Genomic DNA, 67,500 nt, shown 5'->3' with positions numbered 1-67,500 from the left:
CACTTGGCCACTTCCTATTTCATGACCTAAATATTGAACTGTAGTTTTCCAAATTCACATTTGGCAAGGTTTATCGTAACATTAAATTCTAATAACCTCTTAAAAACATCATATACTTTTTTTAATGTGATCTTCCCAGGTTTCTCCAACAATAATAATGTCATCTAAATAAACAAATTACACCTTCGAAATCCTTCAAGATATAATTCATCTGACGTTGGAATGTCAGAGGTGCATTACATAAACCAAATGGCATTACCTTATAATTATAAAGTCCATGGGGTGTAACAAATGCAGCAATATCCCTGCTGTTTTTGTCTAACTCAATTTGATAGTATCCTTTCAATAAATCAATTTTACTTAAAAAAGGAAACTTTGCTACATTATCAATTATATCTTCTACTCTGGGCATAGGATTGATCGAATCTTTTAGTTACATTTAGGTTTACCTTTCGATAGTCTGTACACATTCTTGCACTTCCGTCAGGTTTGTCGACTAGAATAAGGGCATGGGCTAGCCCATTCACTATGGCTTTTCCTCTGCTAGTCCATGTTTCAGTAAATAAGCAACTTCGGTCTTTAACTGTTGTTGTTGCCTCGCGACATTCTGTATGGACGCTGACTTATTGGAGTCTCTTCTCTCAACCTGATTTTATGTTGTACTCCTTTTATCCTTTTAGGATGGTTCTGAAAATAGATCTGAAAAGTTTTGAATTAGCACTTTAAAATCATGCTGCTGTTCATCAGATAAATGAATACATAACTTCCTAAATTTTTTCATCATCACTCAAATAATCTGTATTTTTTAATCTAAGTTCAATTTCTTCACGTCTTTTCATCATCCTCTTTTGCAATTGACAACACTCCACTGGATTCGTTATACTTCTTTAATTTGTTAATATGGAAAGTTTTAACTTTCTCCGTCCTGTAGGAAATTGAATTCGATAATTAACATCACTTACTTTTTCCTTCACTGTGCAAGGTCCTATATACTTCTGGTTAAAATCCTTACCAGCTGTAGGGAGATACACTAGAACCTTATCTCCTATGTCGAGTTCACGTTTTGCAGCCTTTTTGTCGTAGTTTCTTTTCATCTCTTCTTGTACTACTTTAAGATTCTCATGTGCTACTTTCCATATTTTTTTTTATTTTTTCCTTCATTTCTTGTAACGTGATAGAATCCTTCTCATCTGAAATCAACTGATTCTTTATCACCTCCATGGGTGACCTTACCTGATGGACATATACTAACTGAAAAGGAGAATAACCCAAACGATGAATGTACGCTATCACGAACAGCAATAGCAACATTGGTATGTAGACATCCCATTCCTTTTCATTTTCACAACAGTACGTGCGAAGCATGGTTTTGAAGGTTCGATGAAATCGTTCGACCACTCCTTGGCTCTGGGTGATAAGGAGACGATAAACAATGCTTAATATTCTGACAGGCTAAAAATGAGGTAAACTTTCTTTTAGACGTAAAGTTGGTTCCTTGGTCGGTTTGAACTTCTTTTGGCAAACCTACCAGCGAGAAGAACTTGTAAGTGCTTCAATTATCTTATCAGCACTCACTGTTTCTTAAAGGAATAGCCTCTGGAAATCTGGTAGCACTACACATAAATTGTCAGCAAATACTCGTTACCTTTGCTAGACCTAGGCAGAGGTCCTACACAATCCAAAACCAGTTTCTCAAAGGGTCTCCTGGAACTTCAATGGGTTTGCAATGGCATCACCTTAGGGTCATGTTGAGCTTTACCTACTTTTTGACATAAATCACAATTTTTACAATATTCACTACAATCTTTCCGCATCTTAGGCCAAAAAAAATACCTTAATAATTTCTCATAAGTTTGTTTATACCTAAATGACCAGAATAACTACAGTCATGAGCAATACCTAGAACAAAATTCCTATACTACTTGGAATGACCACTTGTTCTACAACATCATTAAACATTTCTACTCGTGAACTTCCTCATTAGGATTCCATCCTTTAAAAAGTAACACTTGCCTTCCTTCTCGATATCATTTATATCAACAAGGCATTATCTCTTATTACCTTCAAATTATCATCTTCAATTTGAGATTTAACAAATTCTTCCTTATTAAACTTTCAGCATTCGCAAACAGTACTGACTTTACTTACTTGTAGTGTTCCGGACTATCTTTAAACAAGTTTTGTAAATCCAAACCGTCGTCATCATTTACCTTTCCTTCGGCACTCTTACTTTTGTAGTAACTGCACAAGCAGGAAATAAGTTTGGAAATGTACATTCAACTTCTGTAATAATGAAGAATTAAAGGGTTTTTCTGTCAAATTGGATTACTGCTACCAAAAACTTTGTCTCCACATACATCATTTCCAAGAATTAACTCTACTCCTGACACTGGGATTTCTCTCACCAAAGCAATTTTAAACATATCCCGAAATTAACGGAGTTTCTAACCTTACTTCTACTAATGGAGCTGAAAACTCAGGTCCAAACCCACGCAGAAGTACATACTCTCCAGTATCCTTCCACTGGTCATACATATTTTTTATCATTACAGACTGTACCGCTCCGGTATCTCTTAACCACCTTACTTTCCTTTTTTCAACACAAGGGAGGTGTAACCAACCATCTCCCATAAAAGGGTCATACAATTCAGTACCTTTGGATGTGGACTTCTCTTCAGGTAGTCTCACATCCATTTCCTTTTACAATATCCTCAATACAAACCAACATTACTAACATTTTGAACATCATTGTTACCTATTTTGTAACCTATATTCTCATCAACATCACATATATTATTACTGTCGATGGTATCGTTACAATACCTCTTACCTGGCCTAAGGGGAGAAGCAAACAAACAAGGACCTCTGTCACCACATGCTTTGCGGTTGATTCAACAATGCAATGGTATTTTCAGGTTTATGATCATCCTTAAAATGTACAGGTTTATCTTTAACTTTATTTACCACTTGAATTGGACGGTTTATTGTGCGATGTGGACAACTCCTACTGATGTGTCCTGGTTTGCCACAACTGAAACATACAAAATCTCTAAAATTTTCGCCTATATTTTGGTAACTAGGTGTAAACTGATCATTTACACTGTATCCTGCTTTTCCAGCACTAACACTAGGACCAGAATTATATTGACTTGCCCCTCTACCACCTCTATTAAAGGATTTATTATAGACTCCACGAGATGATACCTGTGAACTCGTAGTCTTACCTTGTGCCTTGTAATGCTGCTCTCCCAAACTCTGCCTCCTTCCAATTTTAGGAGTGACGTCAGTATTATATAGCTTATGGGTCAATGCATAATTATCAGACAATCTAGTGGCTTCATCCACATTATCTACATCACGTTCATCCAAATATGTTTTAATAAGTGGATTAATACCATCCTTGAACTGCTCAAGCAAGATAAGTTCCTGAAGTTTACCGAAATCACCATTAACTTCTCGGGCATTCATCCACCTATCATACCACAGGCGTTGTTCCCGTGCATACTCCATATGAGTACGACTGTGTCTTTTATCCAGCTTCTGAACTTCTCTCTATACCTCTCTGGCACCCATTCATAAGCTTTCAAAACTTCGGATTTAACTCTCTCATAATCCTTAGAAATCATCTAAAGATAAGGCAGCAAATACTTCCCTAGCCTTTCTCGAAAGGAGGTTTGAACCAACGTGCTCCATGACGTTCTCGGCCATTCACGCTGTTCTGCTACTTTCTCAAATTGTAAAAAAAATGCATCCACTTCATTTTCAACAAAATTGGTACACTTTTTACTGCATTGTCTATTCTAAAAGATTTTGGTATTTCTCTGGACTTTCTTCTACTTCAAGTTTCTTCATATCTAGCTCGATCCTCTTTTGCTCAACCTCTTTCTCAGCTTCTATCTTCTTTTGCTCAACCTCAATCTTCTTTTGCTCACCTCTTTCTCAGCTTCTATTTCCCTAAACTTTTCAGCTCTCTCATTTTCTAACTTCTTTAGTTCAAACAGCTTTCTCATTCTCTAATCTAACTATTTGCAAATGAATCTGCATCTGCTCAACACTCATCCCTTCATAAAAAAGTTTGGACTTTTTTGGTTTAACCTTGCGTGACTTGTTTTTTCACGTACGGCTTTGCACCTTCCTCTTCACTTGCACTACCCTCTGTATTATTTTCACTAGCGCTTTGCTGGCTATCAGTTTTCTTCCTCTTCCCAACTCATTAGTAACAACCCTTCCTCTTCAGACAAAATGCCTAAAGTCATTAGCGCCTCACTTACTTTATTTGAGATTTCTTGCTTCCTTTCAGATTCTGATACTTCTACATTATAGTACCTAGCTAGAACAATCCAGTCTATTTTAGTTATACCTTCTAACTTTCACCACTAGGACTACGTATGAAATCTTTCAAATCAAAATCTTTAATAACCTGCTCAAAATAACACAGCAAGACAAATATAGCACTAACACTATCACAACTCTCCCCCTCTCTAAAGTACATGGAAGTACTGAAAAGCAATTAACAGTAGGGATACGTCAAGTTATGGTCGAATACGTTCGACATGAAGAAAGCAACAATTAATAAGGATACGTTCGGGTTTCGTTCGATAGAATGAGCAAAAACTGAGTAGGGATACGTTCGGGTTTCGTTCGACAGGCCCCCATGTAACATAAAAAAAAAAACTAACTATGGTAGGATTTACAGGAGAATATATCAGAAAACAGTGATCACTATAACTTAAAATGTACTTTAATAACAACTAGTAAGGAATAAAGTCACAAACAGAACATAAACAAATTACGGACGCTTTACACAAAAGCAAAGACTCGCTATACAGCACTTCATCAAGGACTACTAATCACTAATCACTGCATTTTACAGTATAATACCCAAGTCACAAAGCTTTTACATCACACAATCTATTCAATTCACTGTAACATCAAAAAGTTAGTGGCAACCAACGTTACATCACACAAGAAAACGTCCAAATGGATAAACAATACATTACCATATATTCCTCAAAACTTGATCACTATTATAATCACTTGTTTGTTTCAGCTCCAACGAAAATCGTCGTTTTGGGCCTTTAATATACCCGACTCACGCTAGACATCCATGACCAAATTTCATTGTTTCGGTGGTACATTATCCTTGGCGACTACCGCCTACGCCAAGCGCTACTGCCATCTGTTGTCTAGTGTACACACTTTTTTTCTATGCAAATATCAATTTTCAACCTTTTCTGCAATTTTACATTCAATAAATCAATATTCCTTTACAATATATATATATTTTTATATATTTATGGTCAAGATAAATCTCTCTCTCTCTCTCTCTCTCTCTCTCTCTCTCTCTCTCTCTCTCTCTGTATATATATCTGCATGCATATACACACACACATATATATATATATATATATATATATATATATATATATATATATATTGAGAGAGAGAGAGAGAGAGAGAGAGACTTTATCTTGACAAGCCCTCCATGAAAACACCAGCAATGATATCTGATATCAGTTACCGGGACGCGAGTGATAACAGCAGCAATAATAATAATCTAGACAAGCTGTAACCGTCGCTTGACAGTTGTAAATTAGCAACCCTCTTGAGGTTGTGGGAGCTGTTCTTTCAACATCCCCGTCCTGGTCGAACGAATTGAAAAAGAGGTTTTTGAGGAGCGTAGATATTCTCCACGGGAAGATTAATGGCATCTGAGAGAGAGAGAGAGAGAGAGAGAGAGAGAAAAGAAAAAATTTAATACCGAAGATGACCGGACACAGATGAATTGCATAAAAAGAAAAAAAATAATAATAAACTAAAATAAATAAAATCTCATCTGAATTTTTTTGGTGGGAAATGGTTGAACTTTTTTCCTCAATACAAAGAATGCGAAGCATTTCTTTTTTTTTTATTATATTCTACACTGCAATTGTACATAACTTCATATGTAACCGTGTATTGATATCGATCCTTAGAAATAAGTTATTTCTCTCTCTCTCTCTCATCTCACTCTCTCTCTCTTCTCTCTCTCTCTCTCTCTCTTCTGAAAGACCCCCCGCACAGAGAGACGAGCTGCGAATGAGTCGAAGTGCCTGAAAGGAGATTTACGAGAGTAATTTTTCCCGACGTTCGTAAGGCTGACTTTCCCACCGAGAACCGAAAGATTTCCACCCTTGCGGACTAATAGGTTTCAGCGAAAAAGGAGGGTTGTCTCTGTCTTCTCCAATAATCTTTGCGCGAAAAAGTTGGAATGGTGATCTCCGAGTGCCTTTTTTTTTTTTTTTTTTTTTTTTTTTTTTTTTTGTTGATGTGGCCTTTGTGGCTGGAACGCCAAAAAAATGGGGTGGGGCGGGGGAAAATGGAAGGGCAGGGAAAATTTGCGGGGAGGAATAAGAAAAGAACTAATATCTTAACAGATTTGGCTCGCGAACGTCCGTCCATCTCTTTCAGATGATAAATGGGAGGGGGGGGGGGAAATTTTATCAAGACTTTGCTGTACCCAGTGGGATGAAAGGAAGCAGCAACGTTGCTTTCAAGAATAGCTGATGTGACGTTTCCTTCTTCTATTGTCGCTTTTCCCATCTTGTAGGACAGATTGCTTTTTTTATTATTATAAAGAACGAAGCCTGAAGTCAAGAAGAAAAGGAAATCCAGTCGAACGCATGCTCGACTTCTCCTTGGGTTCTTTCATTGAAAGTTTTATTTACTAACTACTTTATTTAGAGGCATTGGTCACAAATCACAAACTTAAACATTGCTGAAATACATTTGGATCTGTCTTTGACTTCAAGTCAACTGTAGATCACTGCTGACCGCGAGGACACACACAAACCACAGTTTTCACCTTTGAATATAATAACAATAATAATCATTCTGCTATTTTTCTACAGCTTCAGTCTCTCTCTCTCTCTCTCTCTCTCTCTCTCTCTCTCTCTCTCTCTCTCTCTCTCTCTCTCAAGGTATGCAAGTTTCCTTATATATTATTCAGTGGTTTTTCCCACTCAAATGAGTGATGTTTCATGGACGAATTATACCACAGTTTACACTCAAGGAAACGAAATGTATTCTAATTGTACCTCTATTAAATAAGTGCTATTTTGTTTCTCCTTCCAAGTACCATCTGTATTATTATTGCAGTTTTATTTTCACTACCGTAAATTAAATTTTATTTTTTTTTATACCTGTACGTACGTCTCCATTGCTTTACTTAAGTTCTCCAGAACTTCTCTCTCGCTGGAGTCTTTAAAATCGTAATTCAGGTACACCATCATCCATCTTCATTATCATAATAACAATAATAAGAAGGAGAAGGAGAAAATGAGTAAACATTCATCTAAATATAGCGCAAATATACCTCCGTAATATGGACTTCGAAAGTACCAAGATCCCCGTCACATTTCAGAAGTTTTGAATAACTTACTCCGAGATTATAATTTTGCTCGGCCGTCTAATAATGAATATTTACGACGACCTCAGAGCACATTGTGGTGGGGGGGGGGGGGGGGGACGGTGGGGACGGTTTGTTGGTCTGGGGGTAGGGATTAGGATGGTTGGTGAGGGAAGGTTGAATAGCCAAGGAGTCTCTATATAAACTGCAAGGGAAGAAGTCGATAGATAGAGTTCCTTTCCCTCTTTCCGTAATCCTTTCGCGTGACGCAGCCGAGTTTTTCTTTCTTTCTTTCTTTTTAATCCTCGTGAAATCTCAGACGGTCACGAAATGTTTTGGGGGGAGATTACGGAAACGTCAGCATTATACTACGCCCAGGGAAAACCTCATGGCTGCCGTTGCGTGTGGCCGACATTTGCCCAGAATAAAAAAAAAAAAAGGGACTAAATCACTAAATAAATTGGAGAAATGAGAAAGTAAGTGACTGCACAGTTGGTTCGTATCTCGAAGAAGTGTCGTTGATGGTTGTAAAGCTTCTTTAGATGCATAGGACAAAATATAACCCTAGACTTACTTAATCACCAAAAAAGGGACTGAATCACTAAATAAATAGGAGCAATGAGAAAGTAAGTGACTGCGCAGTTAGTTCACGTCTCGAAGAAGTGTTGTTGATGGTTCTAGAACTTCTTCAGATGCAAATTGTAACCCAGACTTACTTACGCTCCAAAAATGTCGATTTCATATCTTCTCCTCAGTTCAGGATGATTGCCATGGGTGTTTACAATCGATATCTAATGTTTTTTCGGACGTGAACCGCGCTCGGGTAACCCTCGTTCGACTCTCTAATAAACTGACGTCAAGCGCATGCGTTGTTATGTAATAACATCAAGAGTAGAATCTAAAATTATTTTTCTTCATTGAAGTAGATCTGGGTCTTCCAACCGGAGCTCATTTGACACAATCACGTACTATTCTGGCTCGGGTGTGGTGTCAACAGTCATATATATCAGTCTTTCCTTCAACATTAGCTTATCTAGATTTCTGTAGCCCGTAATAATGACAAACTAGTCGAAAAGAATTCTTAAAGATAGATAGAGTTTTATGATTACACTCCAAAGAGAATTCTTAAAGATAGAGTTATATAATTACACGTAAGAATTCATTGAGAGTTATATAATTACACGTAAGAATTCATTGAGACAGAGTTAATTATTTAAACGTAAGAATTCTTTGAGAAAGTTACTTATTTACAAGTAAAAATTCGTTGAGACAGAGTTACTTATTTACACGTAAGAATTCATAGAAACAGAGTTTCTTATTTACCGTAAAAATTCATTGAGACAGAATTACTTCTTTACACGTAAGAATTCATTGAGACAGAGTCACTTACTTACACGTTAGAATTTATAGAGACAGAGTTACTCATTTACACGTAAGAATTCATAGAGACAGATTTACTTATTTACATATAAGAATTCAGAGACAGTTACTTATTTACACGTAAGAATTCATAGAGACAGAGTTACTCCTTTACACGTAAGAATTCATAGAGATGGATTTACTTATTTATATATAAGAATTCAGAGACAGTTACTATTTACACGTAAGAATTCTTTGAGACAGAGTTACTCATTTACACCTAAGAATTCATAGAGACAGATTTACTTATTTTTACATATAAGAATTCGAGACAGTTATTTATTTACACGTAAGAATTCATAGAGACAGAGTTACTCATTTACACTTAAGAATGTATAGAGACAGATTTACTTATTTATACGTAAGAATTCTTTAAAACAGACATAATTACATGATTACACGTAGGAATTCTTCATGGTTGACAGAGTTAATTATTTACACGTAAGAATTCTTAAATATAGAAAGAGTTACACAGTCATACGTAAGAATTCTGAAAAGACAGACGGAGTTACATAATTGCACATAAGAATGCTTGAACACAGATACAGTCATACAGATACAGTCATATAATTACGGTAAAGAATCCTTCAAGACAGAGTTACATGATTACACCGGGAAATTCTTACACAGACTATGGCCTCACAACCTACAGAAGCCTGCTACAGTAAGAATTGACAGAGAATATACAGAATATACAACCGTCTAAAACAGCTAACCCCCGTCCTGTAAAACGACGCCCTGTCAATCACGGGCCTCCTCAGTGGCGTGGTCGGTATGACGTTGGCGTGCCACCTCGGTGGCCGCGAGTTCGATTCTCGGGCATTCCACTGAGGAGTGAGAGACGTGTATTTCTGGTGATAGAAGTTCAGTCTCGACGTGGTTCGGAAGTCTTAGTGTAAAGCCGTTGGTCCCGTTGCTGAATAACCACTGGTTCCATGCGACGTAAAAACACCATACAAACAAACAAACAAACAATCACGCGCCTGCATTGCGAGCGAGAAAGAAAGGACTATATGCGCCCCCTCGAGGAAGCGTGAAGGCGCGAATTGATACTTGACGCGTTAATCTGGAAGTTTTACTGCCGTAGGAAGCCATTTGAGAGCGCGGGGACACGAATTTACGAGCCGATTGTCTCTGTCGGAATTGAAACGCAATGTTTGCATTCATGTTTATGGCTGTCACCCCTTCTGGCACCTGAGTGGCGTTGAGTAAAATGGAGCGACACTTGCCTTAAGATTGCTCCTTGTTGGACGAGTGGCTTACGTGCTCACCTACCGATTCAGTAGTCCGAGTTCGATTCCCCGCTCTGCCAACGCGGAATCAGAGGAATTTATTTCTGCAGATCAGAAAGTCATTTCTCGATATAATGTGTGTTTGGATCCCGCAATAAAACTGTAGGTTCCGTTGCTATGTAACCAATTTGTTCCTAGCCACGTAAAAATATGTAAACTTTCGAACCAGCCTGGTTAAACTAAGATATACTTTACTTAACTTCGATGAGAAAACACACAATATATATATATATATATATATATATATATATATATATATATATATATATATTATATATATATATATATATATATATATATATATATATATATATATGTATATATATTATATATGATATATATATATATATATATATATATATATATAGGTATATAAACAGCAAGAAATCAACAGCGGCTCCCATGCTCATTGTACGTTTATATTTATTTCCTCTTAAAAACTAATATCAAAGATAACGAAAAGTGAATGGTTCTATCTTTTTCTCACTAACCCTTAATTAACCAGCTCCATCTCCCTCCCTCGCCCCTCCTCCCATAACTCCTCCTATTTTTCTTCCTCTGAAATTCTGTTTCTTCTTTCTCTTATTCCTTCTGAAATTCTGTTCTGAAGTATACGGCTCCTCTTGTGATTATCACCGAAGTCCGCGTATAATCATCATGCATGAAATCAGCGCTTGCGAAGCGAGCCCGAATCACAGAGATTAGCATAATGCAACGTTATCTGATTCCTTGATATCACGGATTCCACGACTTTACGTACGTTACGGATTTGCTTAGCCATCCAGGCCCTTCTCTCGTCCTTTTTAAAGATGAAATCTGGATACTCTATCTCTCCTCTTCTTCTCGCGGATCCAAGAGGCTCTCTCTACTGGTCATTTAATTCCCAGCGTCTGGTATCATTGTCTGGATCGCTACCACTTTTCCCGCGCCTTATCCGAGTCGATCTTCATCACCCGAGTACTCGGCATATTTGACGTCTAATGCCATATTTATCCCCTCTATTTTAAGTTCCATTATCGCACGTCCTGTCTGTGCTATTGAGTGCATTCCCCCCTCTCGCCCCATCCCCCTTTTACAGCTAAATGGGACACGGAACCAAAGTTCGCTGGGGCAGATATCAATACGCCTCCATCACAATGGGAACGAGGCTTCCTTTGTACATTGGTAACAATGCTTCTCCCCCAGTCTGTCTTCGTCGCGTCCCTTTCTCAGTCTTTCCCGCCTTTTCTCTTCTTCTTCTTCTTCTAGCTTTCGGGCCACTGATTCCAAGCGCTGCACAGACGTCAAGACTTATTTTTCCCTGACCAAGAGGGCCCTCGTAGCCTCTACGTCCCCGATTTGAAAAGAGAGAGAGTGAGCGAAGAACGTGAATAAACAATTGTCCTCTCTCTCATCGGGATAGGATGTGCATCTCTGCAACGGGGGGAGCTTTTTGTTCGACCTTGCTTTTTAGCGTCTGTCTTTTGTCTCCCGGTGTATTTGTCACGGCGTAGCTTATACTGTGTAGGAATTAGGCCCTGTTCCACTGCTCAGCTTACACACTAATCCCGCTGCTGTCAGTGAGGGTGTACTTCTTGGATTCTGACATTTTCTGAGTTTTTAAAATGATACTTGGACGTCCATAAACCAGAGAAACTGAAACGTAAATAGGCTGCAATTTGAAATTTCGGTAGGAGCAGTAACAGAAAAATTCGATGTGCATAGGCCTATGAATCTACGGGCTGCTCTGTGAGCAAGAGCCCCGCGCTGGCAAGGCCAGCTTAATCTCAAAACTAAAACATAGGCCTATGAGCATGTTAAGTCTGCCTTAAAAATTTTCACGTCCATGAAATCTAGGATATTTTTATTTGATTTAATCCATTTTTTTAATTTTTGCCTAAACATATTTACCCGTTTATTGCTGTGAGAGGAATGCCATCATCCCACCCAAAATAAATGTAGTTTCGAACCCGTGTAATGGTATGAAATATCTTTGGTAATCGTACGCAAATCTAAATGTGTAAATTTCGAAATAGTTTGAGAGAGAGAGAGAGCCCCGGGACTAGGAGGTAGGGGCAAGGACTACCTCGTCGAGGCCTTCTCTTCATTATATCCTGATATCCTGAAGAAGAACTGATTGGCCTCTTCTATTCAGCTCTCTCTCTCTCTCTCTCTCTCTCTCTCTCTCTCTCTCCTCTCTCTCTCTCTCGTCCTGTGTCTTGACCCATTTCCGGCTATGAACAGCAACAATCAACCAACCACTGGGAGCAGTATCAGACTTCTGAACCGACGCAGGAATTAGCGCCTCAGTGGCGTGGTTGGTATGTGTTTGCTTACCACCGCGGTGGTCGCGGGTTCGATTCTCAGCCATTCCATTGAGGAGTGAGAGATGTGTAACTTCTGGTGATAGAAGTTCACTCTCGACGTGGTCGGAAGTCGCGTAAAGCCGTTAGTCCGGTTGTTGAATAACCACTGGTTCCATGCAACGTAAAAACACTATACAAACAAACCGACGCAGGAATTTCCCGTGGTGATTAATAGAGAGAGAGATTCTAAAAGCACACGCAAAACTGCCAAAACACCTTTTTTTTTTTTCCAAACGATCACATCGTCACCAGCAAGTGGCGTGTTGAGTTGCTTCCCAAACCGCCGCCGAGTGTGACGCAGTAAACAGGTCATAAAAACTACTACCTTAGCCGAAACGTCTCCCTCAGGAACGACCTGGAGTGGTACGAGATGACCCTCTGGAGATCGCTTGACCAGCGCCAGAAAACGATTCTTTTATTATTATTTTTTTCTCTCTCTTTTATTTTTGGATTGCTTTCCTTTTTTCTCGAAATGTTTTCTCATATTATAGGTCAGGTGATCCCATATCACGCAGTTAACGAGAACATCTTACTTAATTCCAGTAAAAACATGGGAAAATATCGAAGCGCCTCAGTGGCGTGATGGGTATGGTGTTGGCCGCCCCACCTTGGGGCCCGCGAGTTCAATTCTCGGGCATTCCACTGAGGTGTTAGAGAATTGTATTCTGGTGATATTAGATTTCAGTCTCGACGTGTTCGGAAGTCACGTAAAGCCGTTGGTACCGTTGCTGAATAACCACTGGTTCCATGCAACATGGAAACACCATACAAACAAACAAACAAACTGGGAAAATATCTTCGTTAATGTATTGCTTACGGAAGTAGAGACAACAAAGATGCCTCTGACGTGTATTAATAATAATAATAAGGGAGGGTGCCTTCTCTGAGGGCAGTACATTGAATATTAAAGATGTTTCAACAACATCCAATTTATATAGAATCTTCTTAATTCTACTTATTATCTTTATCTCACCACCATGTAGCTGATCTACCAGCTACATGCTGATGAGAAAGAGATAATAAGAAGAATTGTGAAGACTATATAAATTAAATGCCGTTGAAACAGCTATACTAATAATAATAATAATAGCCTTAAGGTCACGTACGGGTATAATCTTACTGAAAAATACACAGAACTCCTCTTTAATAATAATCTTGTATAAGTGCTTTGAAAAGCTCCATTGTGCTTTGTTACCAGAACAGTAATGAAAAAGGATGTGGCACTGAAAAATGCGATAAATTTCGACGGTCCTGTGTGCAATGAAAAGCGGCGCCGAATTTATCGTGAGTTTTATTAATCTAAATTCATAAAAAAAGATAATAATTTTAATAAGAGTTTATTTATAGACGAACACAAATATTGCATGGAAAATATGATGCTTTTCTGGTAATTTTATGTCATGCTGTTTTGAAAATATCGCCTCTCTCTCTCTCAAGGAGAAATAGGAGAAGGAGAGAAGGAGAATGGAGGAGATAAAGAGGAGAAGGAGAAGTAGGAGGAGTTGGAGAAACAGGAGGAGAAGGAGAAGTAGGAGGAGATGAAGGAGAAATACGAGAAAAAGGAGGAGAGGGAGAAACAGGAGAAGGAGAAGTAGGAGGAAATGAAGGAGAAATAGGAGGAGAAAGAGAAGTGGGAGGAGATGGAGGAGAAGGAGAAGTAGGAGGAGGAGATAAAGTAGAAATAGGCGGAGGAGATGAAGTAGGAGGAGGAGGAGATGAAGGAGAAATAGGAAGAGGAGATGAAGGAGAAATAGGAGGAGAAGGAGATAAAAGAGAAATAGGAGGATGCGGCGGAGGAGATGAAGGAGAAATAGGAGGAGGAGGAAGAAGAACTCATTCACGAGAAATTCTGAGTGAAACGTCATCGCCATTTATATGAAAATGTGCCGCGTCTGGAGCCGAACCCCTTCATTGACGACCAATTTCGTGAGACGACAAAATTAAACCGTGGGAAGATATACGTCAGTTTTAAATCCGTAGCTTGAAACCCCATTAGCCTTTCAACCCTTAACCCCGTTGACTCCCTGAATAGTGCCACTCATACATGCGCGCGCGCGCTCGTACACACACACATACACACTCATACTCACATGCATACACGCTAAACCATTCATATTCATGACTCAAAATAATGACATTACGTTTTCAAGCACAGGTACGACACTACCGCTTTAATTAGATTAGATTATTATTATTATTATTATTATTATTATTATTATTATTATTGAGACACAAATCCAGTTATGTATGGTACATATAGCTACTTTGAGAAAAATTTTTTTTTATTATTATTATTATTATTATTATTATTATTATTATTATATTATTATTATTATTATTATTATTGGAGGCAAATCCATATTTATGTATGGGTATATACTATATGCTACTTTGAGAATTTATATTATTATTATTATTATTATTATTATTATTATTATTATTATTATTATTATTATTATTATTATTATTGGAGACACAAAATCCACAGTTATGTATGGGTACATATATGCTACTTTGAGAATTTTATTATTATTATTATTATTATTATTATTTATATTGGAAGGAGACCCTCTTTCAAACAAGTTTTATTGAAAGATATTGCTGCATCAGCTGCATTCAACTTGTAAATAGTCTTCTCTATTTTTTTCTAACAATAGCTTTCTCTCTGCTACTACAACTGGCGAGTATTGCGCCGATATTACTCATCAGGAGGAGTCAATTTCGGGGATATTGCTTATTTTAATTTATTTATTTGTCACAGTATCATGAACAAATAAAAATACAAGTCGATCTAATGGCAACGTTCTCTCGGTATCATCCGAGCATGATCACGGCAGTGGATCGAGTAGACTGTAGGTGTTGTCAAGATCTACTCAATATAGCGCAGGTCAGCAGGGGGTCAACCGCGAGCTGCGTTTTCATTGGCTGGTGGCGCAATTAGCTGGAGCGCATTGCGCCACCAGCCATGAAAACGCAGCTCGCGGTTGACCCCCTGCTGACCTGCCGCTATATATTAGTAGATCTTGACAACACCTACAGTCTACTCCGATCCACTGCCGTGATCATGCTCGGATGATACCGAGAGAACGTTTGGCCATTAGATCGACTTGTATTTTTTATTTGTTCATGTACTGTGACAATAAATAAATTCTAAGCAATATCCCCGAAATTGACTCCTCCTGATGAGTACTATCGGCGCAATACTCGCCAGTTGTAGTAGCAGAGAGAAAGCTATTGTTAGAAAAATAGAGAAGACTATTTACAAGTTGAATGCAGCTGATCAGCAATATCTTTCAATAAAACTTATTATTATTATTATTATTATTATTATTATTGGAGACAAATCCCCAGTTATGTATGGGTCATATATGCTACTGTGAGAATAATAATAAGGATAATATAATGATAATAAAAGCAGAATAAAAAAAAAACAAAAAAAAACTTTGAGGCACAATTACCTCTTATTCTTTCATAAAAACTCGGGATTTTTTTTTTCCTTCCTTTGTTTCGCTTGGCCCCGTGAGTGATATAAAAACCTCTCTCTGGAGACGACACTTCAGTCCGAGCCCTTGAGTTTTCGTAGCAATCTCACGATCATCGTCCGAAAATGAATGGAATTACATGGTTCAAGAACCCAATTATCGTACATCCGACCTCCTCCGCTTACGTTTCGCCCCCACCCACAAAAGAAGTATACAAAGTCGTGAATTCTTTTTACCTTTTCGATTCCTCCAATAAAGAGAGATCGTATGATCGGAGATACGATCACGCTGGAGGAAATTATCTCCTATTATTATCATAAGGCACCAGGAAGGGGAATTCAACGGTTTCCAGAATTAAAAGAAAAAAAAAAAGTTAAAAATGTGCCAAGTTTCTCCAGCGCAATTGAGTTTTCTGTATAGCGTACAATGCTGTATAAAACTCAGCCGAATCCCATGAAACTTTCAGCCACGGCCCCCTGTTGGCATGTTGTTGGCTCTCATAGCGGTGCCAGACACACGATGATAGTTAACTTTAACCTGAATGAAATAAAAACTACTGATGCTAGAGGCTGCAATTTTGTATGTTTGAGGCTGAGGGTGGTACGACCAACGTACCAATTTGCAGCCCTTCTAGTATGTATGTAGGTACGTATATGAGTTTTACAACCCTAGTGGTTATCGAACATACCTGGCTATAGTAGATTCACATCAACCGTGCATCTGATGTCTAGGCCATTCCCTTACGATGCTCCTGATTGACTGTTGATATGCCAATCACAGGGCTGGAAACCCTCCTCAGTCGCTCGAGAGAGTTCACATAGGCAGGATGTATGTTCCACCTCTCTGAATCATCTCTCAGGAGAGGTGGAACATACATCCTGCCTATGTGACTCTCGAGAGAGACAGAGCTTCCAGCCTTTCATTGGCTTATCAACGGCGCCAATCAGGAGCGTCGTAAAGGGACTAGCCTAGACATCAGATGCACGGTTGATGTGAATCTACTATAGCATGTCTCGATACAGAATGAGGCAGTGACTGGGTGCGCTTTTATCTTATCAGTGAATTATGTACCTGATATTCGTCTGATTATAGGGACGAGAACAGCGATGTTGATTTATGGACCTTGGAAGCTGGACTTGTAATCTCTCCTAGAAAGTGAACCCTGAGGGTTTTCGAGTATCTTGATGATATTGACAGTCTTTTGTTTATGTTTTCACGGTCATCCCCAGCGGGCTTTGGACTAAACACGGTCAAGGTGGATACATACCGGGTTAAATTGTACCCTTGGGGGGGTCACCAGCTACGAAAGATCTTGACTTTTAAGCTTATCTCAGAATTTTAGCAGAGATCAGAAGGGTAAAGTACTCTGGCTACAATAGATTCTTATAGAACTTTATTATGATTATTGTTGAGAAGAGTATGATGCATGGAGAGCCCGCGTAACTTCATCTAAATGAAACTTAGAATTAAGAAAATAATGGGTTGTAGTTATGAACAGATGTTGTGAATTTTTTTATAATTATTATTCTACAGCAAATTTATTAAAGGTTCTGGTTTCCATTATAGCAAATTGATTAATGGTAAATTGCCCGATTTTTGTAAATTCCAAACATTCGCGTGGAATCGTAAAAAAAGAAAAAAAGTAACAGAAAAAAAAAAAAACTAATAAAAAAGTATAAGAAACCAAAACAAAGGTAGTAGAGATATATGACTAACACAACAAATGGAAAAAAAAGATTTAGTTATCTTCCTACCAGCCCGAGTACGCCGAGACAATTACACGGCCGCCGGAATGAAACTGGAAAGGCGATAAATTTTGGCGGGAGGAACGTCCACCCAGTCGGCCATTTATATCCATCCGCCGCGGAGCGTTCTGTTGACTCCCCTTAATTAAATTCAATTTGACTCTCGTCCAATTTGCCAAGGGACCATGATGACGATGATGATGATGATAATGATCATAGCTCGGCCTTGCCCGCAAAGCATTAATAAAGCAAATAATGGCTTTCGAAGAGAGGGTCCTTAGCGGTAATTACGGTCGAAATGAGTGGGGGATTACAGAGCGAATGCGCGGAACGTAGTCCGAGTTCGTTTCTCTCGGGCGTCGTTCAGTTGATCAGCTTCGTCATCTGCGCGCTGCAATTTATTGGGAAACCTCTCACAGCTGCGGTAGAAGCAGCTTTTCCGTTTGGGTTCAGTCCGTTTTTTATGTATGCAGGGAGAAATACACACACACACACACACACACACACACACACACACACACACACACACACACACACACACACGGGAATAAAAGATAACTTTGCAAAAAAAATGTCTCTTAACTGCATGACAGTAGACTCATTCACACACACAGATGGGAATAAAATAAGTCTGGAAAAATGTCTGGTAACTACATGACAGTAGACTCATTTTCTTGAGCCACGGGGGAAAAAAGTATAGGAAATAAGGAAAGATAAAAATGTAATAGCGTTTAATCAACATTTCAACAGATACGTAACATTCATATAATTACTGTACATATGGCTGTCGTATCATAAAAATAAATCTGACGTTTCAGTATTGGGAAGCAACAAAGGCATCTTTAGTATGATAAAGTATTGATGATTAATGAACTCTCTCTCTCTCTCTACGACGACTCATTTCATAATTGGTTTTGGCAGATGTTTTACAGACGGAAGCCCTTCCTGACAAACACTATTTATCCGGGGTTGGAAACGTCACTGATCTATCTCCCCCCCCCCCCACTCCCCCAACCCTCATCCTCTCCACCCATACTCTGGCCAGGGCCAGAAAAGGGACGGTAAATTCACCACCCATTGGCTTTTGCTTTTTAAGGGATATATATGACCAGATGTAGATCGTCTTTAGCAATACGATTCATAATAAAATATCCATTTGACCATTAAGTATACTCCTATAGAATTCTATGATTAATATGCTTGTTTGTTTTTTATCGGTAATTTTCTCTTAAAGGCGCTGTCACTCTAGCGAAATTTCCGTCGACTTTTTGAATTTAACGTCGACTTTTTCATGTTTTGACGACGACTTTCTGGTGTCGTCGTCATGAATTTTGAAAACGGTACCGATCGAATGCATCCCATCGCTACCGTCGACTCTATTGTTTGTTTATATCTGGAAAGCGCACATTTCAAGTCATCAGATGCAAGATGGAGTTGTAAGGACAACGCTTATTATATTTTCTCTCTACATAATTCATCATTCGCGTTGTTCTTACTTCCCCCTGAGAGAGCATTCAGCGGGCTTTCCGTCAGTGTATAAAGCTTGTATAACCACATATTGTGTACTTTTATATTTTGTATTTTATGTCTCTCAAGAAACACAAATCGGGTCTCGCCGACCCACTTTTACTCTCTCGCGGGTCGGTGACCACATTTCCGTCCGCATGCTGTATATTTATATTTCCTTGAACTGTAATATTTACGGCTGCTCTGTGAGCAAGACCCGTGCTGACACAAGGTCAGCTAATCAAAAACAACAACAACAATAATAAAAATCAGTACACTTCTACCTGCCTCTTGTCCACCTCACACAACTGGTGACCTCCGTTTGGACGGTGACCCAAGCGGTTTTTGGTCAGCCATTAAGGGACTCACTACCGCCGCTCACCTTCAGAGATCTTTAACGGACTCATACGGCGCCTCAGTATAGATCTCTGAAAGCTCCTACCGTGGAAATAACCAACGCCTCTAACGGACTAAATACGGCATACCTGCCCAAGGTGTGTTCAGGCGTTTCCTCAAACGGTTTTTGGCCCGCCATTCACGACTCTGTCGACGTTTTTGTGAGAGAGGACAATGGGCGCAAACAGTACCTCGCGGGAAACCTCGCGGGAAACCCGGGCCTCCCCCGCCCCAGCGACGGACTCTGACACAGCGGACCGCTCAAGCTGTCAAATTGCCCCCCTTCACAACGGCTGACCCGTCTTCCTGGTTCTTCCGAGCCGAAGGGCAATTCCGGATCGCGGGGCTCACAAACAAAAGTGCTGCAGGCTGACCTCCGTCGCGCGGCTCTCCCGACAGAGGTGCTCGGCCGAATATCTAACTGGCTGACCGGTTCGAGCACGAATCGGACTTGTCACGCTCGACGAGATAAAAGAAAGGCTCTTTGACAGCCTATTCCGTGCCTATCGCTGAAAGGGCGCCCGCGCCCTCGACCTAGTCGCGAACCCCATGCGCGGCGCCGACACCCAAGATGCCTGGGACACTGTGATGGGCCTCGTCCGTCTGCCCGAAATAGGCCCCGACGGAAAAAAAGGTAGAGATCAGCCTGAGCCGCGAAATATTCCTGCGGCAACTCGAGCCGGACGTCCGAAAGCAGCTGACCGACGCGTACACCCCTAGAGGACAACGAACTACTAGAGAAGGCAAAGAAGCTGACGTTGTCAAACAATGCCGCGAAGCTCGCCGCCCCCCCCCCGATCCTCCGGAAGGAAGAAGACGACGACGACCCAACGCAAGAGATCGGCGCCGTATCCCAAGGGAAGTCCTCCCACACGCAGCGAGGTGAAAACTCCTGGTGCCGCTTCCACCGGAGGTTCGGGAGATTCGCCAGGAGGTGCGAAAGCCCTTGCACCTTCCAACAGTCAAAAAACGACGACAGCAAACAAAACCAAGGCCGCCCGTGGCAACGGCCGCGTCGGAACCACACACCGTAGGGTTCTACGTCCGCGACGCGATCTCCGGCCAGAGGTATGGTTGGATAACGGGGGCAATGCACTCGATATTCCCGCCGTCAGGAAAAGACCGTAGCCGCGAGCCCGACAAAACAACCTCCCTCGTCGCCGCAAACGGGACCCCCATCCGTTCCTATGGCACGAAGCCCCTCGAGATATCCATCTTGGGGCGAAACTACGTCTGGGAATTCACAATCGCGGACGTCAGGATCCCGCTATCTGGGCAGACTTCCTGGCGCAGAACGGCCTCCTGGTGGACGTGGGCCGCAAACGCATCCTCGACACGGGGACATGCCTTTCCCTTCCACTAGCAGCAGGCCCGGCGCCCCTACAATTTGTACCATCGCCCCCCACAAATACGGCAACCTCCTGCAGGAGTTCCCGAAGTCTTCAAGCCGGAACTTCGTCAGGCGGCAGGGACGCCGCCCAAGCACGGGATATTCCACCACATAGCCACCACAGGCCCCCCGACACACGCGAAGTTCCGACGACTCCCTCCAGGCCGCCTCCAGGAGGCGAAGCAGGCGTTCTCGGAGATGGAACGAAATGGGCATCTGCAAGAAAGCATCGAGCCCTTGGGCGTCGCCCCTGCACATGGTACAGAAACCTGACGGCACCTGGAGGCCCTGCGGAGACTACAGAAGACTCAACCTCGCTACAATCCCCGACCAATACCCCTTGCCAAACATGCAGGATTTGACACGGGGCCCTTCATGGGGCGAAGGTCTTCACAAAAATGGACCTCTTAAAATCCTATTTCCAGGTTCCAGTGCACCCCGAGGATGTCCCCCAAGACTGCCATCATCACGCCTTTTGGCTCCTTCGTTTTCCATTACTCACTTCGGCCTGAGGAATGCAGGGGCCACCTTCCAGCGCCTGATGGACAGCATCCTGGGGGACCTGCCCTTCTGCGTCTGCTACGTCGACGATATCTTGATTTTTTCCAGGTCCTTGAAGGAGCACCTACATCATGTCCGAGCGGTCCTGAAGCGCCTGCAGGAAAACGGGCTGGTCGTCCGTTTCGACAAATGCACCTTCGGCGCCGAGAAGGTGGACTTCCTCGGACACGAGATCTCCGCGACGGGCGTGCGCCCATGGCCTCGAAGGTAGGCGTGGTGCAGAAGTTCCCAACACCAACCACGGTCAAGTCCCTGCAGGAGTTCATCGGAATGGTCAATTACTACCGCCGATTCATCCCCGCCGCCGCCCGCACCATGTCTCCTCTAACACAGCCCTGAAGGGGAAACCAAAGGCCCTAACGTGGGAGGCCGAACAAGAGAAGGCTTTCAACGAGACGAAGAGGGCCCTCGCCAGAGCGGCGACATTATGCCACCACGACCCTGCTGCACCTTTACGCCTCACCACCGACGCCAGCAACGTCGCCTGCGGGGCTGTCCTCGAGCAGGTGGTCCAGGGCGAGCCCCAGCCACTCGCCTTCTACAGCAAAAAACATCAGCCGCCGAGACGAGGTACAGCACGTCGACGCGAACTCCTGGCAGTGTACCAAGCAGTGCGACATTTCCACTACCTCCTCGAGGGCTCCCCCTTTACGATCAGGACGGACCACCTCCCTTTGTTACACGCCTTCACCAAGGCGGGCGACGCTGGTCAGCGAGACAACAGAGGCACCTAGCAGCCATCGCAGAGTTCGGTTGCACCATCCAGTACGTGCCTGGCGAGAAGAACCCCGTGGCAGACGCCCTATCGAGGATAGAAATCAACGCCGTGCGTCTCGGGTCGACTACGAAGACCTCGCCGGGAACAGGCTGCCGACCCGGAGACTGCCGCATACCGCACTGCTATCACCGCCCTCAAGTGGGAAGACGTGCCTTTCGGACCGCAGGCATGACGCTCCTCTGCGACATCAGCACGGGCCGCCCGCGCCGCTGATCCCAGCCTCCCGAAGGAAAGCCGTGTTCGACGTCATACACGGACTCTCGCACCCCTCGGGCCGGACGACGGTGCGATCCTGACGGAGAAGTTCGTCTGGCATGGAATTCGGAAGGACTCCCTCGAGTGGGCCAGGACCTGCGTGCCTTGCCAAACTAGCAAAATCAGTCGGCACACGGAATCAGCGTGGGGAAATTTCCGCAGCCGAAACGAAGATTCGGCCACATCCACATAGACGTCGTTGGCCCCGCCCCCTGCCCCCGTCGGAAGGCGCCAGGTACCTCCTGACGGTAATCGATCGCTCCACCAGATGGCCCGAGGCAACGCCGATGTCGGAGGCGACCATGAAAGCATGTGCCGAAGACTCCTCGCCAGCTGGATCAGTCGATTCGGAGTGCCAGACGAAATCACGACAGACCGCGGACCAGTTTTCCTGTCGGAGTTGTGGACTGCCCTGGCCCGCCTAATGGGAACGTTTGCTACATGCCACCACCGCCTACAACCCAGCAGCTAACGGCATGGTGGAGAGAGTCACCGTTCTATCAAGGCTTCCTGATGGCGCGCTGCACCGACGAAAATTGGAAGAGCCAACTACCGTGGGTCCTCCTCGGTCTCAGGACTGCCCCGCGGGCAAACGGCGAGGCATCACCCGCGGAGAAGGTATACGGGGAGCCATTAACAGTCCCTGGCGAGTTCTTCCCGACCAATGCCGACGACGCTGACGTCTCCATCGCCAGGCTTCGGGAATCCGCCGGGAAGTTCACGCCCTGCGTCAAAACCTTCTCCGACAGAACCAAACGTTTCCTCCCGAAGGCCCTATCATCGTGCAAGCACGTCTTCGTCAGGGACGACGCCCGCCGCCCGCCTCTAACGAGACCCTACCGCGGTCCCTTCCGCGTCCTACGACGCACTGACAAGGCATATCTCTTATCCATCAACGGTCGCGAGGACTGGGTCACAATCGATCGCCTGAAACCAGCCTTCATCATGGCGAGGACCTCGCAGACGCGGATTCCACAGGGCGCCTCAATCTTCCTCGGAAAAAGCGACTCCTTCGATCGCCAAACCTCCTAGCCGTAGCCGCGGCGCCCTCGAAAGACGGTCGAACCCCCAACCCCCCGAGGATCACCTCAGGGGAGGCATCCCGTCCCCGGAAAACCCCGAGGATCTACCACAACAACTAATATCACGCACCCGAGGGCGCCTCCGCCGTCCAGCTCGCTTCGCGAGTGACTACCCGAAGTACAAAGAAGTCAGCCAACAATCATACCTAATTATTGTCTTAGGGGGGGAGTATTTGTAAGGACAACGCTTATTCATAATTTTCTCTGTACATAATTCATCATTCGCGTTGTTCTTACTTCCCCCTGAGAGAGCATTCAGCGGGCTTTCCGTCAGTGTATAAAGCTTGTATAACCACATATTGTGTACGTTTTATATTTTGTATTTTATGTCTCTCAAGAAACACAAATCGGGTCTCGCCGACCCACTTTTACTCTCTCGCGGGTCGGTGACCACATTTCCGTCCGCATGCTGTATATTTATATTTCCCTTGACTGTAATAAAAATCAGTACACTTCTACCTGCCTCTTTGTCCACCTCTCACAGAGTTCTTGGTACAGTGGACAAGATTGCCAGAACAGTTTTTGGTCGAAGATATGGGGGAGAGACGATGCTTATGGGACCAAAAGCATGATAGTTTTATGAAAAAGGGTCTTAAATGAAAACATTACCAAGTGATCACCATGCGACTCAGGGAAAACTTTCCTGAACTTGCTGATCTTTATACAGATAAGCATGCTATATCGTGAATATCAGATTGTTATATAGCGTAGGTCTGCTCTCATTGATTTTTTTTTTTTTTTTTTTTTTTTTTTGCATTAGTAAATAATACAAACAAACAAAAATCTTTAAAATTTTTGCAGTGTTTATCTAGCTTAATTTATAATACAGTCTGACTGTGGTTGTGTAAACAAGGTTATAAATAGCCCTAGCTTATTTTTTTAAATAAAGCTTTTCACGTCTTTTTAACCAGGACCGAACCCAAAGACTTTTTTTTAAAATTATATGCATCATCATTAAACACATGCAAGCACGACCCAATAGTTGCTTTGTGTTATAAAGCATAGTTGTTTTATTATTCCGGAAGTCACAGCTCAGATGGTTTGTTTACGTTTTGACGACGACAACCACGGTATGAGAAGAACGTGTGTGACAACCAGAGTACTGATGACGTCGACTTCTTTGGAAAGTCGACGACAAACTCAGAAAAAGCTGACGGAAATTTCGCTAGTGTGACAGCGCCTTAATAGTGTACACAGTAGAAAGCGGCTTCAACATAAATAATTGGGAATATCGTAGTCTACCATTCATTTAAATCTCGTTTTCTATATTTCTCTCGAGGGCTGTGATGTTTTCTATGAGTTGATATGGGAAGTTTTTATATTTCGATACACAAAATCAGATTTTATAACTATATAAACCGCTTTTGGTGCACGTATATGTGCATGTGCGTTGGTTTGGGGTAAGGGGAAGGGGAAGGTAGCTAACAATATCTGAATGTGCGATATGTGCATTTCTAAAGAAGAAAATGGCTTTGGATTGGCTTGAATCAACGACAGTAAGAATGCACTGCAATGGTGACAAAGATTAACATAAACTAACACGATCCTTGATCTCTTTATGTAAGTAACGTGTCCGTAATATTACGTTCTACTTAATGGGTTATCTAAAGTATAAAGTTAATGTTTCGCGTGTTTTGAACACACACACACACACAGGCCTATATACTCAGTATTTTTTACTACGCAGGAAACAAAAGTCAAGTATTTCTGGGTTTTTATTCTCCCTCGTCATATGCAAACTTTTTACATATGTATATTCATGCTGGTCGTAGCAATATCAGGAGAGTACAATACGGGAAAATTACTGGGGCACCTATCGTGGCTATCGTCAAGAATACGGTGTTCATCATTAGGTGATGATTTATTCAGTTATGATCATCACTGAACGCTCGGAACTCATACATATTTATCTTGTCATACGTTTCTCTGGTTGTTGGTTCCTAAGCGCTCACTCCACTAATACATCTGCGGGCACTACGCTATTCGCTGTTTTTTTTTTTTTTTTTTTTTTTTTTTTTTTTTTTTTTTTTTTTTTCACCTTGATACAGTCTTTCTTTAAACCCTTTCTCTTTCACACAGTTGATTACATTTTTTTTTTTTATATACAGCGTATAACATATCCCTGTCTCTTCATTGGAAAGATCCTTGTCCGTGGATAAAATTTGATGTTTATTCCGTTCTTATGGATTAATTATGGTATTTTATTATTTTTGTGTGGCTTCTTTTCATGTTTGTGGCCTATTCTTAAAATTATTTCGCATCGTTCTGCTTTGAAAATTATTTTATTTAGTTTTAGTTATCACAATTATTATCTCTCGCTATTACTTGAAATTTTGTGTGGCAATATGAAATATTTGAACCAAGCTTAATATATGAATATTATTTTTTAAAAACACATTATTGATTTAGACTTCATGCCCACTGCAGTAAGATAAAAAAAAAAAAAAAAAAAGTTGTTGTACAAGGAGAACTGACATTTGTTTGCCGATCACAAACGATACAGTGTTTGTCAGAATGCCAGGCAGTACATGCCCCTGTCGTGGCATAGATGCCTCAGTGATCGGTCGCCAAATGATAATCATTATCAGGAGGCTATTGTCTATAAGGTACAAATCGTTTGGTTTTCAAGGCGATTACATACCTCAATAATCCTTGGTCTTAGACTATCCTAGATGAAACAGGACTTACGTGTATATATATATATATATATATATATATATATATATATATATATATATATATATATATATATATATATATATATATATGTGTGTGTGTGTGTGTGTGTATGTATGTATGTATATATATATATATATATATATATATATATATATATATATATATATATATATATATATATATATATATATATTAGTAACATGGCATTCTCATACCACGCCATATCCAAAAAAGTTACGTAACGGATGGTATACATACACAAGCAATAGTCTCATGACTCAGAAGTATGGCAAGTTCAGTACTATCATTCTTTTTTTCACTGACTTAATTCAAGTCAAGTTTATCTTAAAATGATTCTGGTACAATGCTTAGGATTTCTTCACCGCTACCTGAGAGGTCAATGATCTATCACGTTTTGTATTACTGACCGTAAAAGCTTCGGTGAATATTGTTGTATGTTGTTGAGAGCTCAAGTCGTCATGATCAAGATCGTGTAAGTTTTTTTTTTATAAATTTATTTCTTTGGGAAAATAAAAGGTTAAATTATTTATCTAATCATATTTATTAGGCAAACATTAGTCAGTATAGGCTAATAGTAACAACAAATCCACTTGAAAAGTAACAGAAAATCTATAGTACCACTTTCTACTGCATGATTGTAATCTTGTGATTTGGAGAAAATCAGTGAATGCCATCAGTCAGTTAAACTGTTCTTTACAAACAGTTCTTCAAGGACTCCCAAAGCCACTCCTTCAGTACTGTGAAGGAAGTCCCTCAGGACGGTACACATTAGGATCTCCGCCACTTCGTCCCCAGTTGTTGGCCGCTTGGTCAGCAGCGCTGTCTGCTGGGTTTCCTCCGCGCCATTGGTCTACTGTCTCCCTTGCATTGCTGCAATAGAATATATTTCCTTTTTAATACATTGCCTAGATCGTTCATTTGCATTCTAGGATTAGATTTTAAACATTTTGCCCCTTGATTCAAACCTAACATCTTTGATTTTTTCTAGATATCTTGAACTACTTAGATTCAGCCAGCCTTGCGCTGGCATGGGTCTAAGTAGTTCAAGATATCTATACTCGGTTTTTTTCCATCTGTCCACCAGCCTGTGGTGTTTGCATATGGTAACACTGCGTCCCGGGCTTTAGATAGTTGCATCCAGCTTACATTCAGCAATAATAACAATATCCTATTTCAAATATTAACGGTGTAAATTATTAAAACACTATTCAGTGGCAAATGTACACCTTTTATTTACCTAAAACCTGCACATAGCGTAACTATCTAATACCATACACAAACACCACAGGCGGGTGGACAGATAGAAAAAAAAACAGAGTATAGAAACAAAAGTAGGTAGTTAGAGAGAGAGAGAGAGAGAGAGAGAGAGAGAGAGAGCTGAGCACTTTTCAAGATTTTATGAAGAATTTGAGCCGAAATTCACCAACCTGATAACTTCAGCTGCCCAGGCACCTCCGGGTCCCCTCTGGGCAGCATCGTAGTTCCCTCTTGCATGGAAGTACTTGTCCGAGTTCTTCCAGTTGGCTTCTCTCATGTCGCTGTTCGGAGTTGGGATAATATTAAGATTAACTTCAGTGCAAGTTTATAATGGTTTTTCATTCGTAATCTTTATGAGGGACATATACAGGGTGTCCATAAAGTCCCAGTACCATTACAAGTATTTATAGCCGAGAATGGTACTGGGACTTTATGGACGCCTTGAATAGAGATATGAAATTATGGCGGTTGGCACAGGAAAGGAAAGAGAAGGCCAAATCGCTTGTTTTTTCTATAAATTGGTTTCCTTCGACTGGAACCATCTTCGTTGCTACAGAAAAACAGACTAAATTTACATGTAGAACCAAATAAAGTGAGACAAATGAAATACAGTGTACCGAAGCTACAAAAAACAACAGCAAAGCCAGAACACTTACGTGTAGGCGCCGACCATGTCTCCTGCCCCTTGGAACGCTTCCTTGACGAAGGTAAAAGGGCTGGTGATGGTGTCCCAGAAGTCTGGGAGTCCTTCAGCGTTGGCAGCAACGGCTGCTAGAACGACCACAGCACACAGCAGCTTCACTCCCATGGGGGGGGGGGGGGGGGGGGGGGGTGGGGGGGGGGGGGGGGGGGGGGGGGGGGGGGGGGGGGGGGTGGGGGGGGGGGGGGTGGGGGGGGGGGGGGGGGGGGGGGGGGGGGGGGGGGGTGCGATATATAGTTTTTAAATGTAGTTTTTCTAACTAGTCTCCCTACACATTTACAGTTGTCAAGAGATGTTTAAAAAAATGAGACTAGTAGATTCACATCAGCCGTGCATTTGATGTCTAGGCCAGTCCCTTACAACGCTCCTGATTGGCTGTTCATAAGCCAATCACAGGGCTGGAAACTCTTAGTCTCTCGAGAGAGTTCACATAGGTAGGATGTATGTTCATCTCTCCTGAGGTACACGTCTGTCAGGTGAAGTGAACATAAATCCTTCCTATGTGAACACTCGAGAGAGGCTGAGAGCTTCCAGTCCTGTGATTGGCTTCTTGACAGCCAATCAGGAGCATCGTAAGGGACTGGCCTAGACATCAAATGCAGGGTTTGATGTGAATCTACTATAGTGTAAGCGATGAATGAAACCTAGGATCATAGACTCACAGGGTAGGCTTATGTAGATTTGGAATAAACTCTTGTCCAACAAGTTATGCACTTCCATAAGATTATTGAGTTTTTTGCTGTTTACGTCTGATAAAAACATATTTTTGACATACTGATGCGTTTCTTATTATTAAAGTCTACGAACAGTTTCTCGGCCTTAGCGGGGTCTAAAGAGATTGTTTGCTCAACGTACAAAACAATGATAACTGAAAAAACGCCACTCCTGACAATGTTTGCTCATAAGGCAGAGAAATATGAATGATGTATAATTTACGATGTTTAGCGAAGTTCAAGTCTAAATGCGAAAAAGAATGAAGAGCAAAAACCAGGAAAGAGGGGATTTTTCAAAACATTTTACAAGTTTGTCGCGTATTCTCCGGCAATTGAACAAGAAAAAGTTAAAGTAAATCAGGTAAGACTAATGTAAACTAAAACCATAAACAAAATTTAAGTTGGATTTCAGACTCAACTTTACGTTATAACTGACTCTGAGAACTTTTTGTGGATATTACGTACTTGCCCCGAGGACTGCAAACAAACTGGTTTCTGATAATTTGCAGCTTTTTGCAGCGGCCTTAAATAATGCAGTTCTGTAGTATCTGGTCTTAGGCCTAGTCTATATTGCCTCCTTTCCTCTCCCCACCTCACCTAACCCATCCTCCGCCCACCCTCCGCCCACCCCCACCCCCAGTCCCGCGACACTTCACGGTGGATTTAGTTTTTACCTTATCGGAACAATTACGTCAACATCTCAGGCATTGTAAAATGCATTGGAGATTCCCTTTCTACGGAATATACTGGTTAAAAGTGGTTTTTGAGCATCGTACATTCGTACTACACCGCAGAAAGACGAGAGAGAGATCTGGTTTCCTCCCCGTGCGTCTAGACCTGACTTGGCAACAGGAGCCACGCTTGTTGTCAGTCTTTTTCCTATCTTCTCCGCATCCTTCTCAGCGTTCATCTTCGAGAGCTATTGGAATTTTAGATAACGTAACGAGTCATAAAAAAGGAAAAGATCAATTTATACTGTTGTCGACACTTGGGGAATCTTCGAGAGGCAAAGATCCCAAATCCACCACAGTAGGAAAATGAGGCGCAACTAGGGAAATTCACCAGGCAAATGGACTGCATCTCGTTATGCACAAAAAGAAAAAGATGCATGACGCTCATTCTTCCGGTCTCTGTGGGATATCCTACTTCATTGTCAAGAATTCCAAAGCATGCAGCTTTCCTCACTCATGCATAAGCAAGGAGGATTCGTCGAGCAAAGCAGTATGCAATTCAGGTTGTTAAAAAATGAGTTGGAATTGGATTACTTGCTTGAATTCCTTTGAAATCCATTTCATTTCACTGAAGTGTCCGTGAACTCGGTCTTAGGGAAAACGAGGTTAATGTGCATTAAAGAGTCAATAGAAATAATTCAACAAAACTTACTGTAGTCACTGTGGAGCTTCCTTGATCTTGCTAGGCAGTAGGCTGATAAAAGGGGCAACGTTATGCTTAATCATAATCATGTAGAAAACAATAGACCCATTTCTCGAGAAAGAGAAAGTTTACTTAATTAAAAGCCAATGTTCGAAAATCTCTCTCCAGGCTTGGAATCATAGCAGTCTCTGTTGTTTGACTTGATGTTTGAATAGATAATTATGAGAAATAAAAAAAATACTCTGTCTTGTCTATAATGATTTTCTGTATTCCCAAAGCAATGTCATATCCATCAAAGACAGACAAGTACAGAGTATTCTCTCCCAAGAGACTGGTAAGCATTCACAGACTACGATTCCAAGAGGCATTACAGATTCTGTATCGCTTGCTGTATTCTGTATTTCTAAAGAGGTCACACAGCCTTTCACAGGATTATTATTATTTTTTTTTTTACATTTAGCCACATTCCTTTGATATATCGACGTAGTTCGGAAGTCACGTAAAGCCGTTGGTCCCGTTGCTGAATAACCACTGGTAAAAACACCATACATACCTGCCCTATGTTATAGAGCACAATTGTTCGACTCTGGTCATTGAAAAGATTCCATAAGTTATATTTGAAAATATTTATTAGTTTAGCTATTCACATTTTATTAAATAAACTATGGGCACAACGTAACAACATAAATAACAATATCTAAAGTAGCATTTGTTTCAGCCAGTCAGTAGCACCACTCGATGAAACATGAACACAAAATGTGGTGACTCAACAGCATCAGTAATTTGAGCAGCTCACAGCCAAACCTTCATCTCCTAAGATCCAGAAGACTCCCTCAGTATTCCCTGGGGAGGCCCCTAGGACGAAACCTGTCAGGGTCGCCACCACCACGTCCCCACTTGTTGGCTTCTTGGTCAGCAGCACTGGCTGCTGCGCTGCCTCCCTTCAACTGGTCAACTCCTTCCCTGGCATTGCTGAAATGGCATGCCAGCTTATGAATACAGTGTTCTATTACTCTTTGCATTCCTAAGGTAGATTCCTGATAAGGCAACACTATGGTGTTTGCGTATGGTAACACTGCGTCCCGGGCTTTAGATAGTTACGCTATGTGTAAGTTTTAGGTAAATAAAAAGATATCTGGGTGTACATTTGCAACTGAAAAGTGTTTTAATAATTTACTGTATGCGAATTACACCGTTAATATTCGAAATAGGATATTGTTATTATTGTTGAATGTAGGCTGAATGTAACTATCTAAAGCCCGGGACGCAGTGTTACCATACGCAACCACCACAGGCGAGTGGACAGATGGAAAAAACACGAGTATAGTTTCAAAACACTTCCTTTACTTTTAGACAACTTGAAAACCAGAGGGTTAGTAAACTATGGAATTCCACAGTAATATTTCATTTCTGTGCAGATACTACCACATTCTTTATAAGTTTATATGCATAACTTTCTTGCATCACTAACCTGATAACCTCAGCTGCCCATGCTCCTCCAGGACCTCTCTTGGCAGCGTCGTAGTTCCCTCTTGCATGGAAGTACTTGTCCGAGTTCTTCCAGTTGGCTTCTCTCATGTCGCTGTTCAGGGTAGAAATGTGGAAGGTCAGAAACAATTTTCTTTTACAGTCACTTCATGGAACACCATATTTGTTAATAACTGATGAATCTATATGGCTCAAATGGATTATTGACGTTCTTTTCCTTCTGGCAAATGCAGTGAAACCATAAAAAGTATGGACATTAAAGCCAGGCTTCTTACCCATACGCTCGAACCATATCTCTTGCGCCCTGGAAGGCTTCCCTGGCGAATGAGAAGAGCCCTGGGGCTCCTTCTGTGCTAGCAGTCACGGCTGCAAGAACCACCACCACAACAACGAGAACCTTCATTCTGAGGGACAAATAATAAGGCTTTATTCACAACTAATCCTTATAGAGAAACCTAATTTATAAAGTGAAGCAGATGAAAGAGCACAATGTTCAAAGGGAACACTTTACTGAATACTGAAGGGCCATATAGCAAGAAAAGGTTTGCAGAGACTAATGCAGAATATCCACAAGTTTTCTGCTCCCCAAGACCAAGAATAAGATGTCACTGAGATGTTTTATGCTTTTCACCTGCCAATGTCAGTGGGACGAAGGACCATATCTAGCCCAGGCCTGAAAAAGCAAGAGTATGTAGGGGAAAAGTTAAAAAGTTGGAACGTGACCCCGATGAAAGATTATAAGCCAAGGAAAACAGAGGAAAGGAGAGATTTTTTAATATGCAAAGCTCGTATATAAATCTTGATATCAAACACATCATGGACTATGAGTGCTGTACGCACGGTGTTGGAGAAATGTTGCAAACATAACTTTTGAAAAGTGTCTAACTTTTCATTGATTTATTCTAGTAAACGAAATGGGGAAAAAGAAAAATATAGAACCGAGATAGACATTAAAGCATACCAGTGTTAACTTAGAAGGCAAAATGAAAGGGAAACTATGAGTGACTTTTCGATTAAAAAGTTAAATCCTAAGTAAGTGGAAAGATGATAGGGTTTAAAAGTGAGGGAAACCAATTTTCTAGGCAAGAAGATAGGTTGCAAATGATTTCATCATAAATCAACCTTTACCATTAAGACATGAAAAATTGAAGCGAAACATGTGAGACTGCATTAAGCTTCGCGGAATCAAACTATGCCTAACAAAACAAAAGACTGGAGAACGAAAGTCAGTTACACTTACTTGCTCTGAAGAACGCCAACTGGTTTCTGTGCATGAACTCTGGTTTGCTGTGTTCTTAAATAGGACTGTGAGCTGACCTCTAGTGACATCTGGTGGTAAATTTACCAACTAAATTCCCCTCTCAACTCATCCCACTAACCTAAAAACCTGTTCTTGATCAATATAATTGTAACGTTGATCGACACATCTCAGAAACTGGAGGAGCTCTGGGATTTCCATTCTTGCAATGAACTCGTATTTTTAGGATATATAGCGACTTGCTTTTTCTATTGATTCACTTAATGAGGTTTAGCAACGTTATTTTCTCATTGATTCACTTAAATGAGGTTTCTATTGTAACTGAAGTGAAGAAACGGGTGGGTGGAGTATCCTTGTCTCGGGTGGAAACGTCCCTTGGACCTGGTTAACAAAATGAAACGTATGAAAACAAACTCGAGGAGAGTCGTGTGCACCGTGATTTCAGTAAGCATAAACTTCTGGTAATAATTCAGAATTTCTCTTTGCCGGTTGAAGGGTTGAAGGTCTGTTGACGTGCAATAGGCCTAGAATAAATACGACGTTGGGTTCTCGATGGTTGGCAGTTTATTAGCCTTGGTTCCTTCCAGTAAACACCCCGTAAAAAGATAGCGCCGTCAGTGGACCTCATTTGGTGCACTATAGGTATTACTTAATGTTCTTTGCAGCGTCCCTTTGGCCCCTAGCCGCAACCCGTTTCATTTCTTTACTGTATATTCATATTCTCTCTCGTCCATCTTGCTACCCACCCTCTCCTAACAATTGTCCCATAGCGCAACTGCACCTTTCACGCCTTTCTAAAGGCCCCATACACATACACTGAACGATTGTCTGAACGACTATCTGTATCGTTCGCAAAAACACTGTGTATGGTCTTGCCTGAATGCAAAAGTGGGCGGAGCTTCGTGTCTGAACGACCTCAGCGGGAATCTGTCACGACCAGGTTGCTGGCTTGCGACTTAAGTGTGTCAATGTCATACACAGATCGTTCAGTGTATATGGCCCTTAACTCAGCGGCGCTTGAAAGAAAATTTGGTCAACGAAAAATAGCGGCAATAAACAAATCTGCAATGTCTGTTAATCATGAGCTGATAGTCAGTGTAGGTCTAGACCGTGGTGTACGTATACCATCCGGTATGTATCTTTTGATGGCAAGACAAATGGTTTTTTTCTCTCAAACTTCTGGAAACTTTCGAGATGGAGATTCGCGGAATAGATTTCCCCCGTATGTTTCCTGGAGGCTGATAAACCGCCAATCATCTGGAAACGCTACGTAGTATTTTATTCTAGGCCTATTGAACGTCAACAGACCTTCAACAGACAGGAGCAAACTCGAATAACCAAGAGTTTAAGTCTGTTTAAATTATGACGGCCATAATGCTTTTTGGGCTTATTTTCTTACGTCTTATTTCGTTAACCGAATTTCCACACGAACTCAGGAAAAGGTGGGAAACTTTTTTTCCTGCTACTCCACCCACCCCCTTTCTCCACTGTTCGATTACGATGCTCGAAACGTCATTCAAGCGTCATTCGACCGGGGAATGATGACAAATTCTGTAAAAATGCGATTAAAGTGCAGTTAAGGAAATCCCAGAGACCTCTCGCAGTTTCGGAGACGCGTAGATCAATGTAAAAAAAAAAAAATATTATTAAGAAGAACAGGTTTTAGGAGAGATGTGGGATGAGGGACTCTAGGAGAGGGGAGTATAGTTACTGCCTTTGCCACCAGATGGCAGGAGTCAGCTCTTAGTACCATTCTCACAGGATTTACTGAAAGTTTTAATAGTTGAAAAGGTCAATTTACACAAATCATTTGAAAAGTCGATCTTCTTGACTCTTAAGTTCTTTCTTCCGATTTTTAAGCCTTATCTTTTGTTTTTCATTTAAAATTTGAACCTTTTAATCTATATGTCACTCATACTTTCGCTCTCATTTTGTCTTCTAAGTTGACTTTGATATGCCATAATGTCTATTTCACTCGTAAATTTTTATTTCTCCGTACTTGGGCATCAAAATAATAAACAAAATGTTTGAAACTTTGCAGTTCTTTTAAACAATTCTCAAACACCGAGCACTCAGTACTTATTTTTGCTGTGCTTGATTTCGAGATGTATATACGTGATTTACATATTACAATTATTGATGTTATTTACATTACAAAATAGCATCAATTGAATAGGATCTCATCTTCACCATTCAAGATTTGGAAGTCTCTTCTTACTTCTGTTTTCTTTGACTTATAGTCTTCTTCCTTCCTTTTGTAGAGGTGGAGACCTTGTTCTTGTTTCCCTCGGGTTTGGCCTAGACCAAAGTAAATAGAATAAGGGAGACTCCCCATTCTATATACTTTGGGCTAGACATGGGTCCTTCGTCCCACCGACTTTTAGCAGACGAGAAACATTGAAGACATCGGAATGATATCGTGTTCTTGTTCTTGGTCCCGAGAAGCAGAAAACTGAGAGAAGTGGAAAACTTCGTGTTATTCGACATTAGTCTAACCATGCCTTCTATTCAGGAAAGTGTTCCCTTCGAACATTGTGCTCTTTCTTGTGGTTCACTCGCTGAATTGGGTTTCTCTTGATGGTTTGGTTACGAATTAAACATTATTTACGCCTCAGAATGAAGGTTCTCGTAGCAGTGGTGGTCCTTACAGCCGTGGCTGCCAGCACAGAGGGGGCACCAGGGCTCTTCTCATTCGCCAAGGAAGTCGTTCAGGGCACAATAGATATAGTCCGCGCTTACAGGTAAGACATCTGGCTTTATTGATCTTCACTGCATTACTCAGGGTTGAAAGGCTGCAAAAAATGCACTCGTTTTTTCAAATTTGATCTGAGTTCCTTTAGGTAACTGTAAAAGAGAAATGTTTGTGAATTTTCACTAACGTCCATTCTGTGTCCCAACTCTGGACAGCGGCATGAGAGAAGCCAACTGGAAGAACTCGGACAAGTACTTCCATGCAAGAGGGAACCACGACACCGCCCAGAGGGGTCCTGGCGGTGCATGGGCAGCTGAAGTTATAATAATATCCTTTATTTCAGCTCAGGGCCATATACATGGAATATACAAAATACAGACAGTAACATACACAATACGGTGTTCATCATTAGAGTATTTATTCAGTTATCGACGTCGCTGAACACTCGGAACTCACAAATATTTATCTCGCTGTTATACGTTTTCTCTTTTTGGTTCATTGTGCCCTAAGCGCTCACTTCACTAAAACAGTTGCGGGCACACTACACTACACTTTTAATACCTAAAACTTACACATAGCGTAATTATTTAAAGCCCGGGACGCAGTGTTACCATGCGAAAACACCACAGGCGGATGGACAGATGGAAAAAACCAGAGTATAGTCTCGTGAGATGCAGAGCTTTTTTTTTTTTTTTTTTTTACCTTGATACAGTTTTCCTTTAAATTAAACAAACCCTTTCTCTTTTCACACAGTTTATTACATTTTTTTAATACAGGTATGACATATCCCTGTCTCTTCTATCGGAAAGGTCTGTCGTGGATAAAACATTTGATGTTTATTCCGTTCTTATGGATTAATTATGGTGTTTCATTCATTTTTGTGCGACTTTTCAGTTTGTGCATATCTTTAAATTATTTCGTATCGTTCTGCTTTGAAAATTATTTTATTTTGTTTTAGTATCTTAATTATAATCTCTCGCTATTGCATGAAATTTTTTGTGGCAATGTGAAACATTTGAACCCACCCTAATATGTAATTATTATTTTTAAAAATCTTATTATTGATTAGACCCATGCCTACTTCAGTAAGATTTTAAAAAAATGTGGTGTACTAGGAGACCTGACATTTGTTTGCCGATCACGAACGATACAGTGTTTGTCAGAATGCCAGGCAGTACATGCCCCTGTCGTGGCATAGATGCATCCGTGATCGGTCGCCAGATGAATAATCATTATCAGATACAAATCGTTTGGTTTTCAAGGCGATTACATACCTAATAGTCCTTGGTCTTAGACTATCCTAGATGAAACAGGACTTGTATATATTATATATATATATATATATATATATATATATTATATATATATATATATATACTTTATATATATATATATATATATAGTATATATTTAATATATTATATAATATCTAGAATATCTATATATATTATTATATAATATTATATATATATATATTAGTAACATGGCGTTCCCATACCACGCCATATCCAACAAAGTTACCTAACGGATGGTAGGTAATGCATACACAGGCAATAGTCTCATGACTCAGAAGTATGGCAAGTTCAGTACTATCATTCTTTTTTTCACTGACTTAATTCAAGTCAAGTTTATCTTAAAATGATTCTGGTACAATGCTTAGGATTTCTTCACCGCTACCTGAGAGGTCAATGATCTATCACGTTTTGTATTACTGACCGTAAAAGCTTTGGTGAATAATGTTTATATACTGTTTAGAGCTCAAGCCGTCAAGATGAAGATCTTGTTGAAAGTTTTTTTTTTTTTATAAATTTATTTCTTTGGAGAAATAAAAGGTTTAATGATTTATCTAATCATATTTATTAGGCAAACATTAGTCAGTATAGGCTAATAGTAACAACAAATCCACTTGAAAAGTAACAGAAAATCTATAGTACTACTTTCTACTGCATGATTGTAATCTTGTGATTTGGAGAAAATCAGTGAATGCCATCAGTCAGTTAAACTGTTCTTTACAAACAGTTCTTCAAGGATTCTCGATGTCTCGAAGTCCTTCCTTCATGAAGTTCAGTACTGTGAAGGAAGTCCCTCAGGACGGTACACATTAGGATCTCCGCCACTTCGTCCCCAGTTGTTGGCCGCTTGGTCAGCAGCGCGTCTGCTGGGTTTTTCCTCCGCGCCCATTGGTCTACTGTCTCCCTCCATTGCTGCAATAGAATATATTTCCTCTTTAATACATTGCCTAGATCCTTCATTTGCATTCTGGGATTAGATTTTAAACATTTTGCCCCTTGATTCAAACCTAACATCTTTGATTTTTTTTTCTAGATATCTTGAACTACTTAGATTCAGCCAGCCTTGCGCTGGCATGGGTCTAAGTAGTTCAAGATATCTATACTCGGTTTTTTTCCATCTGTCCACCAGCCTGTGGTGTTTGCGTATGGTAACACTGCGTCCCGGGCTTTAGATAGTTGCATTCAGCTTACATTCAACAATAATAACAATATCCTTTTTCGAATATTAACGGTGTAAATTATTTAAACACTTTTTCAGTTGCAAATTTACACCTAGATATCCTTTTATTTACCTAAAACCTACACATAGCGTAACTATCTAAAGCCCGGACGCAGTGTTACCATACAAAAACACCACAGGCGGGTGGACAGATGGAAAAAAACAGAGTATAGAAACAAAAGTAGAGAGAGAGAGAGAGAGCTCTGCTGAGCACTTTTCAAGATTTTATGAAGAATTTGAGCCGAAATTCACCAACCTGATAACTTCAGCTGCCCAGGCACCTCCGGGTCCCCTCTGGGCAGCATCGTAGTTCCCTCTTGCATGGAAGTACTTGTCCGAGTTCTTCCAGTTGGCTTCTCTCATGTCGCTGTTCGGAGTTGGGATAATATAATAAGATTAACTTAAGTGTAAGTTTATAATTGTTTTTCATTCGTAATCTTTATGAGGGAACATATACAGGGTGTCCATAAAGTCCCAGTACCATGACAAGTATTTATAGCTGAGACGCCTTGTTTAGAGATAGGAAATTATGGCGGTTGGCACAGGAAAGAAGTGAAGGCCAAAATCGCTTGTTTTTTCTATAAATTCGTTTCCTTCCGACTGGAACCATCTTCGTGCTACAGAAAAAAAGACTAAATTTACATGTAGAACCAATTAAAGTGAGACAATGAAATGCAGTGTAACGAAGCTACTAAAAACAACATCAGAGCCAGAACACTTACGTGTAGGCGCCGACCATATCTCCTGCCCCTGGAACGCTTCCTTGACGAAGGTAAAAGGGCTGGTGATGGTGTCCCAGAAGTCTGGGCTGCTAGAACGACCACAGCACACAGCAGCTTCATCCTGCGCGGGGTGTGTGTGTGTGTGTGTGTGTGTGACATATAGCTTTTTTAAATGTGGTTTTTCTTAACTAGTCTCCCTACACATTTACAGTTGTCAAGAGATGTTTAAAAAAAGGAGACTAGTAGATTCACATCAGCCGGGCATTTGAAGTCTAGGCCAGTCCCTTACAACGCTCCTGATTGGCTGTTCATAAGCCAATCACAGGGCTGGAAACTCTTAGTCTCTCTCGAGAGTTCACATAGGTAGGATGTATGTTCCATCTCTCCTGAGGTACACGTCTGTCAGGTGAGGTGGAACATAAATCCTTCCTATGTGAACTCTCGAGAGAGACTGAGAGTTTCCAGTCCTGTGATTGGCTTCTCGACAGCCAATCAGGAGCGTCGTAAGGGACTGGCCTAGACATCAAATGCAGGGTTGATGTGAATCTACTATAGTGTAAGCGATGAATGAAACCTAGATTAGACTCACAGGGTAGGCTTATGTAGATTTGGAATAAACTCTTGTCCAACAAGTTATGCACATCCATAAGATTATTGAGTTTTTTGCTGTTACGTCTGATAAAACATATTTTTGACATACTGATGCGTTTCTTATTATTAAGTCTACGAACAGTTTCTCGCCTTAGCGGGATCTAAAGAGATTGTTTGCTCAACGTACAAAACAATGATAACTGAAAAAACGCCACTCCTGACAATGTTTGCTCAGAAGGCAGAGAAAATATGAATGATGTATAATTTACGATGTTTAGCGAAGTTCAGGTCTAAATGCGAAAAAGAATGAAGAGCAAAAACCAGGAGAGAGGGATTTTTCAAAACATTTTACAAGTTTGTCGCGTATTCTCCGGCAATTGAAACAAGAAAAAGTTAAAGCAAATCAGGTAAGACTATGTAAACTAAACCATAACATTTAAGTTGATTCAGACTCAACTTTACGTTATAACTGACTCTGAGAACTTTTTGTGGATATTACGTACTTGCCCCGAGGACTGCAAACTGGTTTCTGATAATTTGCAGCTTTTGCAGCGGCCTTAAATAATGCAGTTCTCTGGTATCTGGTCTTAGGCCTAGTGCTATATTCTCCTTTCTCCCCACCTCACCTAAACCCATCCTCCCACCACCCTCCGCCCACCCCAAGTCCCGCGACACTTCACGGTGGATTCGTGTTTACCTTATCGGAACAATTACGTCAACATCTCAGGCATTGTAAAATGCATTGGGAGATTCCCTTTCTACGGAATATACTGGTTAAAAGTGGTTTTTGAGCATCGCATTACACCGCAGAAAGACGAGAGAGAGAGAGAGATCTGGTTTCCTCCCTGTGCGTCTAGAAGTGACTTGGTAACAAGAGCCGCTCTTATTGTCCGCCTTTTTCCTATCTTCTCTGCATCCTTCTCAGCGTTCATCTTCTAGAGCTACTGGAATTTTAGATAACGTAACGAGTCATAAAAAAGGAAAAGATCAATTTATACTGTTGTCGACGCTTGGGGAATCTTCGAGAGGCAAAGATCCCAAATCCCACCACAGTAGGAAAATGAGGCGAACGAGGGAAATTCACCAGGCAAATCGACCGCATCTCGTAATGCACAAAAAAAAGAAGATGCATGACGCTCATTCTTCCGGTCTCTGTGGGATATCCTACTTCATTGTCAAGAATTGCAAAGCATGCAGCTTTCCTCACTCATGCATAAGCAAGGAGGATTCGTCGAGCAAAGCAGTATGCAATTCAGGTTGTTAAAAAATGAGTTGGAATTGGATTACTTCCTTGAATTCCGTGGAAATCCATTTCATTTCACTGACGTGTCCGTGAACTCGGCCTAAGGGAAAACGAGGTTAATTTGCTTGAGTGGTTTGCTCCAATTCTGAATGCCGGCGAAGTGCCTTCTGGAATACCATAGCCGTCTGGTGCAAGACACTGAATTAAGTTAATGTCTGAGAGTCGGTAGAAAAAAAGTCAACTAAACTGACTTCAGTCACTGTGGAGCTTGCTGATCTTGCTAGTCAGTAGGCCGATGAAAGGGGCAACGTAATGTTTAATCATAATCATGTAGAAAACAATAGACCCATTTCTCGAGACAGAGAAAGGTTACTTAATTAAAAGCCAATGTTCGAAAATCTCTCTCTAGGCTTGGAATCATAGCATAGTCTCTGTTGTTTGACTTGATGTTTGATTAGATAATTATGAGAAATAAAAAAATACTCTGTCTTGTCTATAATGATTTTCTGTATTCCCAAAGCAATGTCATATCCATCAAAGACAGACAAGTACAGAGTATTCTCTCCCAAGAGACTGGTAAGCATTCACAGACTACGATTCCAAGAGGCATTACAGATTCTGTATCGCTTGCTGTATTCTGTATTTCTAAAGAGGTCACACAGCCTTTCACAGCATTTTTTTTTTTTTACCTTTAGCCACATTCCTTTGATATATCGACGTAGTTCGGAAGTCACGTAAAGCCGTTGGTCCCGTTGCTGAATAACCAATGGTAAAAACACCATACATACCTACCTTTGGTATATCATGCCCTATGTTATAGAGCACAATTGTCCGACTCTGGTCATTGAGAAGATTCCATAAGTTATATTTGAAAATATTTATTAGTTTAGCTATTCACATTTTATTAAATAAACTATGGGCACAATGTAACAACAGAAATAACAATATCTAAAGTAGCATTTGTTTCAGCCAGTCAATAGCACCACACGATGAAACACGAACACAAAATCTGGTGACTCAACAGCATCAGCAATTTGAGCAGTTCACAGCTAAACCTTCATCTTCTAAGATCCAGGAGACTCCTTCAGTATTCCCTGGGGAGGCCCCTAGGACGAAACCTGTCGGGGTCGCCACCACCACGTCCCCACTTGTTGGCTTCTTGGTCAGCAGCACTGGCTGCTGCGCTGCCTCCCTTCAACTGGTCAACTCTTTCCCTGGCATTGCTGAAATGGCATGCCAACTTATGAATACAGTGTTCTATTATATTTTGCATTCCTAAAGTAGATTCCTGATAAGGCAACACTAGTTTCAAAACACTTTCTTTACTTTTAGACAACTTGGAAACCAGAGGGTTACTAAACTATGGAATTGCACAGTAATATTTCATTTCTGTGCAGATACTACCACATGTCAGTTTATATACATAACTTCCTTGCATCTCTAACCTGATAACTTCAGCTGCCCATGCACCTCCAGGACCTCTCTTGGCGGCGTCGTAGTTCCCTCTTGCATGGAAGTACTTGTCCGAGTTCTTCCAGTTGGCTTCTCTCATGTCGCTGTTCAGGGTAGAAATGTAGAAGGTCAGAAACAATTTTCTTTTACATTCACTTCATGGAACACCATATTTGTTAACAACTGGTGAATCTATATGGCTCAAATGGATTATTGACGTTCTTTTCCTTCTGGCAAATGCAGTGAAACCATAAAAAGTATGGACATTAAAGCCAGGCTTCTTACCCATACGCTCGAACCATATCTCTTGCCCCCTGGAAGGCTTCTCTGGCGAATGAGAAGAGCCCTGGGGCTCCTTCTGTGTTAGCAGTCACGGCTGCAAGAACCACCACCACAACAACGAGAACCTTCATTCTGAGGGACAAATAATATGCTTTATTCATAACTAATCCGTATAGAGAAACATAATTTATAAAGTGAAGCAGATGAAAGAGCACAATGTTCAAAGGGAACACTTTACTGAATACTGAAGGGCCATATAGCAAGAAAATGTTTGCAGAGACTAATGCAGAATATCCACAAGTTTTCTGCTCCACAAGACCAAGAATAAGATGTCACTGAGGTGTTTTATGTTTTTCATCTACCATTATCAGTGGGACGAAGGATCATATCTAGCCCAGGCCTGAAGAAGCAAGAATATGAAGGGGAAAAGTAAAAGAGTTGGAATGTTACCCCGATGAATGATTATAAGCCAAGGAAAACAGAGGAAAGGAGGTACTTTTTTTCATATTGAAATCTCGTATATAAATCTTGATATCAAACACATCATGGTCTATGAGTACTGTCCGCACAGTGTTTGAGAACCAGTGCAAACAACGTTTGCAAATTTTCAAACTTGTTATTAATTTATTCTGGTGTGCGAAATGGGGAAAAAGAAAAACTGATAACTGAGATAGACAGCAAATCATATTAATCTTAATTTAGTGGACAAAATAAGGGCGAAACTATGAGTATCATTTATATTAAAAAGTTAAATCCTAAATAAGTGAAAAAAATGAGAGGGTTTAAAAGTGTGGAAAACCATTTCCAGGCAAGATAGATTCCAAATGATTTCTTTGTAAATCAGTCTTTACCATCAAGACATGAAAAATGAAGCGAAACATGTGAGACTGCATTAAGCTTCGTGCAATCAAACTATGCCTAACAAAACAGAAGACTGGAGAACGAAAGTCAGTTACACCTACTTGCTCTGAAGAACGCCAACTGGTTTCTGTGCATGAACTCTGGTTTGCTGTGTTCTTAAATAGGACTGTGAGCTGACCTCTAGTGACATCTGGTGGTAAATTTACCAACTAAATTCCCCTCTCAACTCATCCCACTAACCTAAAAACCTGTTCTTGATCAATATAATTGTAACGTTGATCGACACATCTCAGAAACTGGAGGACTCCTGTGGGATTTCCTTTCTTGCAATGAAATCCTATTTTTAGGATATTTAGCAACTTGCTTTTTCCATTGGTTCACTTAAATGAGGTTTAGCAACGTTATTTTTCCATTGATTCACTTAAATGAGGTTTCTATTGTAGCTGAAGTGAAGAAACGGGTGGGTGGGGTGGCGGAAGAAAAAAAGGTCTCTCGCTGTATCCTTCTCTCGGGTGAAAACGTCCTTTGGATCCGGTTAACAAAATGAGACGTATGAAAACAAACTCGAGGAGAGTCGTGTCCCCCGTGATTTCATTAAGCATAAACTTCTGGTTATAATTCAGAATTTTCTCTTTTCCTGTTGAAGGTGTTAACGTGCAATAGGCCAAGAATAAATACGACGTAGGGTTCCCGATGGTTGGCAGTTTATTAGCCTTGGTTCCTTCCAGTAAACATCCTTTGGCCCTTAGCTGCAACCCCTTTCGTTTCTTTACTGTATATTCATATTCTCTCTCGTCCATCTTGCTATCCACCCTCTCCTAACAATTGTTCCATAGTGCAACTGCAAGGTTTTCCTCCTGTTGCACCTTTCACGCCTTTCTAAAGTCCCCCATACACTGAACGATTGTCTGAACGACTATCTGTATCGTTCGCAAAAACACTGTGTATGGTCTTGCCTGAATGCAAAAGTGGGCGGAGCTTCGTGTCTGAACGACCTCAGCGGGAATCTGTCACGACCAGGTTGCTGGCTTGCGACTTAAGTGTCTTACACAGATCGTTCAGTGTATGGGGCCCTTAACTCAGCGGCACTTGAAGGAAAACGAGACTTAAATTTAGTCAACGAAAAATAGAGGCAATAATTAAATCTGCAATGTCTGTTAATCATGAGCTGATAGTCAGTGTAGGTCTAGACCGTGGTGTACGTATACCATCCGGAATGTATCTTTTGATGGCAAGACAAATTATTTTTTCTCTCAAACTTCTGGCAACTTTCGAGATGGAGATTCGCGGAATAGATTTCCCCCGTATGTTTCCTGGAGGCTGATAAACCGCCAATCATCTGGAAACGCTACGTAGTATTTTATTCTAGGCCTATTGAACGTCAACAGACCTTCAACAGACAGGCGCAAACCCGAATAACCAAGACTTTAAGTCTGTTTAAATTATGACGGCCATAATGTTTTTTGGGCTTATTGTCTTACGTCTTATTTCGTTAACCGAATTTCCACACGAACTCAGGAAAAGGTGGGAAACTTTTTTTTTCTTCCCGCTACTCCACCCACCCCCTTTCTCCACTGTTCGATTACGATGCTCGAAACGTCATTCAAGCGTCATTCGTCCGGGGAATGATGACAAATACAAATGTCCAAAAGAAAATTGCGATTAAAGTGCAGTTAAGGAAATCCCAGAGACCTCTCGCAGTTTCGGAAACGCGTAGATCAATGTAAAAAAATATATATATTATTGAGAAGAACAGGTTTTAGGAGAGATGTGGGATGAGGGACTCTAGGAGAGAGGAGTATAGTTACTGCCTTTGTCACCAGATGGCAGGAGTCAGCTCTTAGTACCATTCTCACAGGATTTACTTAAAGTTTTAAAATAGTTGAAAAGGTCAATTTACACATATCATTTGAAAAGTCAATCTTCTTGACTCTTAAGTTCTTTCTTCCGATTTTTAAGCCTTATCTTTTGTTTTTTATTTAAAATTTTAACCTTTTAATCTATATGTCACTCATACTTTCGCTCTCATTATGTCTTCTAAGTTGACTTTGATATGCCATATTGTCTATTTCACTCGTAAATTTTTATTTCTCCGTACTTGGGCATCAAAATAATAAACAAAATGTTTGAAACTTTGCAGTTCTTTTAAACAATTCACAAACACCGAGCACTCAGTACTTATTGCCTTTGCTGTGCTTGATTTCGAGATGTATATACGTGATTTACATATTACAATTATTGATGTTATTTACATTACAAAATAGCATCAATTGAATAGGATCTCATCTTCACCATTCAAGATTTGGAAGTCTCTCCTTACTTCTGTTTTCTTTGACTTATAGTCTTCTTCTTTCCTTTTGTAGAGGTGGAGACATTGTTCTTGTTTCCCTCGGGTTTGGCCTAAACAAAGTAAATAGAATAAGGGAGACTCCCCATTCTATATACTTTGGGCTAGACATGGGTCCTTCGTCCCACCGACTTTTAGCAGACGAGAAACATTGAAGACATCGGAATGATATCGTGTTCTTGTTCTTGGTCCCGAGAAGCAGAAAACTGAGAGAAGTGGAAAACTTCGTGTTATTCGACATTAGTCTAACCATGCCTTCTATTCAGGAAAGTGTTCCCTTTGAACATTGTGCTCTTTCGTGTGGTTCACTTGCTGAATTGGGTTTCTCTTGATGGTTTGGTTACGAATGAAACATTATTTGCCCCTCAGAATGAAGGTTCTCGTAGCAGTGGTGGTCCTTACAGCCGTGGCTGCCAGCACAGAGGGGCCCAGGGCTCTTCTCATTCGCCAAAGAAGTCGTTCAGGGCACAAGAGATAGTATAGTCCGCGCTTACAGGTAAGACAGCTGGCTTTACTGATCTTCACTGTATTACTCAGGGTTGAAAGGCTGCAAAAAATGCACTCGTTTTTTTCAAATTTGATTTGAGTTCCTTTAGGTAACTGTAAAAGAGAAATGTTTGTGAATTTTCAGTAACGTCCATTCTGTGTCCCAACTCTGGACAGCGGCATGAGAGAAGCCAACTGGAAGAACTCGGACAAGTACTTCCATGCAAGAGGGAACCACGACACCGCCCAGAGGGGTCCTGGCGGTGCATGGGCAGCTGAAGTTATAATAATATCCTTTATTTCAGCTCAGGAATGGAATATACAAAATACAGGCAGTAACATACACAATACGGTGTTCATCATTAGATTGTATATTCAGTTATCGACGTCACTGAACACTCGGAACTCACATAAATATTTATCTTGCTGTTATATGTTTCTCTGGTTCATGTTGCCTAAGCGCTCACTTCACTAACACAGTTGCGGGCACACTACACTAGTCTCGTGAGATGCAGAACTTTTTTACCTTGATACAGTTTTTCTTTAAATTAAACCCTTTCTCTTTCAAACAGTTTATTACATTTTTTATACAGCGTATGGCATATCCCTGTCTCTTCTGTGGGAAAGATCCTGTCCGTGGATAAACATTTGATGTTTATTCCGTTCCTATGGATTAATTATGGTGTTTCATTTATTTTTGTGCGTCTTTTCATGTTTGTGGCATATTCTTAAAATTATTTCGTATCGTTCTGCTTTGAAAATTATTGTATCTTGTTCTAGTATCTTAATTATAATCTCTCGCTATTGCATGACATTTTTTGTGGCAATGTGAAACATTTGAACCCACCCTAATATGTAATTATTATTTTAAAAAATCTTATTATTGATTTAGACCCCATGCCTACTTCAGTAAGATTTAAAAAAATGTGGTTGTACTAGGAGACCTGTCATTTGTTTGCCGATCACGAACGATACAGTGTTTGTCAGAATGCCAGGCAGTACATGCCCCTGTCGTGGCATAGATGCATCCGTGATCGGTCGCCAGATGATAATCATTATCAGGAGGCTACTGTCTATAAGGTACAAATCGTATGGTTTTCAAGGCGATTACATCTTGGTCTTAGACTATCCTAGATTAAAGAGGACTTGTATATATATATATATATATATATATATATATATATATAATATATATATATATATATCAATTCAAGCTACAAATGTCCTTTAATATCTAAATTCACTTTACCTCCCAAATGATATATTTTCATATATGTACCGAAGGGGAATTTTTAAGTTGATAACAATTTCGTCCCCCCATGGGATCGAACCACCGTCCAGGTGGACGGGGACGAAATCAGGACAGTCAGTGACGCTATCCAATCAGCCACAGAGACGCTATAAGTTCATATCGATTATGACCTTACAAATCACCCTCGATCTGGATGCTTTCGTAATTAGAATCGATATGAAACCCCGTCTACCATGTTGGCCAATTTGAGCGTTTGACAGAACGTAGCCTTTTGTTATGAATAATTATCACATCGAACCGTGATCCATTTATATATCAATTCAAGCTACAAATGTCCTTTAATATCTAAATTCACTTTACCTCCCAAATGATATATTTCATATATGTACCGAAGGGGAATTTTTAAGTTGATAACAATTTCGTCCCCCCATGGGATCGAACCACCGTCCAGGTGGACAGGGACGAAATCAGGACAGTCAGTGACGCTATCCAATCAGCCAACAGAGACGCTATAAGTTCATATCGATTCTGACCTTACAAATCACCCTCGATCTGGATGCTTTCGTAATTAGAATCGATATGAAACCCCGTCTACCATGTTGGCCAATTTGAGCGTTTGACAGAACGTAGCCTTTTGTTATGAATAATTATCACATCGAACCGTGATCCATTTATATATCAATTCAAGCTACAAATGTCCTTTAATATCTAAATTCACTTTACCTCCCAAATGATATATTTTCATATATGTACCGAAGGGGAATTTTTAAGTTGATAACAATTTCGTCCCCCCATGGGATCGAACCACCGTCCAGGTGGACAGGGACGAAATCAGGACAGTCAGTGACGCTATCCAATCAGCCAACAGAGACGCTATAAGTTCATATCGATTCTGACCTTACAAATCACCCTCGATCTGGATGCTTTCGTAATTAGAATCGATATGAAACCCCGTCTACCATGTTGGCCAATTTGAGCGTTTGACAGAACGTAGCCTTTTGTTATGAATAATTATCAACATCGCAACCGTGATCCATTTATATATCAATTCAAGCTACAAATGCTCCTTTAATATCTAAATTCACTTTACCTCCCAAATGATATATTTTTCATATATGTACCGAAGGGGAATTTTTAAGTTGATAACAATTTCGTCCCCCCATGGGATCGAACCACCGTCCAGGTGGACGGGGACGAAATCAGGACAGTCAGTGACGCTATCCAATCAGCCAATTATTATCAACTTAAAAATTCCCCTTCGGTACATATATGAAAATATATCATTTGGGAGGTAAAGTGAATTTAGATATTAAAGGACATTTGTAGCTTGAATTGATATATAAATGGATCACGGTTCGATGTGATAATTATTCATAACAAAAGGCTACGTTCTGTCAAACGCTCAAATTGGCCAACATGGTAGACGGGGGTTTCATATCGATTCTAATTACGAAAGCATCCAGATCGAGGGTGATTTGTAAGGTCAGAATCGATATGAACTTATAGCGTCTCTGTTGGCTGATTTGGATAGCGTCACTGACTGTCCTGATTTCGTCCCCGTCCACCTGGACGGTGGTTCGATCCCATGGGGGGACGAAATTGTTATCAACTTAAAATTCCCCTTCGGTACATATATGAAAATATATCATTTGGGAGGTAAAGTGAATTTAGATATTAAAGGACATTTGTAGCTTGAATTGATATAAATAAAATGGATTCACGGTTGCGATGTGGATAATTATTCATATATATATATATATATATATATTATATATATATAGATATATATATAATATATATATATGTAAGGCCTAGGGTTTTTGATTAATAATATATTGTCCATGTGTTCCCGTGACCTATGGAATGTGGAGAACAGTGCACAGGTGGCGACCTGAGAGTAGCTGATCAATGAGTTTCTAGGGGATGGCGTGAGATAAAAATCCTTAGTTCTACAAGTCAATGTACGACAGTTTATGAACTCTTCTCAAAGTGCCATTGTGAAACTGGATGCAAGCTAGAAACGTGAGGCGCTAGCGAACTGTGTGTTCGTATGTGCGTGTGCGCCTCTTTCTGTTAAAAGTGTCATACCCAAGCCTATGGGGGGATTTTGACAAGAGGTCTTCAAGTCACAGGCAAGATGCCGTGGCATTCGCCAGGAGTTTTTTTGTTAACCAGTGTTTAAGTGTCCGGTTGTTTGGGTAAGTGTTGAAGTGCTTTAGCCAAAGGGATGGCTTGTTTGATATCTTGTAAGATGTTCCATTTTATTAACTTTGTCTTTAAACTTGTGTGTGTACTTACCGGGATGTGTTCTGTATCTTTGAAACAGATGGATCTGGAATGCCGGGGGGACAAAGAATTCCCAGAGGGGTGTAGACTTTTTTGGGTGACTAGACATTGTAGTGTTTTTTGTGTTAGTCTGTAAGACTGGATTACTTGATTGATTGGTTTATTTATTAGTTGTTAATAAACGTTAATGTTATGATGCAAAACTCTCTCATTTTCTTTATTACCTGTTAGAATGGAGAGAAAGAGGTGTGGAGAGCAGAGACGAGAGAGAGAGGGATTTGGGCCATTGACCGAGAGAGAGAGAGAGAGAGAAAGGTTTTGAGTAATGGGGTGTGTGGGTCTGCCTTCCGTTCGTGTCCACGCTTACCTTATGAATAATGGGGGGAGAATCCCCCAGTTACATATATATATATAATAATATATATAATAATATATATATAATATATATATATATATATATATATATATATATATATATATATATATTATATATATATATATACCCTCCTCCACAGGGCTTTTACTCTGTCATCTAATTGGCTGACCTTTCATGAAGAAATAACACTCTTTCAAACTATTTCAGGAACAACTGTTTTCCATCAAAAACTATTCTTCAGACAGTTAAATAATATGTTGAATAAGAAGATGACGCCACCCTCCTCTATATCACACTGTCCCTAAAATGAAATTTGTCCAGCGGAATTCCCCTACATACAAGATGACACTTTCAGGAAGAAATTTCTAACGATCATTCAAAAGTAATTACGGCCCTCAACCTGAAACTCATTACCGAAGAATCCCCGAACAGTTGGCTCACTCTTCAAGTTCAAAGACAAGCTCAGTCCTTTGTTTACATCCAACGTTATATATAAGTACAAGTGCCCCAGATGTAGTCAGGGGATATATGTCGGATGTACAAAGAGGCTGTTGCGAGTGCGCATTGATGCTCACAGAGGGGTCAGCTTCAGAACTGGGAGCAGATTGTCTAGCCCTGAACAATCTAATATCAAAAACCATTCATAAATATGTAAAACCTATATAGACAATAAAGATTTTTCAATAGTAGGACAGGTACAAAAAGGGAAAACGACTTAACAATACTGGAATCCATTATCATCAAATTCACCGTACCAACGTAAAAAAACTCCAAACGTCATCTACACAATTGTTTATTGCCTGATGGTCTTGTTGGGCTGTCTCTGCTGTATGTTTGTTATTGTTTTTTTTTTCTCTCTCTCTCTCTCTCTCGTCGTAACTCTATACGACTAGTATGTTTTTAACTTCCTTTTGGGTAGGTTGTCACCAGCCATTTGCTTGTTCTTTAAGTAAAAGTTTTTATTAATTATATTCTGAATGTTTTAATGTAATTATAATATGTAATTCGGATTTTATTAGTGTATTGATCGCCATGTTCGATTGTTTGCAGCCTGGAAAATGCAACTATGTGGGGGTTGTGAAACGTCGGCACATATTTTGATAAAATTCATAATGGAAGGATAGTGCCTTTCCCCCTGACCCGCTTGGATTATATATATATATATATATATATATATATATATATATATATATATATATATATATATATATATATTTATATATATATAATATATATATATATAATATATATAGTATATATATATATATATATATATATATATATTTATTGACATGGCGTTTCCTATACCACGCCATATCCAAAAAAGTTACGTAACGGATGGTATACATACACAAGCAATAGTCTCATGACTCAGAAGTATGGCAAGTTCAGTACTATCATTCTTTTTTTCACTGACTAAATTCAAGTCACGTTTATCTTAAGATGATTCTGGTACAATGCTTAGGATTTCTTCACCACTACCTGAGAGGTCAATGATCGATCACGTTCTACATTACTGACCGTAAAAGCTTCGGTGAATATGTTATATATATACTGTTTAGAGCTCAAACCGTCAAGATGAAGATCTTGTTGTAAGTTTTTTTATTTTTATAAATTTATTTCTTTGGAGAAATAAAAGGTTTAATGATTTATCTAATCATCTTTATTAGGCAAACATTAGTCAGTATAGGCTAATAGTAACAACAAATCCACTTGAAAAGTAACAGAAAATCTATAGTACCACTTTCTACTGCATGATTGTAATCTTGTGATTTGGAGAAAATCAGTGAATGACATCAGCAGTTAAACTGTTCTTTACAAACAGTTCTTCAAGGACTCCCAGAGCCACTCCTTCAGTACTGTGAAGGAAGTCCCTCAGGACGGTACACATTAGGATCTCCGCCACTTCGTCCCCAGTTGTTGGCCGCTTGGTCAGCAGCGCTGTCTGCTGGGTTTCCTCCGCGCCATTGGTCTACTGTCTCCCTTCCATTGCTGCAATAGAATATATTTCCTTTTTAATACATTGCCTAGATCCTTCATTTGCATTCTGGGATTAGATTTTAAATATTTTGCCCCTTGATTCAAACTTAACATCTTTGATTTTTTTCTAGATATCGTGAACTACTTAGATTCAGCCAGCCTTGCGCTGGCATGGGTCTAAGTAGTTCAAGATATCTATACTCGGTTTTTTTCCACCTGTCCACCAGCCTGTGGTGTTTGCGTATAGTAACACTGCATCCTGGGCTTTAGATAGTTGCATTCAGCTTACATTCAACAATAATAACAATATCCTTTTTCGAATATTAACGGTGTAAATTATTTAAACACTTTTCAGTTGCAAATGTACACCTAGATCGCAGTGTTACCATACACAAACACCACAGGCGGGTAGACAGATGGAAAAAAACAGAGTATAGAAACAAAAGTAGGTAGTTAGAGAGAGAGAGAGAGCTGCTGAGCACTTTTCAAGATATTATGAAGAATTTGAGCCTAAATTCACCAACCTGATAACTTCAGCTGCCCATGCACCTCCGGGTCCCCTCTGGGCAGCATCGTAGTTCCCTCTTGCATGGAAGTACTTGTCCGAGTTCTTCCAGTTGGCTTCTCTCATGTCGCTGTTCGGAGTTGGGATAATATTAAGATTAACTTCAGTGCAAGTTTATAATGGTTTTTCATTCGTAATCTTTATGAGTGACATATACAGGGTGTCCATAAAGTCCCAGTACCATTACAAGTATTTATAGCCGAGAATGGTACTGGAACTTTATGGTCGCCTTGTATAGAGATATGAAATTATGGCGGTTGGCACAGGAAAGGAAAGAGAAGGCCAAATCACTTGTTTTTTTCTATAAATTCGTTTCCTTCCGACTGGAACCATCTTCGTTGCTACAGAAAAAAAGACTAAATTTACATGTAGACCCTAATAAAGTGAAACAAATGAAATACAGTGTACCGAAGCTTCAATAAACAACAGCAAAGCCAGAACACTTACGTGTAGGCGCCGACCATATCTCCAGCCCCTTGGAACGCTTCCTTGACGAAGGTAAAAGGGCTGGTGATGGTGTCCCAGAAGTCTGGGAGTCCTTCAGCGTTGGCAGCAACGGCTGCTAGAACGACCACAGCACACAGCAGCTTCATCCTGCGCGGGGGGGGGGGAGGGGGGGTGACATATAGATTTTTTAAATGTAGTTTTTCTTAACTAGTCTCCCTACACATTTACAGTTGTCAAGAGATGTTTAAAAAATGAGACTAGTAGATTCACATCAGCCGGGCATTTGATGGCTAGGCCAATCCCTTACAACGCTCCTGATTGGCTGTTCATAAGCCAATCACAGGGCTGGAAACTCTTAGTCTCTCGAGAGAGTTCACATAGGTAGGATGTATGTTCCATCTCTCCTGAGGTACACGTCTGTCAGGTGAGGTGGAACATAAATCCTTCCTATGTGAACTCTCTCGAGAGACTGAGAGTTTCCAGTCCTGTGATTGGCTTCTCGACAGCCAATCAGGAGCGTCGTAATGCACGGCTGATGTGAATCTACTATAGTGTAAGCGATGAATAAAACCTAGACTCATAGACTCACAGGGTAGGCTTATGTAGATTTGGAATAAACTCTTGTCCTGTCCAACAAGTTATGCACTTCCATAAGATTATTGAGTTTTTTGTTGTTTATGTTTGATTATAACATGTTTTTGACATGCTGATGCCTTTCTTCGTGTAATATTAAAGTCTGCAAACAGTTTCTCGACCTTAGCGGGGTTCAAGGAGATGGTTTGCTCAACGTACAAAACGATGATAGAAATAAACGCTACTCCAGGCGATGTTTGTTCGTATAATTTACGATGTTCTGTAAAATCGAGCCTAAATTCGGAAAGGGGTGAAGTGGAAACACATGAAAAGAGCTATTTTTCAAAACATTCTACAAGTTTGTCGCGATTCTTCCGGCTAATGAAACAAGAAAAAGTTAAAGCAAATCAGCTACGACTGATGTAAAACTAGACCATAACATTCAAGTTGATTCAGACGCGACTTTACGTTTTAACTGACCAAGAGAACTTTTTTTGTGGATATTACGTACTTGCTCGGAGGACTGCAAACTGGTTTCTGATAATTTGCAGCTTTTGCAGCGGTCTTAAATAGTGCAGTTCTCTGGTTTCTGGTCTTAGGCCTAGTACGGTACTCTCTTTCCTCCCCGCCTCTCCTCACCCCATGCTCCCTCCACCCTCCCCCCAACCCCAATCCCGCGACACTTCACGGTGGATTCGTTTTTACGTTATCGGAATAATTAAGTCAACATCTCAGGCATTAAAAATGCAATGGGAGATTCCCTTTCTACGGAATATACTGGTTAAAAGTGGTTTTTGAGCATCGTACATTCGTACTACACCGCAGAAAGACGAGAGAGAGATCGGGTTTCCTCCCCGTGTGTCTAGCCCTGACTTGGCAACAGGAGCCACGCTTGTTGTCAGTCTTTTTCCATCTTCTCGCATCCTCAGCGTTCATCTTCGAGATTTTTAGATAACGTAACGATTCATAAAAAGGAAATTTTTTCCTTTTTTAGATAATTTTAGATAACGTAACGATTCATAAAAAAGGAAAAGATCAATTTTATACTGTCGACACTTGGGGAATCTTCGAGAGGCAAAGATCCCAAATCCCACCACAGTAGGAAAATGAGGCGGACGAGGGAAATTCACCAGGCAAATCGACCGCATCTCGTAATGCACAAAAAGAAGAAGATGCATGACGCTCATTCTTCCGGTCTCTGTGGGATATCCTACTTCATTGTCAAGAATTGCAAAGCATGCAGCTTTCCTCACTCATGCATAAGCAAGGAGGATTCGTCGAGCAAAGCAGTATGCAATTCAGGTTGTTAAAAAATGAGTTGGAATTGGATTACTTGCTTGAATTCCGTGGAAATCCATTTCATTTCACTGAAGTGTCCGTGAACTCGGCCTAAGGGAAAACGAGGTTAATTTGCTTGAGTGGTTTGATGATAGCCTATGGATTATTGACTGGTGTGCTCCAATTCTGAATGCCGGTGCAGTGCCTTCTGGAATACCATAGCCGTCTGGTGCAAGACACTGAATTAAGTTAATGGCTGAGAGTCGGTAGAAAAAAAGTCAACTAAAATGACTTCAGTCACTGTGGAGCTTGCTGATCTTGCTAGTCAGTAGGCCGATGAAAGGGGCAACGTAATGCTTAATCATAATCATGTAGAAAACAATAGACCCATTTCTCGAGACAGAGAAAGGTTACTTAATTAAAAGCCAATGTTCGAAAATCTCTCTCTAGGCTTGGAATCATAGCATAGTCTCTGTTGTTTGACTTGATGTTTGATTAGATAATTATGAGAAATAAAAAAATACTCTGTCTTGTCTATAATGATTTTCTGTATTCCAAAAGGAATGTCATATCCATCAAAGACAGACAAGTACAGAGTATTCTCTCCCAAGAGACTGGTAAGCATTCACAGACTACGATTCCAAGAGGTATTACAGATTCTGTATCGCTTGCTGTATTCTGTATTTCTAAAGAGGTCACACAGCCTTTCACGGGATTTTTTTTTTTTTTTACATTTAGCCACATTCCTTTGATATATCGACGTAGTTCGGAAGTCACGTAAAGCCGTTGGTCCCGTTGCTGAATAACCACTGGTAAAAACACCATACATACCTACCTTTGGGTATGTATGGTGTTATAGAGCACAATTGTTCGACGCTGGTCATTGAAAAGATTCCATAAGTTATATTTGAAAATATTTATTAGTTTAGCTATTCACATTTTATTAAATAAACTATGGGCACAACGTAACAACAGAAATAACAATATCTAAAGTAGCATTTGTTTCAGCCAGTCAGTAGCACCACCCGATGAAACACGAACACAAAATCAAAATCTGGTGACTCAACAGCATCAGCAATTTGAGCAGTTCACAGCCAAACCTTCATCTCCTAAGATCCAGAAGACTCCCTCAGTATTCCCTGGGGAGGCCCCTAGGACGAAACCTGTCAGGGTCGCCACCACCACGTCCCCCACTTGTTGGCTTCTTGGTCAGCAGCACTGGCTGCTGCGCTGCCTCCCTTCAACTGGTCAACTGATTCCCTGGCATTGCTGAAATGGCATGCCAACTTATGAATACAGTGTTCTATTTCTCTTTGCATTCCTAAGGTAGATTCCTGATAAGGCAACACTACACTCTGTTTTTTTCCATCTGTCCACCCGCCTGTGGTGTTTGTGTATGGTAACACTGCGTCCCGGTCTTTAGATAGTTACGCTATGTGTAAGTTTTAGGTAAATAAAAAGATATCTGGGTGTACATTTGCAACTGAAAAGTGTTTTAATAATTTACTGTATGTGAATTACACCGTTAATATTCGAAATAGGATATTGTTATCATTGTTGAATGTAAGCTGAATGTAACTATCTAAAGCCCGTGACGCAGTGTTACTATACACAACCACCACAGGCGGGTGGACAGATGGAAAAAACCTAGTATAGTTTCAAAACACTTTCTTTACTTTTAGACAACTTGGAAACTAGAAGGTTAGTAAACTATGGAATTCCACAGTAATATTTCATTTCTGTGCAGATACTACCACATGTCAGTTTATATGCATAAATTCCTTGCATCACTAACCTGATAACTTCAGCTGCCCATGCACCTCCAGGACCTCTCTTGGCAGCGTCGTAGTTCCCTCTTGCATGGAAGTACTTGTCCGAGTTCTTCCAGTTGGCTTCTCTCATGTCGCTGTTCAGGGTAGAAATGTAGGTCAGAAACAATTTTCTTTTACATTCACTACATGGAACACCATATTTGTTAATAACTGATGAATCTATATGGCTCAAATGGATAATTGACGTTCTTTTCCTTCTGGCAAATGCAGTGAAACCATAAAAAGTATGAACATTAAAGCCAGGCTTCTTACCCATACGCTCGAACCATATCTCTTGCGCCCTGGAAGGCTTCCCTGGCGAATGAAAAGAGCCCTGGGGCTCCTTCTGTGCTAGCAGTCACGGCTGCAAGAACCACCACCACAACAACGAGAACCTTCATTCTGAGGGACAAATAATATGCTTTATTCATAACTAATCCGTCAAGAGAAACCTAATTTAGAAAGTGAAGCAGATGAAAGAGCACAATGTTCAAAGGGAACACTTTACTGAATACTGAAGGGCCATACAGCAAGAAAAGGTTTGCAGAGAGACTAATGCAGAATATCCATAAGTTTTCTGCCACTCAAGACTAGGAATAAGATGTCACTGAGATGTTTATGCTTTTCACCTGCCAGTGTCAGCGGGACGAAGGACCATATCTAGCTCAGGCTGAAAAGGCAAAAGTATGATGGGGAAAGGTAAGAGAGTTGGAACGTGAACCCGATGACAGATCATAAGCCAAGGAAAGCAGGAAAGGAGAGATATTTAATATATAAAGCTCGTATATAAATCTTGATATCAAACACATCATGGACTATGAGTACTGTACCACGGAAACACATCATGGACTATGAGTACTGAACGCACGGTGTTGGAGAAATGTTGCAAACATAACTTTTGCTAAGTTTCTAACTTTTCATTGATTTATTCTAGTAAACGAAATGGGAAAAAGAAAAATATATAACCGAGATAGACATTAAAGCATATCAGTGTTGACTAGAAGGCAAAATGAAAGGGAAACAATGAGTGACTTTTCGATTAAAAAGTTAAATCCTAAATAAGGGTGGAAAAATGATAGGGTTTAAAAGTGAGGGAAACCAATTTTCTAGGCAAGAAGATAGGTTGCAAATGATTTCATCGTAAATCAACCTTTACCATTAAGACATTGAAGCGAAACATGTGAGACTGCATTAAGCTTCGGAATCAAACTATGCCTAACAAAACAAAAGACTGGAGAACGTAAGTCAGTTACACTTACTTGCTCTGAAGAACGACAACTGGTTTCTGTGCATGAACTCTGGTTTGCTGTGTTCTTAAATAGGACTGTGAGCTGACCTCTAGTGACATCTGGTGGTAAATTTACCAACTAAATTCCCCTCTCAACTCATCCCACTAACCTAAAAACCTGTTCTTGATCAATATAATTGTAACGTTGATCAACACATCTCAGAAACTGGAGGAGCTCTCTAGGATTTCCTTTCTTGCAATGAAATCATATTTTTAGGATATTTAGCAACTTGCTTTTTCCATTGATTCACTTAAATGAGATTTAGCAACGTTATTTTTCCATTGATTCACTTAAATGAGGTTTCTATTGTAACTGAAGTGAAGAAACGGGTGGATGGGGTGGCGGAAGAAAAAAGGTCTCTCGCTGCATCCTTCTCTCGGATGGAAACGTCCTTTGGATCCGGTTAACAAAATGAGACGTATGAAAACAAACTCGAGGAGAGTCGTGTCCACCGTGATTTCATTAAGCATAAACTTCTGGTAATAATTCAGAATTTTTCTTTTCCTGTTGAAGGTCTGTTAACGTGCAATAGGCCAAGAATAAATACGACGTAGGGTTCCCGATGGTTGGCAGTTTATTAGCCTTGGTTCCTTCCAGTAAACACCCCGTAGGAAGGTAGTGCCGTCAGTGGACCTCATGTGGTGCACTGTAGGTATTACTTAATGTTCTTTGCAGCGTCCCTTTGGCCCCTAGCTGCAACCCCTTTCGTTTCTTTACTGTTTATTCATATTCTCTCTCATCCATCTTGCTATCCACCCTCTCCTAACAATTGTTCCATAGTGCAACTGCAAGATTTTCCTCCTGTTGCACCTTGCAGGCCTTTCTCACGCAAAATTTCCATTTCAGCTCTGAATGACCTCATTGGTCCCAGATACAATAATGGATAGTTTCTGAGATTTCAATCACAGCTGATGAAGACTGTTTTCTGAGAAGCTTCGGTAAATTCAACGCATCTCACTGTACTTTGTGGCACTATATAAAGTTACGAAAAACGGAATTTGTTTTTATCTTTTATTTAAAAAATACACTTTAAGTCATTTTACAATACAATACATATACAATATATGTCATTTACTATGTACAGAATCGACGAATATAACGGAATTGGGTCTAAAAGTTGAGGACTGAAGAATAAGAACGCTCACCATATCTCTTTTTATGTTTATTTAGATTTTTCTGCCTAAAGTTTGGCCTAAGAGGAAAACTTCTAATACCAAAACGAAGGAACTAGGCAGCGTACTCAAAAGTTGGGATATTCTATTCCAGCGATACAAGGGAGACAGTAGACCAATGGCGTTATGGAGACCCAACAGCAAGTGTTGCTGACCATGAAGCCTACTGCTAGGGACGAGGCGGTGGAGATCCTAACAATTAACGTCTCGTTGGTCTTCGTTAAGTACCAAAGGCGTGGCTTCAAGAATCCTACAGGAATTTTTTGTAAAAAAAAAAAAAAAAAAAAAAAAAAAACAAAAAAAAAAAAAAAAAAAAAAAAAAAAAAAAAAAGGAGGGAAAAACAGTTCATGTGATTGATGGCATTCACTGATTTTCTCCAAAACACATTATGATGATGTATTGGGACGTAGTACGTACCATAGGTTTTCACATTGTACAATTTTCAGGAAGATTTTGTTACCATAAGCCTTTGCTGACCAGTGTTTATTAAGTAAATATGAACAGATAAACTAATAAACGTTTGGTCTGCCAAAGAAATAAAACAACTAAAAACTTACTTCCAATGACATTAAAATCTTGATCTTTCTAGGGATTCAAGTTCTTTACTGAACAATGCAATAGCCAGTATGTGAAGTATGTATGTATAAATGTGCACTCAGTTCATGCTGAATAAATCCTAAGCGTTCTTCCAGCAGCGCTTGAAGGAAAACGTGGCTTGAATTTAGTCAGCGAAAAATGAAAGACAATAATTAAATCTGCAATGCCTCTTAGTCATATGAGCCAATAATCAGTGTAGGTCTAGACCGTGGTGTACGTATGCCATCCGGTATGTATCTTTTGATGGCAAGACAAATGATTTTTTTCTCAAACTTCTGGCAGCTTTCGAGATGGAGATTCGCAGAACAGATTCTGTGCATCTTGGGTGAGAATGAATTACATACGGGGAATCCACAGCCATCTTGGAAACCCTCCGTTGTATTTTATTCTATATAGGCCTGTTGGACGTCAACAGACCTTCAACAGATAGGCGCAAACCCGAATAACCCAAAATTTAAGTGTATTTAAATTATGACGGCATAATGCTTTATGAGCTTATTTTCTATACGTCTTACAAGTTCATTGTATCTCTCCACACAGACTAACAATTACTATTGTTCCAATGGTATTACAAGTTCTTTATATATATATATATATATATATATATATATATATATATATATATATATATATATATATATATATATATCTAATAAAAGGATCCCATAAAAACGCCAAAATATAAAGTACTATATATCGGAGACTGCAGTCTTTCTCTTCAGGTAGATAACGAAGAGAGAGACAGCAGTAGTATTTTCTTTCTATATTTTGGAGTTATTATGGGCTCCTTTATTTTTACCAGTTATATATATATATATATATATATATATATATATATATATTGTTTCTAATTCACGTTTTCTAAAAAGGCCATTCAGTTTTGCACGGGTCATCAAAAAGTCTTGAAGCTATTTAAAACTTTTATTATTTTAAATATTCATGGTCACAACGTAACAGAAATAACAATATATAGCAAAAGAATTCATGAGAATGTAGTACTATACGTATAGTACTACTCTGAAACATGAGCACCAACTCTACGAACTCAAAGAAATCCCATTAAAGTCATCAATTCTTTGGGCAGTTCTTTGGAAAAACTTCAAGGGTCCTCGAATACTCCTTCAGTATTGTGAAGGAAGTCCGGCAGGGCGGTACTTGTTAGGATCTCCACCACCTCGTCCCCAATTGTTGGCTTCTTGGTCGGCGGCACTGGCTGCTGGGTCTCCACCACGCCATTGGTCTACTGTCTCCCTGGCATTGCTGAAATGGAATGTCACTTTATTAATTCACTGCTCTATTCTTCTTTGCGTCTCTAGGGTAGATTCCTGATCAGGCAACACCCGTTTCAAAACATTATTTCTCCTTTTAACCAACTTTTGTAAGTTGAAAGGTCAGTAAAGTATAGATTTCCACATGCAAGATTAAGGGATAATTCTTTTACACTAATATTTCATTGCTGTGTAGACACTATAGTAGATTCACATCAACCGTGCATTTGATATCTAGGCCAGTCCCTTACGACGCTCCTGATTGGCTGTTGATAAGCCAATGACAGGGCTGGAAAATCAGTCTCTCTCACACAGGCAGGATGTGTGTTCCACCTCTCCTGAACGTATCCCTCAGGAAGGGTGGAATATACATCCTGCTCTATGAACTCTCTCGAGAGACTGAGAGTTTCCACCCTGTGATTGGCCTATCAGGAGCGTCGTAAGGGCCTGGCCTAGACATCACATGCACGGTTGATGTGAATCTACTACAGTACATAATTTATATTTCCAACTTTCTTTCCATCACTAACCTGATAACCTCAGCTGCCCAGGCACCTCCGGGTCCCCTCTGGGCAGCGTCGTGGTTCCCTCTTGCATGGAAGTACTTGTCTGAGTTCTTCCAGTTGGCTTCTCTCATGTCGCTGTTCAGGGTAGAAATGCAGAATATCAGTGGAAGCTTAGAAACATCTTTCTCATTCAGCCACTTCGAAGAGGACATAAAACATGCAAAAACTGAAGATTTTTATAATGAAGACATAATAGAAAGCACACCAAAGCCAGACATCTTACCCATAAGCTCCGGCCATATCTCCTGCGCCCTGGACAGCTTCCTTAGCGAAACTGAAGGGTTTGGTGATGGTGTCCCAGAAACCTGGGGCGCCCTCAGTGCCGGCAGCGACGGCTGCAAGAACAACCACAGCAACGAGAAGCTTCATTCTGTGGGGGAAGCAATAGGGATAATCCATCATGAGAAAGCTAATTTAGCAAGTGAAGAAGCTGACATTGCGCAAAGTTAAAGGGGAAGGATTGTCCGAACCCTGAATGGCCCAATATCGAAAGAACGATTGTGGAAACTAATTCTGAATATCATTGAGTTTTCTGCCTCTCAACCCCACCCCCGAAATGTTTAAATTCAGAATATCATTGAGTTTTCTACCTCTCAAAACCAAAAAAAAAAAAAAATGTGTAACTTCAGAATATCATTGAGTTTTCTACGTCTCAAAACCAAAAACGTGTAAATTCAGAATATAATTGAGTTTTCTGCCTCTCAAGACGAAATAAATATGTAAATTCAGAATATCATTGAATTTTCTACGTCTCAAAACCAAAAAAAGTTATGTCATTGGCCTGCTGTGAGGATCTATAGGTTTCGAACATAGGTTGATCGACTTCAACAAGCTGGCATCACATTAAGGGAAAGAGATATTAGCCTAGAGTGGTATTAAAAGGTTAAAGTGATATCTGAAATAAAGTTATGGAGATGAACTGCGCATAGACGAGCTACTCAGCTGATCGGATGATGCAATACAAACAGCATTAGTAATAATTAATAATATGAAAGACTTGTCCGAACCTCTTCATGTCAAATATGGCATGGGCAATAAACAGTTTGACACGTTGTTAGAGAACTGTTTTAAACAAAACTTTGCAGACAGTTTCATAAGTTATTTTGGTCTGGGTTAAGTGGAAAGAAGGAAAAAATAATAATTGAAGTAGTCAGTATATCAAATTAACGTTAACTCAAAGGGAAGATGAGATGAAATATAAATAGCGCATAACTTTTAAAGTAAATTTTCTTCATTCATAAAAATCTGGAGATAAACTTGAGTCAGGAAGATCAACTTTTCAAGTTATTTCACCACAAGTTTGCCTTACTAATTATTAAAGCAAGAAACGTTCATAAAAATCTTGTGAGACCAAGTAAACTAAAACTTGAGGCCAAACTATACATAACGTTATACCTGAAATGAAGAACTAAGAGTCAATTGCACCTACTTGTTCTGAAGAAAACCAACTGGCTATTGCGCTGCAACTCTGGATTGCTGATCTTAAATATAGGCCCGTGCCGTAACCGCTGCCATCTGGCGGCAAAGTCGGTAACTATATATCCCTCTCCCTCCCCCTCCCCTCCACTCCACTCTACTCTCCATCCCCATGCTATATCACGTTCTTGATAATCACTCCCGTACATTGCTTTACACGCCTCTGTAAGAACTCCCCGGGATTTCCTCTCTTCGCATAACAAACCGCTTGATATCACTGGAATTCCTTGCAATGAAATCATGATTTTGCAATATTTTGTCAACATTTCTTTCTATGATTCGTTTGAATGACGTTCTGTTGTCACTGGACTGTGGATTGAGAAGTTGGTAGGAGGGGATAGGGGTGGTTGTCGGGGTGGGCCGTTGAGTAAACTACTGTTTTTCACTGTTTCCTTCTCTCCGTGGAAACTTCGCTTGGTAAGATCAGCCTCTCCTATCTTCCTTCTCTTTCCCTGTCTAATCGTTCTCTCCCTCTCCCTTTGTTTCAGATGTTAATTACAATATATTCTAATAACGTAAGATCAAATTATGCTGCTGTCGAGACTTGGGAATCTCCATGATTTAAAGAATTGAAGTCCCCCCCCCTGCAGTTGGAAACTTTGGCGGATGACGGGAATCCCCGAGTTGATTTACCAAGTCTCGTAACACACGAAAGAAGAAGAAGAAGAGAGATTAAGACGGGGGATGTCCTTAGATAATACATAAAGTGAGTGATGCATGCCTTACCGTGCATCCTGCCATTGTGGGGATATACGTATACCCTAAGAATACACTCCATTATTATATACAACCTCCTTTACTGATGCATCAACATTTAGACCGATATATATAGTTTCTCTTACTCGGGGAGTAAGCTTACAAACTACTTTGTTGTTGTTGTTGTTATTTGTGGGTGGGGTTGGAAAGGCCTAAAAAAAGTCTGAAAAAGATGTTTGGCGTTGAGTTAAAGATACAGGAATTTTAGGAATGGATATTTATGATTTATTCATTAGAATGAAAATGTAGAGAATAAATAGTGTGCATGTTAAACAGTACAAAACAATTACTTCTAATACAATATAGCCTATTTTTTATTATGATTTTCGTTGGTGAAACGAGGCTCTATTTGACCGAAGATTTTAGCATGCGCCTCGAGTAAGTTGGAGATCGGATCATGCCTTGTTTAGGTATAATTTTCTTTATTCTCTTAGTCATAATAAGATGGGGGGTGGTGGGGAGCGTTCAGCACTTTCAGAATTCCAAAGTATTAGCAGAACCTATCCGAAACCATACCTATCTGGTGACTGGAATCATTCCAAGGCAATATGATCAGTCTATGACTTGGTGGTCTTGCTTAGTCAATGGCCGATGGAAGGGGCAACCTAACGCCCTTATCTTGCCCAGACCCACTGCAAACAAGGAAAAGAAGGAAGTAGTAAGAAGATCAGTGGGGCTTAGACCCCTGAAGAAGCAGTGAAGCCGCTTCGCAAGAAAGGGAAGGTTGTAGGAACTAAGAGCTGTTGTGTTGATTACTTTCGATGCACTCAGGTTCGGATTCCACGGAGACCAGTTGACTCATCTGAAGTGAAGCTAGGAAAACCAATAAGAGATTTATTTAGAAAAAAAATTTTCCAGTGACATTTCAGCCAACAATAACTAAAACTTTACAGTAAAATCTTTTGTCTTTATCATGTTTTCAAGTACCTGGGTAATTAGCTTCATACACACACACACACATATATATATATATATATATATACATATATATATGTATATATATGTTATATATATATATATATATATATATATATATATATATGTGTGTATATATATATATTACATATATAGATACTTTTAGGGTACAATTTTTTTACGGATGCAACATTCATTGAATAGAATGGCTTTTTCATTCTTAACCAGCTTGTTTTTTTATATTGCTTCATATCTTCTAATTATTTTCTTCACTTCATATTTAGGTTACTAATGGACACAGTCAGGTAATGGGGTTCTTCCATTGAATCCAGTATTATACACATGACAAATGTTTCGTCAACCTGTACCTATTGACGTTATCAAGCGTACTAATACAAATTTGTGTTCGTACGCTTGTTAACGTCAATACGTATAGGTTGACGAAACAGCTGTCGCGTGTATAAATACTGGAGTAAATGGAAGAACCAGATACCTGACTGTGTCCATTAGTAACTTAAACAGTGAAGTGACGAAAATAATGAGAAAATATGAAGCAATATAAAAAAGCTGGTTAACAATGAAAAAGCCATATATATATATATATATATATATATATATATATATATATATATATATATATATATATATATATATATATGTGTGTGGTGTGTGTGTGTGTGTATGTATGTAAGTATGTATGTATGTATGTATGTATATATATATATATATATATATATATATATATATATATATATATATATATATACATACATACATACATACATATCTCGTTGTGGGATGAGACCACTAACCCCATGCTCTGTATCCCTCCACAATTGAGTAATCAACGTGTATTCTACTTAGGTCATATTTCGTGAGATCATACTCAAGTCTGCTAGCTCTACTTCAAGGGCAACCACTTCAATAAAAAGCCAATGTTTGTCAAGGATATGAAAGCCATAAGTATCGAAGGTGTAAACATGAATGCAATTCCTGATGACACTACAATGTCACACTTTTTTTATTATCTTTTATTAGAAAAATATTACATTTCATTTACATAATAAGTAAGATACTACCAAAATATTACAAAATTATATACCTACAATATTTACAAATTATTATGGAATAGAAAAAAAAAACTAGAAATCAAAATCAATAAACTTTTTACTAAATACATTATTGTAATTTTCGCTTTATTATATAAGTTTCATAATAACCACCTGTCATTATATAGATTATTTTTCACAAAGGCACACGTTTCTTCTTTTCTGTATTTGTTTTTCTCACTAATACAAACAGCATATATATATATATTTATAAATATATATATATATATATATATATATATATATATATATATATCTCCAACTATCATTATTATAGCACCATTTTGGTCTTTATTTTCCAGTATTATATCTAAAATTGAACATGATGGTATTCAAGAATATATTTCTGTTAGTCTCACAACAAAAACATAGCCACACTTGGTAAGGAAACTATCAGGGTTTCTAAGGCAGTTTACCAGGCATAAACTGTGAGACATTGAATCTGGAGCGTGGACTTTAGCGTTCATGAACACAGCTAGAGATGTGGAGACTGGGTGCGGATGCATCAGGACCACTTAAGACCAGATGGAAAGATGGAGGATTTTACTGATAATATGCATATGATACCCTCTCATTTAGAGGGAGCTAGGAAGGAGGTAACACTGCTCTAGGACAGGTAATCCAAAAGCACTGTTCTTGTATGAGCTGGTATTCATACAAGATATACTGCAAAAATAAAACGCGATTCTCGACTTGGAAAAAGTTAACATTGTGCCTAGGAGCAAAGCAGAAAACTGATTTAGACGTAAGGTGCTTTCCTGTCTGATTTTTTAGTGTCAGATTGAAAGGGAATATCCTGATACATTGCCCGTGAGTGTTTAAAGTTATAGTTACGTAGTTTAAGGGTAAAAATGATAAACTACAACTTGCAATTATTAACAGCTTTATTACCATCAACAACAATGCTGCTAAGAATATTGACTTGATGCTGTGCAAGGAAGGAAAATATTACTGATGCAATTATAAATAAAAGCATTCATAATTTTGTGCAATGAAGACGTGTTTCCATGCTGACGGAGTATAATATGGGGTTCGCAAAGACTTCGGGTTTCTCAGCCTCAATACTCTCCAAAAACAAGGCATCAGTTTCACTGAAGGGTTCCCACTACTTATCTTTATTCAGCCAGAAAAATACAGTATTGATGGTGTAGTATAGTTTCTTATCTTTGACTTGATGTTTGCCCTGGAACAAAAGCTCTTTTCTTGCTCACAGTGAAACAATGTTCCCAAAGTAATGTCGTATCCATGACAAACAAGAGTTGAGTTGTCACTTCCTTACAGCCTGGTAAACATAGTTAGTTATTTTATTTACAAAAAATATTCAATTATTTGTACAAATTTGACCAAAAAGAGACATAATACAAAATAAACAGCGTGGACAGCAATCTCCTCTGTTCTTGCAAAGAAAAAATACAACATCAAGAAAAATACAACTTCAAGCGCAAAAAACATAAGCCCATAAGACTGC

At 40.0% G+C, this 67,500-nt stretch overlaps 7 protein-coding genes and 1 pseudogene across 8 annotated transcripts; 1 reads left to right on the top strand and 7 right to left on the bottom strand.

Annotated features, from left to right (window-relative positions):
- Nucleotides 1-13,025: 13,025 nt before the first annotated feature.
- On the top strand, nucleotides 13,026-14,322 carry LOC135200516 (uncharacterized). The gene is made up of 2 exons (XM_064229167.1): nucleotides 13,026-13,029; nucleotides 13,958-14,322. Exons 1-2 carry the CDS (start codon nucleotides 13,026-13,028, stop codon nucleotides 14,320-14,322), a joined length of 369 nt encoding a protein of 122 aa, XP_064085237.1.
- Nucleotides 14,323-26,890: 12,568 nt separating this feature from the next.
- On the bottom strand, nucleotides 26,891-28,390 carry LOC135200550 (serum amyloid A-2 protein-like). The gene is made up of 3 exons (XM_064229186.1): nucleotides 28,252-28,390; nucleotides 27,766-27,876; nucleotides 26,891-27,208 (listed from the first exon to the last, which is right to left on the bottom strand). Exons 1-3 carry the CDS (start codon nucleotides 28,266-28,268, stop codon nucleotides 27,070-27,072), a joined length of 267 nt encoding a protein of 88 aa, XP_064085256.1. The 5' UTR covers nucleotides 28,269-28,390; the 3' UTR covers nucleotides 26,891-27,069.
- Nucleotides 28,391-31,029: 2,639 nt separating this feature from the next.
- Nucleotides 31,030-33,232, bottom strand: LOC135200549 (serum amyloid A-5 protein-like). The gene is made up of 4 exons (XM_064229185.1): nucleotides 33,111-33,232; nucleotides 32,146-32,274; nucleotides 31,854-31,964; nucleotides 31,030-31,354 (listed from the first exon to the last, which is right to left on the bottom strand). Exons 1-4 carry the CDS (start codon nucleotides 33,197-33,199, stop codon nucleotides 31,216-31,218), a joined length of 468 nt encoding a protein of 155 aa, XP_064085255.1. The 5' UTR covers nucleotides 33,200-33,232; the 3' UTR covers nucleotides 31,030-31,215.
- A 4,652-nt stretch (nucleotides 33,233-37,884) lies between these two features.
- LOC135200515 (serum amyloid A-2 protein-like) lies at nucleotides 37,885-38,694 on the bottom strand. Its single transcript, XM_064229166.1, has 2 exons — nucleotides 38,588-38,694; nucleotides 37,885-38,059 (listed from the first exon to the last, which is right to left on the bottom strand). Exons 1-2 carry the CDS (start codon nucleotides 38,692-38,694, stop codon nucleotides 37,885-37,887), a joined length of 282 nt encoding a protein of 93 aa, XP_064085236.1.
- Nucleotides 38,695-41,708: 3,014 nt separating this feature from the next.
- On the bottom strand, nucleotides 41,709-42,752 carry LOC135200872 (serum amyloid A-5 protein-like). Its single transcript, XM_064229588.1, has 3 exons — nucleotides 42,625-42,752; nucleotides 42,333-42,443; nucleotides 41,709-42,110 (listed from the first exon to the last, which is right to left on the bottom strand). Exons 1-3 carry the CDS (start codon nucleotides 42,750-42,752, stop codon nucleotides 41,972-41,974), a joined length of 378 nt encoding a protein of 125 aa, XP_064085658.1. The 3' UTR covers nucleotides 41,709-41,971.
- Nucleotides 42,753-51,955: 9,203 nt separating this feature from the next.
- LOC135200870 (serum amyloid A-5 protein-like) lies at nucleotides 51,956-54,410 on the bottom strand. Its single transcript, XM_064229586.1, has 4 exons — nucleotides 54,306-54,410; nucleotides 53,222-53,368; nucleotides 52,734-52,844; nucleotides 51,956-52,221 (listed from the first exon to the last, which is right to left on the bottom strand). Exons 2-4 carry the CDS (start codon nucleotides 53,365-53,367, stop codon nucleotides 52,083-52,085), a joined length of 396 nt encoding a protein of 131 aa, XP_064085656.1. The 5' UTR covers nucleotide 53,368; nucleotides 54,306-54,410; the 3' UTR covers nucleotides 51,956-52,082.
- Nucleotides 54,411-55,973: 1,563 nt separating this feature from the next.
- Nucleotides 55,974-58,166, bottom strand: LOC135200871 (serum amyloid A-5 protein-like; annotated as a pseudogene).
- A 2,687-nt stretch (nucleotides 58,167-60,853) lies between these two features.
- Nucleotides 60,854-63,338, bottom strand: LOC135200869 (serum amyloid A-5 protein-like). 2 transcript variants are annotated; one of them, XM_064229585.1, is made up of 4 exons: nucleotides 63,206-63,338; nucleotides 62,000-62,146; nucleotides 61,741-61,851; nucleotides 60,854-61,202 (listed from the first exon to the last, which is right to left on the bottom strand). In XM_064229585.1, exons 2-4 carry the CDS (start codon nucleotides 62,143-62,145, stop codon nucleotides 61,064-61,066), a joined length of 396 nt encoding a protein of 131 aa, XP_064085655.1. In that variant the 5' UTR covers nucleotide 62,146; nucleotides 63,206-63,338; the 3' UTR covers nucleotides 60,854-61,063. The 2 variants fall into 2 exon arrangements, with proteins under 2 accessions (XP_064085655.1, XP_064085654.1); XM_064229584.1 differs by lacking the exon at nucleotides 63,206-63,338 and having other exon boundaries at nucleotides 62,000-62,230.
- Nucleotides 63,339-67,500: the final 4,162 nt, after the last annotated feature.

The sequence above is a fragment of the Macrobrachium nipponense genome, chromosome 27 (assembly GCF_015104395.2).
Source record: "Macrobrachium nipponense isolate FS-2020 chromosome 27, ASM1510439v2, whole genome shotgun sequence".
Lineage (NCBI taxonomy): Eukaryota > Metazoa > Arthropoda > Malacostraca > Decapoda > Palaemonidae > Macrobrachium > Macrobrachium nipponense.
The sequence above is the reverse complement of the archived record's forward strand: the minus strand, read 5'-3'. Positions and strand labels throughout refer to the sequence as shown.

Coding starts and splice junctions, on each gene's coding strand:
- LOC135200550 (XM_064229186.1), bottom strand. Junction 27,209..27,765: donor TGGGCAGCTGAAGTTATCAG/GTTGGTGAATTT, acceptor ATTCTATTGCAG/CAATGCAAGGGAGACAGTAG.
- LOC135200549 (XM_064229185.1), bottom strand. CDS start 33,199: ATGTCACTAGAGGTCAGCTCACAGTCCTATTTAAGAACACAGCAAACC. Junction 31,965..32,145: donor GATATGGTTCGAGCGTATGG/GTAAGAAGCCTG, acceptor TACCCTGAACAG/CGACATGAGAGAAGCCAACT. Junction 31,355..31,853: donor TGGGCAGCTGAGGTTATCAG/GTTAGTGATGCA, acceptor ATGCCATTTCAG/CAATGCCAGGGAAGGAGTTG.
- LOC135200515 (XM_064229166.1), bottom strand. CDS start 38,694: ATGAGAGAAGCCAACTGGAAGAACTCGGACAAGTACTTCCATGCAAGA. Junction 38,060..38,587: donor TGGGCAGCTGAAGTTATCAG/GTTGGTGAATTT, acceptor TGAAGGATCTAG/GCAATGTATTAAAGAGGAAA.
- LOC135200872 (XM_064229588.1), bottom strand. CDS start 42,752: ATGAAGGTTCTCGTTGTTGTGGTGGTGGTTCTTGCAGCCGTGACTGCT. Junction 42,444..42,624: donor GATATGGTTCGAGCGTATGG/GTAAGAAGCCTG, acceptor TACCCTGAACAG/CGACATGAGAGAAGCCAACT. Junction 42,111..42,332: donor TGGGCAGCTGAAGTTATCAG/GTTAGAGATGCA, acceptor ATGCCATTTCAG/CAATGCCAGGGAAAGAGTTG.
- LOC135200870 (XM_064229586.1), bottom strand. CDS start 53,367: ATGAAGCTGCTGTGTGCTGTGGTCGTTCTAGCAGCCGTTGCTGCCAAC. Junction 52,845..53,221: donor GATATGGTCGGCGCCTACAC/GTAAGTGTTCTG, acceptor AACTCCGAACAG/CGACATGAGAGAAGCCAACT. Junction 52,222..52,733: donor TGGGCAGCTGAAGTTATCAG/GTTGGTGAATTT, acceptor ATTCTATTGCAG/CAATGGAAGGGAGACAGTAG.
- LOC135200869 (XM_064229584.1), bottom strand. CDS start 62,178: ATGATGGATTATCCCTATTGCTTCCCCCACAGAATGAAGCTTCTCGTT. Junction 61,852..61,999: donor GATATGGCCGGAGCTTATGG/GTAAGATGTCTG, acceptor TACCCTGAACAG/CGACATGAGAGAAGCCAACT. Junction 61,203..61,740: donor TGGGCAGCTGAGGTTATCAG/GTTAGTGATGGA, acceptor ATTCCATTTCAG/CAATGCCAGGGAGACAGTAG.